General features: G+C 35.2%; 5 protein-coding genes across 6 annotated transcripts; 1 reads left to right on the top strand and 4 right to left on the bottom strand.

Annotated features, from left to right (window-relative positions):
* Positions 1–1,877: 1,877 nt before the first annotated feature.
* On the bottom strand, positions 1,878–3,976 carry LOC150038772 (uncharacterized). The gene has a single exon (XM_090310973.1). It carries the CDS (start codon positions 3,506–3,508, stop codon positions 2,135–2,137), a length of 1,374 nt encoding a protein of 457 aa, XP_090167099.1. The 5' UTR covers positions 3,509–3,976; the 3' UTR covers positions 1,878–2,134.
* Positions 3,977–18,392: 14,416 nt separating this feature from the next.
* Positions 18,393–19,082, bottom strand: LOC150038771 (uncharacterized; the record flags this gene model as incomplete). Its single annotated transcript, XM_090314405.1, has 1 exon — positions 18,393–19,082. A coding segment is annotated over one exon (690 nt), but the record flags the coding sequence as incomplete, so codon positions are not given.
* Positions 19,083–21,803: 2,721 nt separating this feature from the next.
* LOC120068966 (Lojap-related protein) lies at positions 21,804–26,756 on the bottom strand. 2 transcript variants are annotated; one of them, XM_039020617.2, is made up of 5 exons: positions 26,224–26,756; positions 25,059–25,185; positions 23,589–23,727; positions 23,388–23,476; positions 21,804–22,417 (listed from the first exon to the last, which is right to left on the bottom strand). In XM_039020617.2, exons 1-5 carry the CDS (start codon positions 26,485–26,487, stop codon positions 22,302–22,304), a joined length of 735 nt encoding a protein of 244 aa, XP_038876545.1. In that variant the 5' UTR covers positions 26,488–26,756; the 3' UTR covers positions 21,804–22,301. The 2 variants fall into 2 exon arrangements, with proteins under 2 accessions (XP_038876545.1, XP_038876537.1); XM_039020609.2 differs by having other exon boundaries at positions 21,804–22,449; positions 26,224–26,660.
* A 967-nt stretch (positions 26,757–27,723) lies between these two features.
* On the bottom strand, positions 27,724–38,067 carry LOC120080801 (uncharacterized). Its single transcript, XM_039035446.2, has 9 exons — positions 36,713–38,067; positions 35,847–35,976; positions 34,453–34,940; positions 33,727–33,807; positions 33,496–33,606; positions 29,351–29,464; positions 29,167–29,250; positions 28,704–28,775; positions 27,724–28,616 (listed from the first exon to the last, which is right to left on the bottom strand). Exons 1-9 carry the CDS (start codon positions 37,031–37,033, stop codon positions 28,344–28,346), a joined length of 1,674 nt encoding a protein of 557 aa, XP_038891374.1. The 5' UTR covers positions 37,034–38,067; the 3' UTR covers positions 27,724–28,343.
* Positions 38,068–68,157: 30,090 nt separating this feature from the next.
* Positions 68,158–68,994, top strand: LOC150038770 (uncharacterized). The gene has a single exon (XM_090314400.1). The coding sequence runs from the start codon at positions 68,209–68,211 to the stop codon at positions 68,992–68,994; it is 786 nt and encodes a 261-aa protein (XP_090170526.1). The 5' UTR covers positions 68,158–68,208.
* Positions 68,995–72,089: the final 3,095 nt, after the last annotated feature.

Below are 72,089 nucleotides of genomic sequence, written 5' to 3'. Positions count from 1 at the left end.
TAGAAAGTTTTAAGTTTTATTTTAAAAGATATATGTACTTAATTAATAAATAAATATTTAAGAGTGTTCTTTTATGATTGATTTTTTAAAGGCTAAGCATTTATGAATGGCCCGTTTAGATTGACAGTGTATTTCAAAAAATTAATTTTTATTTAAATAATTTTTATAAAAATTTACTTGAAAAATTATTTTGAGTGATTGCCAAATATTCTAATTTATTTTAAAATGACTCTAATCTAGATTTATTTGAGTAAGTGGACAATTATTTTATTTTAATGAATTATGATCAGCTTTATTTTGCTTCCAACAAATGCATGAGCTACATAGGTCAGCTAAAGTACCTTTTGGAAACAACAAAGATCAAAAAAGAGATTTAAACTTCATATTATAAATAAAAAAAATGGTTGTAATTTACCAAAAAGTACATCTGCTGGAATATTGGCATCTTTTCCCAAACACCACAACAGACAACAATCACGGAAACCACCAATTTTTATATTCAATTAAATACATTTTATTTCTTTTACCTTGTCATAATTGGTATCCACCTTTTATTTTGAAGTCCAAAGTTCAAATATCTCTATTTATATTTCTTCTAAACTTATAATATAATCACAGTTAAATAAATCCATTTATAGTTGTTAAACTTTAAAGCTATATCAATTAAGACCTTAAATTTTTATGAACCAATAAAGTTAAATCCGTTTCGTTTAAAATTTATGTGTGACATTTCTTTAAAGGTAAAAATTAACATAATTAGAGAGAAACATTATAATCAAATTGATATAATAGTGATCTTTCATTAATATGAATAGTTTTTCGTCTTCTCATTTTTCCCTTTATATATATCCAAAACCCTTTTTAGATTTTTTTTTAACAAAAACAATTTTATTTAAGTAATTTTCAATTGATGTATATGGAGTATAACTGTAAATCACTATAGAAAGGTGTAGCCAACATATACATAATTCAAATGTTAAACATTGTCTCTCATGGTCTAAATTAGTGATTTGGTCCATATCATTTGAAAAAAAAAGTTAAAACTTTAGTCCAGATTATAATTAGAACTTGGTCCCTATGATTTAATAAGACATTCATAAATAATCCTTACACTAAAAAATATTTATGAGAATTTTATCAAACATAAAAACTATTCATGAAGTCTTATCAAACTATAAGAGCTAAATTATAAGTTCAACAACTATAGAGACTAAATTATAATTTTATCTAAATCATAGGGACTAAAATTAGAATTTATCCTAATTAGGCCAAGTTTACCTTAGTTAGAAAGTAAAAAATGAATGGTAATATGAAAAGTGAGTCTCATTTAATTTTGTTTACTTGTATTGTGAATTCGTATTGACACGTGAAACTCACTTCTAAATCTGAAAATTACGGTACCATTTGAACCACAATGTAATGATAGATAATAACAGTAAATATGATAAAATTAATAATTCTAAATAAATATCCTCAGAAGCAATCCCATTTATAAAATTCTATTACGATTCGGTAAATGTAGTGTTAATTCATTAAAATTTTGTACCATTATTAATATAAAGTTTTAGGCGATATAAATTGGATATCTTATTATAAATATTTTATATAGAAAAAATGTATGTGAGAAAGAGAGAGATCCTTGAAAGCGACAGGGTTTAGATAACAAGTATGTCACACATCATTACGAAAAAAGCTTCAACAAAGACACAGAGAGTTCTGAACTCAGACGCTCCACCCTCAGCGCGTGCACTACAAACGCTCCTTTTTGATGGAACAGCGAAAAAACAAAATTCTCAATCAGCAATCTCTTTTTTTCACTCAGGTGGGTTTTGATTTGGCTTTTTAGAAGAAAATAGTAAATTTCGAGGCCAAAGAGAAATTCAAAATGGTGAAGAAATTAATTAGATCAACGAGATGAACTAAAATGAAAAAACAAAATCCCCCCCACCGTATTTACATACATCATGATCATAATTCTCAACCTGTTTTGTGTTAGGAATTACCTAATTCAAACCAAATCCGTCTATCACAAAGGGGAAATTTCAGTATAATCCAAAAACACTGAGAGTAAAATGGAAAAACGGGGTTTGTTAGTGTTTACCCAAAATTATAAATCCCTTTTCTTCTAATCTCATCAATAGATTTTCCCTCCGCCCTCGGTTTCGATGATCCGTCTAGTCGTCGTCCGGTTATTACTACTACTGCTACTACTACTCTGGTGGTTTCTGCTGCTGCTTCCGCCGGTGCCGGTGAATAATGGTCCGAATCCGAAAACAGAGACGGATTTTGAGGATCCTCTTAAGGAAGAACAAACTGGAACGTTTAGGACTGGAGTTACTCTCACGTTCGCAGAGTATGACCGTTCCATTCCTCTGCTTTTGAATTTCGGTCCGCCATTGAAGCTGCTTGGACTGCTTGAGCTTCTTTCCAAGTTATGGAACACGATTTTCCCTGATGAGTTCATTCGTGGACTATCTACGGATACTCCTCGGATCCCTAATCTACTGGATGTTGATGAAGACTCTCCAGGTGTGTGCCGCAACGGGCTTCTCCCTACTCTCGTCGCCGTCGGATGATGATCCGCTGTTGAAGTTGATCTTGGATTGCTCTCTGATTTAGGCCGCGCTTTCACCAGTCTCATCCGCGGTGGATTGTTGTGATTAGGGTTCCTATGGAGGGAAATCGGATTCGTGTTTGGCTTATTTTCGCAATCGAGCGACAGTCTGTGAAGATCTTCGTGTTCGTGACCTGAGGAAGAAGAGGAAAGAGATACACGGGAAGAAGATAGCGAAACAGACTCACTATCGGAATCCTTCAGTAATGGAAGGCTCAGCGACGAATCCAACGAGGAGGACAACGACGATTTCGAACTCCGGTGGAGGAAGTACTTCAGCGCCTTCGAATTTGCTTCCGAGAAGTAAGACGACGACGTCGTCGTCGTTTTGTGACTTTCGTTTTTAGCGCCGCCATTGCCATTGCCATTTCCATTTCCATTGCTGCTGCTCTGGTACAGCTTTTTAAGCCCTAAAAGCTCTCTCCATCGACTGGAACACCTCGGTGCCTTTGGAGAAAACAGATACGGATCCGTACTGCATTCTTCCTCAACTCTCCGGCGGGATTGAGCCGCAGTCTCCGGCGACGAAACGCACCTCGTCGACTTCAAACCGTTGACTGAGGGTTTAACAGACGACACCTGAAGCGGCACGAGTTTCCCATCCAAAAACAGTTCATCCGCAGGGAGCATCAAGGAGACGGGATCTTGAAGACGGAACTCGAACTCGCTGACTGGAACCAGTTCAGGATCCGGATCTCGAATCTCGGACTCTCCGGCCGGGTTAGGTTTAGATAGAGGTCCGATGAGGTTGGAAGGAGGGGAGTCGTCAGGGAAGTCGCGGCTAAAGGAGACTCGAGGGCTGAGCCAACCATAGGAATGGCATGGAACAGAAGAAGAGCAATCGAGGAAATTTTCCGACGACATTCCGACATTGTTAACGCATGCGGAAGCCATGGATGGCGGCGGCGATCATGCGAAGGTGAAATGGAAGTCCGGTAATGGGGGAAATGGGGAAGAGGTGGACGCCGGAGATGGTCAACGTCTATGGCGCAAATCACATCGGCTGAATATCCGGCGAGATCTGGAGGAGGGAGAGAGAGAGAGAGAGCTAGGGTTTGAAGTGATGATGAGTTGGCCTTTTAGAAAGAGGACCGTGGTGCCACCGTACAGGAAACCCACTATTTATATCTGGAAAAAATAATATTTTTTATTTTTCTTTTTTAAAAAAAAAACGTTTTTTCTTTTTTGCAAGTGCAGCCAAAAATGCCAATGGCGCCATTTCCATTTTCTTTTTTTTTAATTACTTAAAAAACTAATTAGGAATCAGGATAGGCATGTAGCCCATTTACACTCCTACCGCTAACTTGCAAGAATTGGTAAATTACAAATCTAGTCCCCATTCGCTTTCTGTTTATGGGTTTTAAAAATGGTTAAATTACAACTTCGGTCCTCATTTCTCATAGTTGGAGAATAGGGATTTTTTTTTTTTTTTTTTTTTTGAAATCATTGTTGGAAAATAGTTCAAAAATGTATTCCATATAATTTATAATTAGGATTTAATTTCTATAGTTTGATAAAATATTTATAAATGGTTCATACAGTAAAGACTATGTACGATAGTTTATCAAAACACATGAATTATTTATGAGGTTTTATAAAATCATTTAGTAACTTTATCAAAACCATAAACTTTGTAATTTAACTTTTTAAAATTTAGAATATAAACCCTACTTTCACCTATAAATTTTTTATTTGATTATTCACTTTTTATTAATATTTTAAAAGAATCCACCAAATTTTGAAAAGTTAAAAAGTCCATTTTCAAAAAACTTATGGTTGTTAATAGAATTGGAATAATAATGCACATGTTTATGTAAGAACCAAAGTATGGAATTTAGGAGAAAGTGAGCAAAAGTTTCAATAACAGGAAGTTAATAACAAAATTGTTACCAAAGTCTCGTAATTAAAGAGTTATTTAAATTAATTATTTTATATGTAATATAAAATTATCCATTACAATAAAAAAAAAAAAAAAATTATTCAATATAATCTTGAACAGTATGTGGTTAACGTACTAGTGGATCATGTTTAAAAAAATAACCTAAAACATTTATAGTATATAGATAAGATTGAGCATCTTATCCTAGTAACGTTATGGATATGACTCACTTTGTAAATATTACAAATAATTTGATCAAAATTGTTCATGTGTAGATATGTTAGTAGAGGTATCCTATATAAAAAATTTGTGTAAGATTAGACCACAAAATATTTAATCTTTCTTTATAAATCTGTTAATTGGAGAGATTAATAATCATCAAATGATCATATACAACTCGATCCGGATTCTAAGTGAGTTATGAACTCTCTGCCCGTGAGTGCTCGTCCTTTGAATTTCATGAGTGAGAATGGTCGAAGTAGTCAATTTAATAAGTCTACTGTTTTAGGGAGTTGACTAAATAGGGAGTTATGAATGTAATTTCACAATATGAAATTTACTTCTTTAGGGAAAGTAGAGTAGTAGTTCTTTAGGTACTTATTTGAGACTTGTACAATGAGGTCTCACCCTCTCATTAGCTCAAGAAGCACTTGATTCATGATGGGATCATAAATACATTGTTCATTAAAGGATCAGTAGCACTTAAGGTACAATAAGTAATTGTAGTGGTAAAAAGAACATTTGATCCAGCTCTAATTATGACAATTTGTGAAGGATCAACTCATTTGTAACGATTGTAGCCATGAACACAACTTGTCCTACAATGCATAAGAATGCAACTATAGATCTATGATAGAGTGAACTACGGTTAATGAATGCAAAATGATTAATAAAATAGTTTAATAAATTAATTTTATGTCATTTGAGCTTATAATCTATAGGTCCATAAGGTTCTATTGCTAGATTGTATGAATCAATTTAGTTGAAAAAAATTGGAATGTTCAAATTAATATTTTATATATTTGATTTATTAAATGAGGAAATACATATTTATTGTATTTATTTCATCAATTATTGAATAAAATTAATAATGTATCACACAATTTCAATGACATTCAAATATGAAAAGATATATTAGGATAATTAAAGTATTTGAATTGAATCCAATAATTTAATATATTTTTTTAATATAAGATACTAAAATATAAATATATTCTTAAGAGAATTTGACAATTGAATAAGATTCAATTACATTAATATTATATATAATTTTAATATTTGATATTTAAATTACTTTTCAATTAAAGCAAAATTTGCTTTATAAATAGGACCTTAGGATATTTGTCACAAGTCATTTACGCACTCTACAGAGAACAATTATTTGCAGAATTCTCCCCTTTTTTGAAGGAGCTTCCCACAAATCATTATTCACGTCGTAGCAAAAAAAGGTCTTACGGTATTAGGGCACGTAAATATTTAACCCTCTATATTTATGTTTAATTCTAACTTAAAAAAAAAAAAAACAAAAAAACAAGAAAAACAAAGGGATCCAATACTTCCACTGTGCTGTTTTTATTTTGATTTTTATATATCTTTAAATTTTTATTTTGTATTTATAAGTATTTAAATATTCAATTTCATGTCTAATACATCATTAACGTATTCAACATATTTCAATTTTACAAATTTACTAAATACGAAATTAAAAGTTTAAGATCTTATTAGACATAAAATTTAATTTTATATCAGATGTATGAGATATTTTTTTAAAAAAATAATAATATTTTATGGATTTATGTCTATATAAGATGTATGAGATAGTTTTTTCAAAAAAATTAATATTTTATGGATCCATTAGACATAAAATTGAAAGTTCAATAGCCTAATAAACTCATTTGCCATTAATATCCATACTAGCTAATTCTTCTTCAAAATAGGGACGAGGAGATTTTTGTCTCATGGTTGTTAACAAATAATATACGTCAATTGAGTTATACTCGTTTTTAACATCTTGAAATGCTTCTAAGCTCTTTAAGATAAATTCTCGTTTTAAAAATTCAAAAAAATAATAATAATAAAATAGGTAAATGATGTATTAGCTGCAAAACATTAAAATAATTATTCTTTTTCTTTCTTTTCCTCTCCCTCTCTCGGTGCCCCCAAATTAATTAAAAAAAGAAAAAAAGAAAAATACACACACCAAATTTTCTTCACCTATTATCTTTTATCTTTTCAATTATAGTCCCATTTCAATATGAACCAATATCTTGTTTATTATTTACTTTTTGCAATCAGTTATTAAAACTTTTTTTTTTTAAAAAAAAAGTTATATATACCGTATTTTCGTTTTTTTTTTCTAATATGATGTTAATTTTTTTTAATAATTTAAAAAAGAAAAAAAATGGGTTGTCTATGTTTCAAAACCTATGTTTAAATTGAATTATTTATCTAGTTAATCCTTACGTGTATGAGTGCCTAGCTAGGTTTTTTTTTTTTTTTTGGGGGACTTTTTAAAGAATTTATAGATATTTTTTATACTAACGATATAATTATATCGATTTAATAGTTACAAAACGTTAATATATTACTATATTGGTACATTTTGATTTTAATCTTCATATAAAAAATATATTATATGTCGTATATATAATACAAATCATGCATGACTGTAATACAAATCATTTGAAAGCAAATGATAGAAAAGGATCACAACAATATTTTCTTTATTTTTTTTACAAGAAAACATTTAAGGAATATAAAAGAACTTAAGGAATTACAGTGAATAGCAAAAATTGCAAATATATCAAAAACTTTAAACATGATTTTTGGTTTTTTTTTTCTATTATTTCGATTGTACTTTTATTTGTGTATCAGCAGGTAAATCTAATATGCTTTATATTTTGGTATATCAGTCTTTATATTTTGTATATCAATTAGTCTATATACTTTATTTAAATAATATCGTTTATACAACTTATATACCATGACTTTAATTGTGTTATGGCTAACGTTGTTTTTAGGTTATGGTAAATATTATTTTTATTTCTTATTTCGTTTTGATATAGAGTTACTTTCATTCCATTAGTTCAATTTTGATGGTCTCATTAGGTTTTGGTATCACTTGGGTCATGTTTTCAAAATTGATTTTGTTGTCAGTTAATATACTAGATATAAAGTATTTTAGTTAATTTGTTCTATTTTTGAAATATTGATATGATTTTAATGGTATATAATTTAAATTAAATTTGGTAAATCAATTATATAACATATATTTCATAAATCAATTTATAAATATACCCGATTTTAAAGAATACCAAATATGAAATATACTATTTCAAATGATACTTAAGTATAATATTGATATTATAATTGTATAATAGTACTAATTCGAAATGAATTTCAAATAGATCTTTTGTTTATCGATAGTATATCATAATTCGTTCAAAATACAATATTAAGTATTTAGTGTATCAGTAGTTTATAACACTCATTCAAAATTCATATAAAATATAACGTAGATGGATCCATATTAATAGCCACTAAAATTCATTTCATGTACATCATATAAGAGTATATCGGCATGCAGTGGAAGCAACAAGGATCAATAAGCATGTTCATATAATAATAAGAGAGTTTCAAGTTATACCTTTGTAGAACCTTTAGAATCTCGATTTTGCTGCAAAACTTCTCCAATTCTCACTGTGAACCACCTCAAGATCTTCCCTACTATTCCCTTGGAGCTTTAGATTGAGTTGTGGGACTCAAGATAAGCTTGAATGAAGGGAACTTAGAAAAGAACTCACTGCACCATCCACTTGAAGAATACTTTTCTTCAACTCGAATTTTTCAGCAAAAACTCAATTGATGTATACCTCAATTTCACTTCGATCTTCTCTATTTATTGTAGGACCTTCATGCAAAGAAGATGGTTGTATGAGGTGCAGCTCATGCTTGGAGAATTGAAGCCAAACTTAAGTGGGTTTAGTATGAGCTAGTTGAATAGGGTTGGCAACGGGGCCGGGGCGGAGTGGGGGAGGGTCCCCCGTCCCCGGCCCCGTGGGGGAAATTCCCCTCTCCCCATCCCCGCCATTTGAAGGCAGGGACGGGGGCGGGGATTCCCCGTCGAGGAAACAGGTCCCCGCGGGGCCCCATTCCCCGTTTCTCCGCGGGGAATCCCCTATCAGATCCCCGCGGAGATTTTTCATTTTTTTCTTTTAATTTTTTAAGTTTGGACTTGACTTTTGGGCTTAAATTTAGAATTTATGTATTTAATATTGAGCTTACAACATAAGTCTATAGTATACATTATAAACAAACATATAAATAAGTTATTTTATATATTATAAATATATATTTATAAAATATTAAAAATATAACTATATAAAATCGGGGTCGGGGATTATTACTAACCCTATAGTTGAAGATGTTAATGGAAAAATCCATAATTCCATTTTGTATTTTTCAATTTCAATTTTGATTTCTAAAATCAATTTAATTTTCAAAATTGAAAACATTTATTAATTTTACAAAATTAATTTCATAAATTAATTTTCTAATAAAATTAATAATTAATAATTAATAATTAATTAAACAATTTAATTAATTCTAATTAATTTAATATCAAATATTAAATTAATTTTACATAAACTCCACCTTTATGAATTTAATATTTAAATCATATTTAAATATTAATTAATTCTCCAATTCCGTTTAATTCTAAAATTAAACGCGTAATTATATCTCATATAATTACTAATTTTCTTAATTCTAATTTGAACATTTCAAATTAACTTATCACGCTACTTTAAAGCTAATCCATTTACGAGCTAGTAGGGGACCTCGCGGACCTATAAATCATGGGCTCCAACGATCCGAGATTAATTCGCTAAACTCATTAGCCCGAATTAACCCCTATTCGTTAACTAATGGGTCACTCCACTAAAGCTCATAGTTGCACTTCCTCACTGTAGATATATTATGTCCACTCGATATAACCATGATTAGTAAGTTAACTATTCACAGGTTGTTCGTAATAACGGTTGGGGCAAATGTTTGTTTTATCCTCGAGATTACCTCTTGTTCCTTAAATCCCACTGATCCTCTAATGAACAATTGATTTGTGATCCGATCAACAAACCGAGTCCTCTCAAACCAATGAGAGGATGGGGCCCCTTTGTTCAAGACCCGGAGTCAACACTCAAGGGAACAACCTCTCTACTATCCCTGAAAGCGGGTTGGAGTGAATTCCATCTTGCACCCTATGTCCCCAGCTATCTACCTGGTCTTATCCCTGAAATGGAGGTTTATTGAGTCGGTGTTGTTGAGTCAACCCTCACCTATGCAAATCTAAGGATAATCCCGAATAAACAGAAGTTCATAGTTAGTTTAGGATTAAGGTCAAGTTACCTAGGTCATCGTTTTGAAATAGTCAGTTTTAAACAGTAAATAACTTTATAAAGTAAGAGTGACCGATTTCGTGGTCTGATCTTATACAAACCCATTGCACAAGACGCTCCCACTTCTCATGTCATAACATGTACGAATTCGGATCACATCGTTTGTAGCACTTTACAACTCTTTGTAATAATTACAAAGTGAGTCGCATCCAATAGTGTTACCAGAATAAGACACCCATCCTCATTCATATACTATTTATCATTTTGACTATTTACTTGAATCTGATCCACTTTTATATCTCCCCAAAAAGTTCAACTACTCATGTAATAGTCATGGGTCTTTTTGGTTTATTGGATTTCTAATAAGCAATTCATATATTCAATTGAATTTTCAGAATAAGTTTTATTGTTTACAAACCACGAGTTTTAGGACATAAAATCCAACACATCATTTTGTATCAATATTATATCGACACTCATAATCTAAATCCATTTCAAGTTTAATAGTGGTGTATCAAGAGTATATCAATGCTCATTAAATGTAATTCAAGTATAGCAATGTATCAGTAATATATTAACACTCATTCAAAATTCAATTTCATGTATATATATATTATTAGTGCATTAGCAGTATATAGGCACTCATTCAAAATTCACTTAAATTATAAAGTAGTGTATTATTATTGTATCAATACTCATTAAAAACTAATTTTAAGTATATTATTAATGTATCATTAGTAGATGTTAACATTAATTTTAAATAAAAATGCAAGTATAACATTGGTATATCAATATCAACATTAACTCAAAATTCATTTCAAGTTAACGCTAATGTATCATTAGTATATCAATATTTCTTAAAAACACATTTGTTCAAGTATATTAATAGTATATCGATACCTATTCAATATTCAATTTCAAGCGTAGTATTGTTGTGTCAATAGTTTATCAAACTTCATTCAAAATGGTTACCAACAAAACGGGTTGAACCATTATAAGCTGACTATAATATACTAGAAAAAATAATATTCTATAACAAACTAATGAAAATTCAGATTAAGGCCCCATTTGGATTGATTTGAGGAAAAATGTTTTTCAAGAAGTTTATTTTTATTTAAATACTTTTGATAAAAATTTTTTTTATTAAAATACACTTAAAAAGTTATTTTGAGTGATTGTCAAACACTCCAAATTCTTCCAAAATGATTTATTTTGTAAATTAAACACTTGAAAATGTATGTCAAACACATCCTAAGACCACGAATATAGTAAATACACAAACACTTGTTGACTGATAAATATAATTTATGAATGATAAATTTAGTATATCAATGGTGTAACTTAGATACTTTATATTTAGTATATCAGTCAAAGTCCACAAATAATAGCAAATGTACGAGCACTTGACTGATAAATATAGTATATGAATGACAATTTTGGTATATCAATTGTATAACTTAGATACATATATTAATCAACTCATATACCAAATATAAAGTATATTAACTTGAGTAATATACCAGATATAAAATATATCATTGATATACATGCTCATACACTACTAAGGGTAAATTTTGAATGATAAAAAATGAAAATCAGTTTCAAATCAACTTTAATGTTTTTTTTTTGCTATATTTTCCCATTTTGAAAAATTATTGCTAAATCGGTCTTTTTCTTTCTTTCTTTCTTTATTTTTATTTTATTTTATTTTTTTTGCGATACTTATCAATGCCCCAAGAACAAGAACTTAATTGAAGTGTCTATAAAAGTTCGTGTTCACACGAGATTCCAAGAGAAATTTATTTTGTTGAACTTGAACTTTGTATTTGTATTAATTTTGTGGAAAATGAGTACAATCTCTAATACATAGTATTTTGATGCTTTCAAAATAAACTATAATCCTTAAGTTTGTTGATCTTCTTGAACGATCGGTCTTTGGGCTTGTTGATTTTCTTGGAGGATCGACCTTTGGGCTTGTTGATCTTCTTAAACAATCGACTTTTGGGCTTGTTGATCTTCTTGGATGATCGGCCTTTGAGCTTGTTGATCTCCTTGGAGGATTAGTGTTCGCACGAGGCTTTCGAAGAAACTTATTTCGTGGAGTTGAACTTAAGTTGGTGTTGATGTTGAGGTTGATTTAATGCGTTGTGGTTCGATCTCTAGTACTTGATCCTCTGATTCTCTCTCGGTTGGATACGTACGCTTGATGTTTAGAAGTAGGGCGTGTGGATGTTCTTAAGCTTCGAATCTTGGAAGAATGTTTGTATCTTCAAAGGATTCCAGTCTTCAAGTGTGGTCAGAATGCTTGTATCTTCAAAGGACTTCAGTCTTCAAAACGCTTGTATCTCCAAAGGACTTCAGTCTTCAAGCATGGTCAGAATGCTTGTATCTTCAAAGGACTTCAGTCTTCAGAATGCTTGCATCTCTAAAGAACTTCAGTCTTCAGAATGCTTGTATCTCCAAATGACTTCAGTCTTCAAGCGTGGTCAGCTTCAGGAGTCAATGAGTCTTCTGATTGTAGAGAATTCCCTCTCTCTAGAGTATAGAATTGCTGACCCTTCCAAATGAGGAGAGCTTATCTATTTATAGAGTTCACAGGTAGGCTTGGGCTTGGTTGATCCATGGGCCTAGCCTTTGGGCTCAATTAGTTGGACTTGGGCTTGGTTGATCCATGGGGTTGGCCTTTGGACCCAATTAATCAGATTTAGGCCTGATTTGACATTTGGGTCAAATTCAACCTATTTTTGGATTTAGTTAGACTTTGACCCAAATAATAATATCAAATTGGGCCAAATTAATCTTATCTGATTCAACGATCATGATAAAACCACGTGGCGTCATCGAAATTTGTCTTCAACTTCAATTCAGGACATATTCAACTCCTAATTGAGCCCAAATTTAATGATTTGGAATTTCATCGTTAATTTAGTAAATGACGTGGCAACTTGTGATTGGTCTAAAATTTCTCATTTAATAAATGCCCCCTTCGAGATTTATGCACATACATGAGTAGATGAATCTCGAAAAATATAAAGTTGGAATCAAAATCCAAATATATTTATTCTTGAATTTAACCTCAATTGATGTGTCGGTCAAACTATGAATTTAGTACACAAGTTTAACTTGAATTTGGGATAAAATTTGGAATATCGCCAAATTTACGAAAAATTTTGAGCTTTGTCCCAATTTAATTTGATTTGGATTTAAGATAAAATTTGGGATATGCCCAAATTTTAATAAAAGCTGATTTTTTTTTTCTTATCCGCTCAATAGGATACTTGAATTTGGAATATGGCCAAATTTTAATTTGGGATGAATTTTAGATCTTTCCCACAACTTGATTTAAAACCTAAATTTAGATGAATTTGATATAAAATTTGGAAGATGCCTAAATTTTAATTTGAGATTTTATCCTTAATAATTTGTTTTGAGGATAAAAGTCTAATGATTTGGATTTGGGATAAAATTTGGAATATGCCCAAATTTTAATTTGAGATTTTATCCTTAATAATTTGGCTTGAGCATAAAAGTCTCATAATTTAGATTTGGGATAAAATTTGGAATATGCCCAAATTTTAATTTGAGATTTTATTTGCAATTTAATCTCAACGTTGAACAATTTTGATTTTGAATAAAATTTGGAATATGGTCAAATTTTAATTTATGATTTTATCCACAATTTAAATTTGACTTTGAATAAAATTTGAAATATGTCCAAATCTTAGTTGAAGATAAATTTGAGGACAAAATCTAATAAGATTAAATTAAATAGGAAATTTGTTTAATTTAATTTGAAATTAGGATAGAATCAAATTAAGAAATCTGATAACAAATCTTTTATTTGATTTGGATTTCCTAATTTCTTATGGAACCCAGGAACCTCTATAGATAGAACCCCAAACCCTCCATTATCTTCATCCCCTCCTCTTCTTCTAATCTTTCATTTTTCTCATTTTTCTCTTCTTCTTTCATTTTTTTTTAAAGAAAATTTCGTTTTTTTTTTCCTTCTTTTTTTCTTTCTTTTTTCTTTCTTTTTTCTTTTTTCTTTACTTGCCTTTTTTTTTTTTTTGCGTAGGTTTACTAATATGTCCCCATTACTCTTTTGTAGGAGCTAAAGCTCAACTCAAGGGAGAACAACTGCGTCTTTTGTAGGATGACCTTGGTATGGTCTATCTACTGTATGCTTGTTCATGCTTCCTAATCGTAATGGGAGGGGCCCTGCAAGGCTTACAACTCTCCCATGCTTTTACCCTAAGGAGGATCCCGATAAGATCTACCTTGTAGCACCGTTCACATATTTTGATCGTCATGGGATGGGCCCTGCAAGGCTTACAACTCTCATATGCTTTCACCCTAGGGAGGATCCCGATAAAGTCTACCTTGTAGCACCGTTCACATATCCTGAGCATCATGGGAGGGGTTCTGCAAGGCTTACAACTCTCCCATGCTTTCACCCTAGGGAGGATCCCGATAAGGTCTACCTTGTAGCACCGTTCGCATATCCTGATTGTCATGGGAGGGCCCCTGCAAGACTTACAACTCTCTCATGCTTTCACCCTAGGGAGGATCCCGATAAAGTCTACCTTGTAGCACCGTTCGCATATCTTGATCATCATGGGAGGGGCCCTGCAAGGTTTACAACTCTCCCATGCTTTCACCCTAGGGAGGATCCCAATAAGGTCTACCTTGTAGCACTGTTCGCATATCCTGATTGTCATGAGAGGGGCCCTGCAAGGCCTACAACTCTCTCATGCTTTCACCCTAGGGAAGATCCCGATAAAGTCTACCTTGTAGCACCGTTCGCATATCTTGATCGCCATGGGAGAGGCCCTGCAAGGCTTACAACTCTCCCATGCTTTCACCCTAGGGAGATCCCGATAAGGTCTACCTTGTAGCACCGTTCGCATATCCTGAACATCATGGGAGGGGCCCTATAAGGCTTACAACTCTCCCATGCTTTCACCCTAGGGAGGATCCCGATAAGGTCTACCTTGTGGCACCGTTTGCATATCTTGAATGTCATGGGAGGGGCCCTACAAGGCTTACAACTCTCCCATGCTTTCACCCTAGGGAGGATCCCGATAAGGTCTACCTTGTGGCACCGTTTGCATATCTTGAATGTCATGGGAGGGGCCCTACAAGGCTTACAACTCTCCCATGCTTTCACCCTAGGGAGGATCCCGATAAGGTCTACCTTGTGGCACCGTTGCATATCCTGAACGTCATGGGAGGGGCCCTGCAAGGCTTACAACTCTCCCATGCTTTCACCCTAGGGAGGATCCCGATAAGGTCTACCTTGTAGCACCGTTTGCATATCCTGAATGTCATGGGAGAGGCCCTGCAAGGCTTATAACTCTCCCATGCTTTTACCTTAGGGAGGATCCTGATAAGGTCTACCTTCTTATGTTACTCGATTAAAATTTGAAGATAAGGGAAATATGCCATTGAGTATTGAGGATGAGACGGATATGCCATCAAACTTTGAAGATGAGAATAATATGTCATCAAGCTTTTGAGCAGAGTCAGGTTGGCTAGAGTCGATCTCGCGTACAAGGCGGAGCTGGACAGATCAGAGTTGTCCTCGCATATGAGGTAGAACTTAGCAAACCAAACTTGATTTCGCATATGAGATGGAACCACACCCACATTTTTTTAGAGGAAGTGAAGCTACATCAATTTTGGAGAAGGGGTGAAGTTGTACCAACATTTTGGAGAGGAAACGAAACCGCACCATGACTTTGGAAATGAAGTGAAGTCGCACCATCAGTTTGGAAATGAAGCGAAGCTATGGCACAGCTTTGAAGGTAAGGTGAACCACGTCAGACTTTGGAGATAAAGCGAAACTGCACCAACATTTTGAAGATGAAGCGAAGTCGCGCCATCAATTTGGAGATGAAGTAAAGCCACGCCATGACTTTGAAGATGAAGCGAACCACGCCAGACTTTGGAGATGAAGCGAAGCTATGTCATGATTTTGTAGACTGACTCATTGAAGATGGAGCCGAGCCATGCATATCGACCATGAACTTGAAGATGAAGCGAAGCCATGCACATTGATCTTGAGCTTAAAGATGGAGCGGAGCCATGCACATCGACCTTGAACTTGAAGACGAAGCGGAGCCATGCACACCGACCTTGAACTTGAAGATGGAAGTGGAGCCATGCACACCAATCTTAAACTCGAAGATGGAAGCAGAGCCATGCATACCGATCTTGAACTTGAAGATGGAAGTGGGGCCATACACGCCAATCTTGAACTTGAAGATGGAGCAGCATCGATGGAGCCTCTGAACTTGAAGATGGAGAAGCATCGACGAGACCTTTGCGTTTGAGTTTAATAAAGCATCGGCAAATCCTCCGCATTTGAGTTTGATGAAGCATCGACGAATCCTCTGCACTTGAGCTTGAAGAATCGGTGAATCCTATGCATTTGAGCTTGAAGCATCTGTAAATCCTCTGCACTTGAGTTTGACGAAGCATCAATGAATCTTCACATTGAGCTTGACTTCACGACTTTGAGCATAAAGATGCCATTGAAAAGCCTCCAGACTTGAGCATGAAGATGAAGCATTGATGAAACCTCTAAACTTGAAGATGGAAGAGCATCCGAGTTTGATTTCGAAGAGGAAGCGAAGTGCATTCCAAGCGTGTGCCTTTTATTTACTATGCTAGCTCCTTACGAGGGATGAACTTCTTCAATCCGTTATGTTGCCCCCAATAGGGATTAACATCTTCAATCTGGAGTGTCATTCTTTAATGGGGATGATCAACATCAATCTTGTAGTATCATATTTGTGTGGTTGTCGTATCTCTTCTGATAGACTAGACTTAAATTTCTTTAAGTTTCCTTCGTACCTTTAAAGAAAGGGATAAAATCATGACGTAGTTCAAGTTTTTTTTTTTGTTTTTTTTAACTGGACTGAACTTGAAGTTTCTTTCAAGCTGCCTACATACCCTTCATAATGATAGGGATCAAATCATAATGTAGTTCAAGAAGAATTTTTTTTTTTTTTTTTTTTTTTTAACTGGACTGAACTTGAAGTTTCTTTCAATTTGCCTACATACCTTTCAAATGATAGGGATCAAGTCGTAACGTAGTTCGTACAATTTTTTTTAGGCCGTTCACATTTTAAGCTCATGTGGTCTAAGAGCATCATGCAATTTAGGTTCTTACGATGAGAGGCTTCTTCATTTAAACATTAGAAGCTCTTATTTCATCATGGTTTTGATTATCCTCTTCATTTGTAGGATTCGTCAATATGATGAGTGTTGGCTTCACTATCAAGGAACCTTTTGTACTTATGTCAATAGAAAATTTCCTCTTCATGCGTGAAGGTACACGATTGTGAACCTTTTCGTCGTTGTTTTCTTCATGGAATGACGTTGGCTTCAAGATTTTCATCCTTCCTTTACGTTGATCGCTTTTTGTCTTGAGACGATCAAAAGCAGATGCTGAAGGTTGATCTTTCTTTGATGTGGATATACTTAGCCTTTTGAAGGCTGAAGTTTAAGCGGAAGTAGTCGTTGGACATTGGTCTTCTTCTCCTACCGTGGCCATATTCAATCTTTGAAAAACTGAAGATCGAGCACTTGAAGGCTTAATACGATCGAAGACAGAAGTTCTTTGCTTCATTTCTTCTGAGTCGTTGACTTCTTCAGCTGTCACATGATTGTTGTCGACTTCCACTATGCCGACAGTGTGACATGCAATAACTTCTTATACTTTTTTTAGATGAATATTGAGAAAGCTTCTTGGGAGAAATTCTGCCGAAGTTGCCCACCGTCGGAATTGAGGGAAGTCCTTGTCTTCTTTCTTTGCAGGCTTAGGCTTCTGTGTCATCTTTTTGCCTTTCTTTTTATGAGTCTTATTTCTTCTTCTATAGCTTCGATAGGAACACGACACTTTTTGGGAAGAGTTTGGTTGTCTTCTCTTTCGATGAGTCACTACTATCCACCCTTCATTGTCATCTTCAACAAACTCATCTTTCTTTTCGGAATTTGCTGTTTGAATCTCTTGTTAGAACAGAACAACTATAGACTCGAATTCTCCAAACTGGATCGGGTTTTGTCTTTGAGCATGGGACACAGACAGTATTGGAACATTTGAAGTCGCCTCTACTGTAGCGTGATTTGTTTGAGCTACTTCATCCAAATCTAGCTCAATCTTCTTTTCACAAGCCAACTTCATAATTCGTTCCTTCAGCACGAAGCACCTTTCAACTGGGTGACTAATGACCCGATGATACAGTAGTTAGGATCATCTATTTTTCCTTCTTGTTCCAGCCGTTTGCATTCCGGTAGTTGAATAAGTTGATTCTCTAGTAGTTGCTCCAACATATCTACCACATCAGAGTCAGGAAATGTATAAACCTTCTCTTGTCGTTCTTTAAGAGTTGGACGACGCTTCTCGCCCTCATTGTGCCTTCTTTCAAATTTTGTTTGTTTTCCTTTGGAGGAAAATTTCAGCAGGGTCGCATGAACGACCATAGATTCTTTTGTGGCACTACCCACGATCTTTTTCAGTGCCCCTGGCATCATTTTTGTATTTTCTCCCTTTAGAGACTAGGAAATCTTTAGTTCCCCTGTTGGCAATGCTCAGCTCCATATCATGAGCGCGTGTTGTCAACTTCTCAAACGTACGAGGTTTTATCCCTTGTAGGATGTAGAAAAGCTCCCAGTGCATGCCTTGAGTGCACATCTCCACTGCAGATAATTCAGTAAGTCTATCTTTGCAATCCAGACTTAAAGCTCTCCATCGGTTGATGTAATCAACGACTATCTCTCCCTTCCACTGTTTGGTGTTCGTCAGCTCTATCATACTAACAGTGCGCCTTGTATTGTAGAAGCGGTTCAGGAACTCCCTTTCTAGCTGTTCCCAACTATCAATCACTTCTGGCTCCAAATCAATATACCAATCGAAAGCATTTCCTTTCAAGGTACAGACGAACTGCTTGACTAGCTGGTCTCCTCTGGTTCCTGCATTTTCGCAGGTTTCAATGAAGTGTGCAACATGTTGTTTTGGATTGCCCTTTCCATCGAACTGCTGGAAATTTTGAGGTTGATACCTAGCTGGCATTTTCAGGTTGTCGATTCTCTTGGTGTATGGCTTCGAGTACATAAAGGAAGTTTCCAACGGTCCTCCGTACTGAGCTCTTATGGAGTTTGTGATCATATCCTGGAGCTGTTGAACTAAAAGAGAGGAAACAGATGTGGATTATGGTGGCTGACTTTCCTGCAAGACAGTCTTTCCTTTGTCATTGGCTTTTGTAACTGGGGATTGACTTGATTCAGCAGTATCTTGAGCATGTATCTGATCTCTTAAAGCAGCGATTTCATGATCTCGCTCCTCTACAGCCTTCATTAGGAGATTTATCTTTACCTCCATCTCTGCCATGGTCGACTCAGTTGTTACGTCAGTCATCATGACAAACACTACATCAAAACATGATTATTTCTCTGATAGATCAGTAGCAGAAGCATAGTTGTCGAACAAGGGATTTTTTTTATGACGATCCCGCCTTTAGGAGATTCCATCAACTGGTCCCAGATTTCTTCCGTGATGACAGAGCTTATGTAAGTGTTGCTTGCGATGGTAGCTTTGGATGCAACTTTCTTTGGTACCATTTTTAGATTTGTTAGACTTGGATGACGAGAGAGAGATAAGAGGTAGAGATGTCCCATTGGGCGTGCCAATTTGTTCACACGAGATTCCAAGAGAAATTTATTTCGTGGAACTTGAACTTTGTATTTGTATTAATTTTGTGGAAAATGAGTACAATCTCTAATACATAGTATTTTGATGCTTTCAAAATAAACTATAATTCTTAAGTTGGTTGATCTTCTTGAATGATCGGCCTTTGGGCTTATTGATCTTCTTGAACGATCGATCTTTGGGCTTGTTGATCTTCTTGGAGGATCGACCTTTAGGCTTGTTGATCTTCTTGGATGATCGGCCTTTGGGCTTGTTGATCTTCTTGAACAATCGACCTTTGGGCTTGTTGATCTTCTTGGATGATCGACCTTTGAGCTTGTTGATCTCCTTAGAGGATTAGTGTTCGTACGAGGCCTACGAAGAAACTTGTTTTGTGGAGTTGAACTTGAGTTGGTGTTGAGGTTGAGGTTGATTTAATGCGATGTGGTTCGATCTCTAGTATTTGATCATCTGATTCTCTCTCGGTTGAATGTGTATGCTTGATGTTTAGAAGTGGGGCATGTGGATGTTCTTAAGCTTCGAATCTTGGAAGAATGTTTGTATCTTCAAAAGATTTCAGTCTTCAAGCGTGGTCAGAATGCTTGTATCTTCAAATGACTTCAGTCTTCAAAATGCTTGTATCTCCAAAGGACTTCAGTCTTCAAGTGTGGTCAAAATGCTTGTATCTTCAAAGGACTTCAGTCTTCAGAATGCTTGCATCTCCAAAGGACTTCAGTCTTCAGAATGCTTGTATCTTCAAAGGACTTTAGTCTTCAAGCGTGGTCAGCTTCAAGAGTCAATGAGTCTTCTGATTGTAGAGAATTCCCTCTCTCTGGAGTATAGAATTGCTGACCCTTCCAAATGAGGAGAGCTTATCTATTTATAGAGTTCACAGGTAGGCTTGGGCTTGGTTGATCCATGGGCCTAACCTTTGGGCTCAATTAGTTGGAATTGGGCTTGTTGGTCCATGGGGTTGGCCTTTGGGCCCAATTAATCAGATTTAGGCCTGATTTGACATTTGGGTCAAATTCAACCTATTTTTGGACTTAGTTAGACTTTGACCCAAATAATAATATCAAATTAGGTCAAATTAATCTTATCTGATTCAACGGTCATGATAAAACTATGTGGCGTCATCGAAATTTGTCTTCAACCTCAATTCAGGACATATTCAACTCCTAATTGAGCCCAAATTTAATGATTTAGAATTTCATCATTAATTTAGTAAATGACGTGGCAACTTGTGATTGGTCTAAAATTTCTCATTCAACCAGAAGAACCAAAAAAAAATTGTAATTTAAACCTAAATTGGGTGATTTTAGATATGTTAGTTCTTACATATTTTCATAAGATATGTAGCCATATTAAGGAGTTTATTTTAGCATAACAATTCAAAAATTGAAGGATACAAAGCAAAAATAATTATTAAATATGGGTTGGCAAGTTAACATTGAATATATTTTTGCAAATTCCTTTAATTCATATAAACTCATTCCAAAAAATAGCTTAACCAAATTCAAATCACATATATTTAGACTAGGATCTATGATTAAAAAAAAAATCCTATCATAATTTCATATTTGAAAATCAGCTAATAATAATTAAGGCAATTAAAATATAATTGAATGAAAGCTAGTGGTAAACAATTTTGTCAAAGGAAGCCAAAAAATCAAAACCTAACAAATTAAAACATTAATTACGATCCGCCAACCCTATAATATTTAATTAATAGGTTTTAGATTCCATTAGTTTTACCCTATACGCTATGAATTTAAATGCTTTTGGTTTTTAGTTTTGAGTTGGGAAAGAAAATTATTGATTTTGAATTTGACTAAAAAAAATGCACTCAAATAACTTGTATGATAACGGTAGGCACCTAAGAGTGGAAAAAAATTCAATTGAATAACATCTATAGAACGAATATTGCATTACCAAAAAGTAAAGTGATTCTTGGTCCATTATTTTTTGGAGAAAGAACTTTAAAGGGATTTTTCAAAAAATGATTTCAAACCAACTTGATTGTTTTAGTCGTTACCGAAAGCTCTAGGCATTAGAAGGGGAAAAAAAACTTTTAGACCTCCAAAAATCACTTAAAAAGTTAATTCAAACATGTTCGCGTTTTGTTTCTTTCAATTTTCTGTCGTTCTCTCTTAGTTTAACTAAAGATTCTACGACTTAAAAATCAATTCTCATTTCAACCACGAGAACAGTATGAATACGTAATAGTATCAATGGAGATTCTCTAATCCACATAATAGAAGAAGTTCAAACATAACACTTGACCAAACCAATATCATTTTAATTCTCTTACAAGCTTTCCTTATTTAGTAAATAAAATCTTAATTCATTCTTCTAAGTAACAGGGCCCATCTAACCAACTTGATTCATAACAACTAACTTTACTTGAAAACTATCTCAAATCAGACCAGTCATTCAAAAGAGAGAGAAAGGGAGAGAGAGAGAGAGAGAGTTGGGAGACAGGAGAAAGTTTGGGATAGGGCTCTCATAATACCACCATCTGCCAAGTGATTCTGTCTTCAACCTCAAGCAGTCAGAAGTTGGAACTCCCAACTCATGCAGCTGATTCTGCAACACTTCACATGGTAGCTGTTTTGATGAGAGGACACAACAAACACAAGCAATCTGCCTCACCAGCTGCCACAAACTGCATTTTTCCTTCACCATCAGCTGCTCGGGGGAAAATCTGCTGCGGTTTTTACTTCAAAATGGCCGTTGGTTTTCGAACGGTAGCTCCACGGGAGTTGCATTGCCATAGAACTCTTCCAAGTTATAGAATGCCCTTTGCTGGGGTAGAAAAATATGGATAACAACATCTCCTGAGAACAAAAACAACAGGGCAATTTGCTTTCTTGGTACATCAGTATCAAAGATCGGTTGATGTGCACTTTGAACTGATATTTTAACAGAATTCGAATATGGGATTCTAATGTGATACGAAAAATGGCATAGAAGCACTAATAATAAACAGACAATAAAATGGTCCTATAGTCACAAAGAGGTCTCGAAGTCATCCACTCTATAATAAATTATGAACTCTGATCAATGGGAAATCACATTTGTACATTTTGGTAGACTTAGTCTGAAATATTTTTAAAGATTGAAGTGGTACTTCATGAGTTAGAAAATAATGCTCTTCAAATCTTCGCTATGGACATCAATATGATAATAAATCTTTTTTCACATAAATGGGATACTACCAAATTGAATGGCCTCACTACTAAACAGTATGTTCATGATCCATCCCTACTACTAAATCTCAGGAAAATTTTGCTCGTTACAAAAGCTGCTTTTAGAAACATCCACCAAGAACTTGAACTAGTACCTAGAAGGATATATCCAAACATCCCAAGTCCTTTACGCCAAAGTTGCACCTTGTAATAGACAACAAGGCTAAATTTTAAAGTTTTATTATTGACAATTGGGAATACACCTCTTTTGGAAGTCAGTTTATATCGACTTTGTAAGTATCCTTTTGTCTTTTATTCCCATCAACAGGAACCTTTTTTTCTCATTTTGTTTCTCTGATCCCTCTGTTTGCTTTTCACAGTATCGTTTGGGGAGCTTTTTTCTTTTTTATATGGCTTATTTGTATTTTCTCATTATCTTAATGAAAGTTTGATTTTCAGTAAGAGAGAGAGGGGTATAATATGTGGTTTAGCATAGCTATTAATTTAGCATAAGTTGTATCATTCTGATCCCCCTATCCCAGTTTATTGTAATTCCATCTTCTCTAACGAAATGCTTATATATCTTAGATAAACAAATGGACATGCAAAAAGTGCATACCAAAATCCAATAAAGTCCAGGAATTTGGCTTCACGTCACCAGAAGGACTTCTTCCATACTTCTTCTCGGCAAGGTCTCTTATCCGTGATCTGCATTGCAAAATACAATTGAACACAGGTTTAATTAAAACCTTCATATCTAGATTCCAATTTTCCTTATTGCAAGCAATAAGAGGACAACAAACCAAAGAGGCAGCAGTACCCTATAGCATCAATCTGAGGACGAGAAAATGCCGTGGCAATGATGAAAAATCTTGTCCAATAAACTAGAGGTTTCACAAATAGAACCCGGATATCTGCAGCCTTTACATCACTTGCAACCTTCGCCATTGATACAGCAACTGCAGAGATAAGCATGGGAATATTAGTTCACCAATCATTCCATGTAACTAAAGTTTTGTATTCATAATCTAGGTGGACACAATACTTGTTTGTATTATGTACCAATCGTTCATCCATAGCCTTATAAGCTTGTAGATTTTTTGCTTTCTGCCTGTTGAAAACCTGAGTTATCTATTTCTCAAATCACCGATTGACCCAAAGGATTAAACTAATGGGTAAAGGCGAATTTAATATTATATCATCTAACACATCCTTTCACTTGTGTGCTTGAAATATGAAGAAGACCCAATAAGTGAAATTCAATATTAATTGGGGAGGTAATGACTTTAAAAGAATTTGAACACAAGACTTCCTGAACCAACCTTCTGTGGTACCATCTTTAATTCCGATTGACCCAAAAACTTAAACTAATAGGTGAAGGCGAATTTAATATTATATCATTTAACACTATTGCATTGCTCAGAAGGCATGGTATTGGGTGCAAAAAGAGTTCAGTCTTTTCATTTGTCTTCTGCAAAGTGTTGAGGCCTGGCTGATTGAAGTGCTGCACGGTGGGTCATTTAAACAAAGTGGAAGGATGCTGTGGGCCATGGCTGTGATGGCTATTATGTGGAGTCTTTGGGTGAGAGTTTTTAAGACAAGTTTCCCTCTGAGGTTTTTTGTAGTTATTTACAGCTTAGTGCGTCATGGTGGTGTGTGAGAGACAAAATTCTTTTGTAACTACAGTTTTGATTCAAAACAACTGGAAAGCTCTCTTTTTAGTTTCTACAGGAGGGGGTATCATCTTCCCCTGCCCTTGGGCTGTTTTTTTGGCTATTTTGTTGTCTATGATACACATCCGAAAGGCTCAATTCCCCTGGGATGAATATGAATTCTCTCAACTTCTCCGATTGAAATGACTACCCAGGTGGAATCGAGGACCTAAACTTGATTTTGGATAGACGTGTAATTTCTACGTAACCATTTCACATCAAATGAGAAGCAAAAAAGCCTCTGGAAATGCAAGGAAATCATGTTTTCCATCCCACTTCCCATTTCTGTTATTGATTTAACCAAAGAATGATAAGATTGTCCCCTTCCTTTCATTTAACACCTCACAAATTACACTATAAGAGACCATATCAAGTTAAGATAAATTAGCTAAGATTACCCGCTGTACTCATAGATCAAGTAGACCATTTAGCAGGCAAATCACGACATGGACACAAAACATTTATACACAACTAAGTTTGTTTGTTTACACTTATGTTTGTTTAAACTTACTCATAGATAAATTAGCTAAGATTAAACTTATGTTTGTTTCTCATCTTGCTAATGCAGAGAGACTTACATGAAAGGCTTTCTGCATCGTCGTCAATTTCTGCACTGGGAGGCTTTTGATCGTTGCTCTTGAAAACCACATTCCCAAACTTCTTGAACAAATCATCATACATGTCATCAGTATCGTCATTCATATTCTGCCAGAAATCATTGACTGGGTCAATCAATATCACAAGTAGATGCCGTAATTTGCAACAAAAGTATCAGACATTTTATATGTGCAATAGAATGCATCAAGATCTCTACCCTATGGCAATCATTTAAAAGGAATTGATATCAAGTAGAGATCAGTTTGATTTTTTTTTTTTCCTTTACACCAAATTAAGTTCGAGTCTGACAATGAAAACATAATGATGACTTGATTTTGCTGTGAAGATCAGCAAACAGATGAAGATACAAGTTCCAGAACAATTCAAACGAGTGGCTTGGATTAAGCCTCTTCGATCTTCAGTTTCCTGTTTCTTTTTTACAAAAAGTAAATGGGGTTCACCATTTAGACCCAAGTAAAGAAACACAAAGTATATAACTCATTGGCTATCACTGTATGCAATCCTTGAATGTATAATACAGTTCAAAGTAACTCTATCCCACCATTATCTAGGAAAACTACATGAGAGAAAAAGAGAGAGAGGCTTCTTTTCTCTTTTGAAACTTTCAATTTGACGAAGCTCCTCTCAGGTAGCTGCATCATCCAAAGATCAGAGTAACGGGGGAGGGGGGGCGGGTGCGGGAGAGAGAGAGAGGCCTTCCCAAATAAATAGGGGGGCTTCTGTTCTTTTTGCAAATAACTCTTTTTATTTTGATAAGGTTCTTCTCAATTCCTAAATGGCTGCAGCATTAAAAAATCAGAGGAAATGGGGAAACATAGAGATAGAGAGACATGAGCTTCTCTTTCTTTTGGCAAATAACTTCCAAGTAGATACGGTTCTTCCCAGAATCCCAAGTAGCTTCAGCTCCAAAAATAAGGGGGAGAGTTAAGAGAGTGGCCTTCTTCTTTTAGCAAATAACATCCATTTTGAACAATAAAGAAGGTAAGATTTCGATCAATCAAGTAATCCCTCAACGAAAACCCAGAAACCACAAATCAATTGGCAACAAGAATCAAAGCTCTTCCAAATACGTCAACGAAACATGATTCAAATTGGTTCCAAACGAAAGAAATGAAAAGAAAATACCGATAAAAAGCCATCTTCAGCTTCTCCTTCGACGGCGAACAATGGCGAACACTCCATTGACTTCAAATGGAAATTATTGGCAGAGGGCATCCCCCAAATGCAGTTTTGGTTTGGAAATGGGGAGCCATTCCAGCATGAGCAGAAATTTTGTTTTCTGGGTCTTTTAGAAACTCTGAAATTATCGTGACCCAGTTGCCGGAGCTCACCGCCGAACAAGGTTCCGGCGCCGGCACCGTGAAGGGATAAGGTAGTGGATAACGCCATGCTTTTTCCTTTCGCCGTGAGGGAAGATATTTTTAAACGATGAAGCAATGTCGATTTGTCAAATTTAGTTGTCGCATTTTCATCATTTCATGTATGAAATTAAACTCGATATTAACCGAAAAAATAAATTGGTGTTGCTCTTGCTTGTCACCTAAATTCATGGGATTTCAATGGAAAACATACTATAGTTGAAATTTATATTTTTTAATGAGGAAAAAAAAGTTTTAGAAGCTTTGTTCCATGGGCTTAATTTTGTGCAAGAGACACCATTTTGTTGAAATTTGTGAATCTTATAAAGTTCTTAGTTCTCGTTGAAACTAGGGAGTGAATTTAACAAAAATTAAAAAAAGAAATTTAAATCAAATCCTCTTTTTTTTAAAAAAAATAAATTAGTATAACTAAATTAATATAACTAACTTGTCAGAAGTTATATAATAATATATCGCCACATTTAATAATACTTTTTTTTTTCAATACACTCATATTAATTGAGCTCTGTTATTTTTTTTTTTTTATTAACAATACTTTTATTAAGACTGCATTCACTTAAATCTTCTATCATGTTAGTTTGAATATACACTCAATTGTAGATAGCACAGAAAAGTTCAAATAATAATGAAAATTGATATAATCTTATAGTGTATAATGTTACAATTAGTATTTAAGCCTACCCCAATTGTACTCCAAAAAAAAAAATCCTAATATATAGGACTGATTAGACAAAAATATACATTTAAGTTAACGTAATTAAAATAAAATAATTTTGTATTTTTAGATGGTTGATATGAGGGAAAAAATGCACAACTTTCATTATTATATTGAAGTATAAAAATCGTCAGACAAAAGAGAACAAGGGCATTACCGACCATGAATGGAGTGTGAAAAAAGTTGTAAATTCCTGTATACCTGAGCAAAGCTCTCTACTAATTAAGACATTTATATTCGACCACAAGTTGTTGAACTCCCAAACAAAAAGAAAATACATATTTCCAAATTCCTCAACTCTAAGTTACTGAGACTCCAACTAATCAAAATGGGAATGCTAAATAAAATGTAATCAAATGCATTCAGACAAATTCTAGATATTCAGATATCTCCATTTACCAAGTTTTTACTTGCATCATCTAAACCAACCCATCCTAACTTTTCTTGAGTATTGAAAATGAAGATAAATCTATATATAAAGCAGCATCATAGAGAAAAAGCAATCTCACAAAAAAAGAATGGACAAAACAGTGGGAAACTCAGGGTGTTTTACATATTAATCAAACAAGAGAATTGTGCTGCCAAATGCTAATGCTAAGACCAAAGAAACACTAGTGAATGTTGAAAATTATCTACCCACCGAACATAAGAAGGTATGCCTTGAAGGAGAGGCAAACAATATAAATAAGAAAACTAAAAAAAGAAGATATGTACATGAGATTGGAAAGTGTACAAGTTAAATCTTCTAGAAGATTTGGATCCAGGTTGAATCTTGTAAGGAGGTGAAGAAACTGAAGCAACAGCACAGATGTATTTTCAATTAACATAGTGGGCAAGGCTTGGGGGTACTTGGAGTTGAGGCCAAAAAGTTACAAGGGATCTCATGCTTTAGATCTAAGAGGACGTGTGAGAATATAAGCAACAGAGGCTATTTGCCTAAACTTTGGATTTTACTGCCACTGGACACCTAGTAAATCCTATATTATTGGCGACATTACGTCTTACTTGTGGTTTCGATAAGTCTAGGCATTCTTGCAACTGGTTGAGTAAAACCCTTTCTCGCTCATACCTTGTGAATGAGAAGGCTGCATGTGCACGTTTCTCCATGGGAATAAGCAAGCAATGCTGCTGAGACCCAGGTCTTTGTGGCTCTAGCATGATGTTCTTCGCCATTGCTTGCTCCCTTTCTTCTGGCCCAACTTGAATGGACTCCAGCTCTTTCTCCGTTTCGAGGTTTCGCAGAAGAGACCAGAGGCTAAAGCCTCCTGAAGCCACAGCTCAAATTCTTCCTCATCTTCATCCATCATTTCAGCATCCAATTCCCAAGGAAATCTACTCGACTTGGATCGTTGTGTGGTTTTCCCTAAGCCGACCATGTTTACATGAAAGCTTGGGCGATGAGTATTGGGCCTGCAAGCCATTCCCTGCTCCAAAGTCCAGTTTACAACTTAAATCTTTGAAGATCAGAGCATGAACCCAGGCTATATGATTAATGACAATCAACCACTTACTTGACAAATCGCCCATTCAGACACATCAAAGATTTTGCTCTCAGCACAAACAAAAGCACGTGGTATATCCATCTACAAGAAAAAATTAATTTTTGAAAGAGTAAATCGACTGATTAGATGAACAGTAGAATATGCATATCAAACGACAAGATGATAACGATTAATATAATGGAATCTCATGTTGTCTCCTAGATCTAATGTTGGATATGCAGTCTTCCTATGGGGCAGTAAGGTTGGGACTTTATTTCACGGACAGTTTACTATTAAGAAAAATAAAAGGCAAAAAGAAAGAAAAACATAATATGGTGGGTAGGAAACTTATGAGGCCAGAGAGGTCTAATTAATGATCATAATCATTAAATGTCCCTTCCATTACACTTTAATAGTCAGTTGAAAATAATGGATGGAAAAAAGTAAAGGGAACAAGAAAAAATGCTTGAGCTAGAAATGAAAAGGAACTTACTTTCTGAGGTTTATCAAAGACCAGAGAACCTTTATATTCAACCCATCCGTCTCCATCCTTAGCTTGATGATATTGACAACAATCCTGACATCAAAGCACGTACCAAAACTAATTTATTCTCAAAAGTAAAATTTACACATGGGTAGATTCAAACAAAGATTACATATAATGCTTCGGGAATAACCTGACACCATCTTGCCTTCGTCTTATTCCTATTTGTGCAGACCCATATGTGCGAATGGCCGCATTTACTGCACTGTATACGTCTTGACTCCTCAGAGCAATAATCGGAACTCATCTGCTTACAGAGTAGATTAAAAGTTACTAATTACAACTCAACTTAAACATTAGCAACTTAAGAAATGCTCAGACAAGGAACGATCCTTCAGAAGCCACACACATCCCTGATAAATTAATTCATATGTAATCACAGGAATCTAACAGAGAAAGTATGCATAATTAAGGATTAGCTACAAGCTTCTCCTGTAAGAAAACTTTCATTGACACTTAAATTCCTTGGGCCATTATCTCACTTCTCTTCTTGATAAAAATGGAGGTTATGAAAATAATTCTTAAAGAAGATGCCAAAATCTTGACTGGTTCCTCTTCCTACGCCTACGTCTATCTTCAAAAATAATTTTCAATACATTAATTCACAATCAAGGATTAAAAACGGATCATAAAAAACTACAGAAGAAACTAATGGATTCCAGTGTAAGAGGTTGTTTAGGATGCTGAGTTGAGATACGGTGTCTGGAATTCATACATATGTAGAATTTATGTCTACGTTTGGGGTGCAAAGTTATTTGGTATAAGTTCCTATGTCAATATTTGGGGTGCAGAGTTGAGTTCATATGTCATGGATACCTAGCACAAAATTTTGAACTCTAAGGCCACATTTGGTATTTGATTTTTAATTTTTTTTAAAATTAAGCCTATAGACACTACTTCAACCTCCAAATTTCTTCCTTTGTTATCTACTTTTTACCAATGGTTTAAAAAACTAAACCAAATTTTTAAAACGAAAAAAAATAGCTTTTAAAAACTTGTTCTTATTTTTGAAATCTCGCTAAGAATTCAACCATTGTACTTAAGAAAAATGCAAATCATGGGAAGAAATGGGGAGGAAAATAGACTTGACTTTCAAAAACCGAAAATATAAAATGAAATAGTTACCAAACAGGACCTAAATAATCTGCTTTAATTATTACTATTTTTGTTTTGAAACTTCTTTATTCAATAATTCTACCCATCTTTGTTTGAATAAAATATGGATTGTAATTTTTTTTTTAAGTTTTTCTTTTTTTCTTTCTTTCTTTTTTTGGTAATGAACAACAATTAACCCACTACATTTCTTGCAGGAATATGATTAAATAAAATGGGAAATTAGAGAGAAACCAAAACTTTTAATTCCTAAGTTTTCTCCAGGAATTTCATCATATCTTCTTCTTTTTCTTCTTCCTATTGTTGTTTTGTATTTTCCTTCCGTCATGAGTTTTTTTAATTGAATCTCTCCTCTTAGTAGCCAATGGAATGCCACCACATTTCTTTAACAATTTCACTTTCAATTCCTTCAAATTTGGAGGATCATCAAAGAACAAAATTCCATTTTATGCTTGCTTTTTTTTTGTCGTTATTTGTTACATACTTTTCCAAATATTCTTAATCATTTGACATGTGAATTTAATTAAATAAAAATCTATCTTACAATTTTCTACATATAAATATTGCACTTAATATAGACAAAATACTATTATCTATATGATCAACAACCATACAACATACTTTAACAGTCACCCGTCTTATAATAGTCGGAGGTGGTTGTCAAAGTTTATTATCGAAAATGATTTTCACTAGAATTGGTAGTCGGAGCCCAAAGTTGGTCGCACGAGGTGGTATTGGAGTTGGTCATGCAAAGGTGATCGTCAAAGCTAACCATCAAAAATGATTTTCGTTAGAGTTTGTAGTCAAAGGTGGTTGTCAATGCTTGAAGGCGGTCGTATGAAGGTGGTATTGGAGTTGGTCGTCGAAGTTTATCGTCGAAGGTGGTTGTTGGAGTTGCTTGCGCAAATGTGGTCGTTGAAGTTGATCATCGAAGGTGATTTCCACCGGAGTTTGTAGTTGAAGGCGGTCATCAATTGTAATTTTCGCTAGAATTTGTAGTCGAAGGTAGTTGTCGGAGTTGGTCGTCGGGATTGGTCGTCGGAGTTTGTTGTCAGAGGTGGTTGTCAGATCTCGAAACTGGTCGGAAAGTGGTCGTTGGAGTTGGTCGCCAGAGTTGTCATCGAAGGTGGTTGCTGGAGCCCGAAGTTGATTCCCAAAGTATGGTAGTGATAGTCGCCGACAGTGGCCGATGGGTGGAGGGGTGGCCATTCAAACCGCAAAAATCGAACCGTTTCTAAAAACTGAACCGAACCGAACCGAAAACTTAGTGAAACCGAAAAATGCGGTTCGATCCGGTTTGAAACCGAATCAATTCGGTTCGGTTCGGTTTCAATTTCGAAAACCGAACCAAATCGATTTTACTAATATATATATATTTATTTATTTATATATTTAAAAAAATAGTAAAATCGAATATAAAACCGAACCGTTTTTAATTTAAAGAACAAAACCGAATTAAAACCGAACCGTTTTTTAATTAAAAAAATATAACATAGATCTTTTAAAAATGTCAAAACCGAATTTGAAACTCGATTTGGTTTTACATATTAGAAAATTCAGTTCAGTTCGGTTTGACCACCGAACCGTTTCCACCCCTAGGTGGAGCCATTTAAAACATTGGACGATTGGAGAGTTGAGTTAAGTTAGGGTGAGTTACTAAAATGTAGCAACTCAATGACATTAAGTTGGTATATTTTACCAACTCAACTAAACTCATATTAGTGAGCCAAGGGGTTGTTTGGAACTCCAAGGTTATTTTAACTCTGTGTTTGCTATAGTAGAACTATTTTCAACTCAATGGTTAAAATAACCAGCTCTCTCTCCCTCCCATGTTTCCTCCACCCACGGACGACCAACTCTGATAACTACCTCCAACAAAGACCACCTCTAACACCTAATTTTGGCGAGAACCACCTCCAGTGATTCGCTCCGATGACTACCTCTAACTCAATTCCGACAATCACCTCCAATGACCACCTATGTGATCAACTCTGACAACCGGTACATAGTGTTTAATAGTCTTCTTTCACAGTAATTTGACATTAATATAAACATTTTGTATGTAGAGCAAACCAAACAAACTTATGTATAAAAACACTTTTGAGAAAATGTAACCAACCGCACATGAACATTTTCACGTTAAGTAGTTTTTACAAAAAAAATGTTTAAGTGAAAATGACTTTTTGAAAAACATTTTTTCCTTAGTCAATCCAAACATGCCCGATTAAATAACTCGCTTCATGGGTCTCATCAAAGTTTAAAGCAAAGAAATATTGTATATATGGGAAAAAGAAAAGTCATTCATAAAATTGAACACGATAATTATATAAGAAATCCCCCATGAATCTTTCTATCACTCCTAGATATATGTTTGTACAATATTAGGAAGTTCATTGGTTGTTTTTTGTACACCTCCAAATATGGAGTTTTCTTACTTAATCAATGTGTATTTTTAGCCTAAGTCTCACGTATTTTATGCATGTTAAATAGTATTGGTACATTTTCAAAATGACTAAATGGACGAAAAATAGCGTAACTTAAAATCTAATATATTTTAAAAAAATTGGTGAAACAAACGTTTTTGTTCTTATTTAGAAAATATGATATTTAGATACCAGTACCCCCCACCCCCCAAACCAAAAAAACCTAAACCTATACTTAAGAACTCCATGTTAAACAAATCATCAACCCAAAAACATAAATTGTAAACTGGAACTAAAATAATTTGCAGCCCAGACACAAACTTCTTGAACCTAAACTATTAAAATAGTTTAGCACCCAAGCACAGACTATTCAACTCCATAAACTATTATAACCCCACATATTATTATAACCATAACTCCTATAACCAACTCTACATTCAGCCCCTAAGAGTATTTTATTTAAGCAAATGCATCAAATCTTACAATGCCATGTAGATGTAACTTGGAAGTATATTGAACCCAAGAATAAGATTGCCTAATTCCTAGAAGATACTTCATTCCCTCTCCCTCCTATAGAGTCTAGTCAGAAAGAAATTGGCATCTTTATTAGTATTACTACTTCCTTTCTAATTACCATAAATCTCATCTGAGTTAGAAACAAAATAACTTCTATCATGAATGAGAACACATATAAATTAAACTATAAAATGTCAGTATCAATCGTATAAAGATTATGTACAACCTGTTGTGAAGTCCCATAGGACTGGGACCTCTGGCAGACACTTTTGGTCTTCGATTCCTCCTTTCTCAATTGCTCATCATAGTCTCTTTTTTTCACGGAGTCAGAAAGAACCTGATTTTCCATGCAAACGTGAGTAAGAGATAATAATGGCCAGAGATTTGAAAGCCACTCAACTCTCCAGCAGATATGGTCGAAAAGAAACAGAAAGCTAAGACATAAAAAGAAAATTACCTCATATGCACATTGAAGCTTCTTAAATGACTCGCTGGCCAACGGGCTTCCCATATTTTTATCAGGATGCACAAGCACAGCCTAAAAAAGAAAAGACAAAAATCAGTAATTTTTCCTCAAGAAATTCTAGTAATGACTAAATATTAGAGTGATGGCATTAAGAGCACATGGAAAGGAATTTCATTAGCCTCTGACATCGTTTTACTTTTCCCATAAAATATTCCCAGCTATGTAGCCGGGACTGAGACCATGGGAGTACAATAATTCTTCCAGGCAAATTTATCTAACTTCTTTGTTATTCTTTCACCCAAATAGTGATCAACGTTAAAAAATATTACCCTTACTACAAAAAACAGTGTGTCAATGTACCAAAACTGATTATGAGTTACATAACGTTAATATGATGACAAAAATGAAGCGTAGCATCTTTTCATATAAATTAACATAGACATGAGTCACATTACATACAATCAGAATACATCACTATATATTTACTAATTTACATATTAAGTTAGAAAATCAATATATCACTACAATTTCTAAGGAAATACAGTAATGTTTCATTCACAGAGTGCAAGTCAATTCCCCTTTGAGAAATATTTCTATAGCTCACAAGAAGAATGTGGTGAGCGTGACTCAATGACTACATTGCATAATTAGACCCCCATTCTTTTCACATGTGAAAAAGGGAAATCGTGTCCGAAAAAAGTGAGCACACCATATCACCTTTTTTCTGTATTCCTTTTTTAAAACTATGACATCAATCTTCTTGTGACGTGGAAATCCCAGCGCTTCATAATGGTCCCCACTATTTAATATCCTTTTCATCTCATCAATTGAATCAGTCTGATCTTTGTTCACCTTGCTACTAGAAGCCTCTTTCTGGTTATCTACAACAGATGTCACAACAGTTGGGCTGGATGATTTACATGAATGCACCTTCTCAGACTCACTGGTAGGAACAGAGTATTCACACTCTCCTGAGAATTCATCTTCCGAAATTGTTTCAGATTGTTTCTGCTCTTCGAAATGTGAGCTCTCACTCGCCTTATCACACCATTGGAGCAAATAATTCGATGCATCGTTTGATAGAAATGCAAGATTTATTGAGAGAAAGACACCCGGCCATCCAACACGAACTTTAACGCAATATATAGCATATACAGTTGCCATTAAGACCACCAACCGTGCATGATTAAGAGAGAACAAATAACCTGCATATAAGCAAAGGATAAACAAAAACACAAATCAACTGACAGAATTTCAAGTTCATAAAGCAATCTGATTGAAGTGGCGTACAGGTTCATCAGGAAAAGTTGCTTCTTAAGGGAAAAGGACATTAAAGTGGGCATAAGGGTGAATGGTAATGTGTGGAATTATAAAAAGTTCATATAGATCTCTCATTGCAACCACCATGAGTTGTGTGCAGTGAAATTGGAAAATATTGAAAACATCTATCTTTATCTACATGTCATACCTGAATTTAAAATAAACGTTTTAGGGATAATGTGCCCATAAACATCTTCCTTCCCGATAATATGGACATTTTGTTCACACATGTAACTCCATACAAAAGGAGAAATTAGTTGATATTCTTTGTAACACCCTCGTGACAATTCACAGATGGGATATCAATCTTGGAAGATGCAAAAACAATATTTGTATGCAAAATAGCACTTTTTCAGTCAACATAACATCTAAATATGGTTAACATGTTGCCATAATTCTCCTTCCCCCAATGTCACCAATAGAACAATGCATATTTATGAAATACGTGTGGAAAATGCTTTCATTTTTTCCTTGCTACCCCACAAGTACAAAAGAAATTATTGTATTTTGGAGATCCATACACAGATTGAAACATTGAACCTTCACTAACGAAAGATAGAAGTAGGCTACTAAGAAGACACAAACCACGACCATGTTAAAGATTGAGTAGTCAACTATGTGCCACAGTATTAATTGTTAATATAATATATATAGGAAACCAAGAAATGTGAAAGAAAAAATAATAATAATTAAATAAATAAATAAAAAGGAGTCTGAACGGTCCCTAATCTGAAAGAATGCAACTAAACTGGTAATTACAAAGAGTCTGATTGATTAAAAGAGATTCTTACCTCCAACTATAAACAACGTCCCTGTAATCCAAAAGTTAGCATACATCCATAATATTAGAATAGCAAATAGTCCAACGATGAAAAGTCCAGGAGTGTAACCCAGGTATTGAACAGCAACTCCTGCAGCTCCCTGAAACAGTGGACTAAGCTATAAATATAATGAGATAAAATTTCATTTTATTAAAGTATTACACTATTGAACTAAAATAGAAGGAACCTTATAAAGCAACCTATATATTGGAAAATAAATCGATTAGCAGATTTCCATTACATTATAAATCTACTAGGATCACATTCAAAGAACAGAACCACACAGTAGAGAAGGGAAACAGGAGAGAGTTCCAGAGTCAAAGATGAACTTTTACAAATGGCTACCAATATAAAAAAGTTTCAGCTATTAACAGAACAAGAAACCTTAAAATGACTCTAACAGTAATGTTTTCAAACGTACATCAGGAAAATAAAATGCAAAGCATTCAAAGTAACCCTAACTTTACCACCAGTAGCAAAACAATAGCTCCACCAAGGACAATATGGAAAAGTAAGGTAGTTGAATGTTAGTATGAACTTTTATAGATGAAATGGTAGTCACAAATTTTAACTTTCTGGAAGCCTAGACTGGTAGACCTAGAGCGTTTCTAAACATCTCCAGTTTCACAATTGTCAAATTTATTACAGTGAAGATCCAATGCAAAGTTTTAGCAAACGGGCAATCGTTTGACCAACTGTTGCTCCCATTTGATTGGACCGTTTAGAACACATCTTCTTAACTCTCGTTATCATTTCAAGCAAGTTTGTAAATCCTAGTTCTGAAAGAGCCTGAAATAACAGAAACAACTTTTATCAGGTATTGGAGAGGAATATACCATACTGAGAAGAACGTAAACCAGGCAGGACATGGACGTTAAACTAAGAAAGCAACTCCACATTATAAGGAGCAATGCAGCAGAGCCTAATCCAATAAGCGACCGGAAGCCTTTTATAATGCAGTCCCACCATTGAAGCACAGCTAAACGCAGTAAACTCCCCATCCAGGCACAGCCACGGCACACCGTTGGCCAATGTCTCTCAACAAACATCCCAACTCTGTCTCTGAAACTAAAAAACGCAGTTTGAGCACGCGAGTAAGTGTGTTTCTGTGACTGAAACCATTTCCATCCTTGCTTGAATAGACCTATATCCTCCATGGCAGCTAAAAACCAAAGCCAAACCCCTTACCGAGATACCCCTGTAGAGAAGCTGCTGCTATTGAGTATTGTTATAGATAACCATCTATGCTACCAAAAAACATAGTCTCCCTTGAGAATTGCGATGTGAAATCTAAAATGCAACCCATGGAAATTGAATCTAAAACCTTGATCTTCCCTTAGACTACCACAAAACAGAAGCCCATGAGCCACTAATTCACGGGTTTCCAGCTGCAAGAAGATCAGGAAACTTCTTTATGCACAACCACACATTAAAGTAAGCAGGGGAACCCTTTGTAATTCGTGGAATGAGTTAAATTCGATCACGATAAGGGGTAGTCAGTTCGTTCAACGCAAATTGCTTCACATGTAAGTTTCCACGAAGAAAAAAAAAAGACACACAAAAAAGAGCAACCAACAGAAACACTTTTCTGAGAAAAAGAGAACAATCAAAAGATCCCACATACAACCATTCTTGAAAATCAACAGTAACCCAAGAAGGGTACCCAAAAAAGGAATATCTAATTTTCCTCTTTAGGCACAAGAATCAAGGAGAAGAAACCCATGTAGGATAACAAATCAAAAATCAAAAAAAGGGGCAAACGAACAGCAACAAGAACAACACATTGCGAATCAGAAGGATAAATGGAAGAAGCCAACACAAGAAGATGGTGAATGGAGCCCCAACTGGCAAAAGGGTGTCATTCAAACCCTTCGATCAAAGCTTTAAATGGAGGAATCAGAGTGAAACTAATCTGGGTAGTGAAAGAGAGAAAAAAAAACTGGGGAAATGAAATGAAACCCTAACTCTCTCTTTTCTTTCTTTATTTTCTTAGAAGCATAACATTACATAACTCGTGAAAAGAGAAAGTGCCCTCTTGAAAAGTTTGAAAAAGTAGAGAGCTTGGAGCAGAGTTTTGGTCTTAAATGGATGAGAGAGAGAGAGAGAGAAACAGTAAAAATGATGAGAGAGAAAATGTGGATGGACGGAGCAGCTGGGGCAGCCGGAAGAGGAGGAGAGCTTGCTTTACATTAATGATTCTGTGGGAGCCACTTCAATTTTCTTCCTCAAGTTTTCTCTCAAAAATTAATCATGTTAATATTCATATTAATAATTAATTAGGTTGGTTTTTAACTTTTATTAACATTCTTTCAAAAAAAATATATATATATTTAACATTAAATTCTTCATTCTTAAATTATTATACACTATGAAATCTTTATTGCAAGTTATGCCAAAATAAAGAATGTGCATTCCTTTGTCATGGGAGAGAAGTGTTCAAAAGAAAACTAGTTTACCGCCTTCTTTTTTTCCTAAATATATGTTTTATTTTAATCTGTTTGGTTCTTTTATTTAGTTTAAATCGGAAGATTTTAAATTTTGACCTCTAAAATATATGTCTAAACTAATTAAAATTATACTCAAATTAGCTTAATGTATTATAACATTATTTAATTGTGTTTTGTTGTTGGTGAAGGTTGAAAATAACTTATATAAACATGTCTCGTACACTAAATGACTTATAAAAGAAGTTTTAGATGAAGAATGGTGCCATATAATCATTCCTTAAAAAAAAACAAAAAAAAACAAAAAGAAAAACATAACTTTTGTTGGTTTCTTAATTATTGTTGGCTTTTTAATGGACAAATTATGTTCTTTTTTACACCATATATTTGTGTTGATAATATTTTAGGTTATTTTGATTACTTTGAAATTTGTTTATAGATTATAAAAAAAAATTACAAAAAAAAAAAATTAATAATAGACTATCTGTAAGGACTAAATTTCATATGTATTAAAAGTACAATAATAAAAATTGAACATTTGAAAATACCGTAGGAAATAAAATTGAATATTTGAAAATATCGTGGGAAATAAAATTGAACAAATCTCAAAATATGTATATCAAAATAGTATTTTAACCTTATTATTGTTGTTGTTGACGACATTCTTTTACAGCACGTAGGAGGTGAATGAATCAAATTTATGACCTTGAAGTCAATAGTACAAATTTTATATCAGTTGAGCTATACTCGGATGAAGACATGTCTAGTTGTAATATGAAAAAAGTTTAATATCATTTTAGTATTTATTTATTTGTCTCTTTCTAGAAAGATAACGTTTTGGGAGCATTTGGGGTACTTAGTTGGTTATTATAGTCAATAACTATTTGTAGTTAGTGGATTATATATCCTCTCCATCTCTGCCCCATCCCAGGTTCGAAGACCCTAAAGGGATTCGATTTAACCCATACTCGGTCAAATTGGGGATTTCTCGTCCCGATCAGGATGGGATCTTACAAAAAATTTTACCAACCCTATTTGCAACTCCCAGATCGCCTGTTTATATTTGGAGAGGTGTTGGAATAATTTGTTTTTGAATAAGGAGACTTGTTGTTTTGATAAGTTTGTTTTTTATTTTTTTCTTTGTAAAACAAAAAAGTAAAGAATCAATATGTATCTTTCTTTTGTCCTTTTTTTTTCTTTAATTTGAATTAAGATTAAAAAAATTGGTCTATCAAATCCAACATTTCTTCCCTATATAACTACTCATTGAGGATGGTGTTGAAAAGTAAACAAATAAATTAATTAAAAATAAAAATTGTAGTAGTAAACTCCTTCTAGAGATTAGTTTTCTTTTTCATTCTTAAGTTTGTTTTTCCCATGATTGCTTTTACATGAGTTTATAGTTTCTTTTCAAGCTTTAAAAATATACTGTTAAGTTTTCATATTTTGATTATTGTGAGTAAACCTATAGTTTGTAAATTATTTTATATTGAATTTGTGAACTTTGTTGAAAACTTTCTAAAGTTGAATTATTTTTTATGTTATTAATTATGTTTTGGATATGTTGTGGGATAATGTCTACATTCTTTATTGCAAAGCCCTACTTTTATGTTTCCAAATTATTTTTTTAATAGAATTGTTTATAAATATCAGTTATTTTCATATATGAATTAAAGAGAGAGAGAGAGTTTGTATTTTCAGGTGGTTTATTGTAAGTTAAATTAAGACTTTATATTTGTTTTCTATTTGATGATTGAAAATTTAAAAATGTTTAATAGATATTTGAACTATTAATTTTATATCTAATATACGCATTTGATTATTTAATTGATATATTAGATATAAATTTAAATTTTTGGACCCAAACTGTCCATACAAATGGACATGTTTCGAGACTTTTTTTTTTTTTTTTTTTCGTTTGTTTTGTTTTTTTAGATGCTTAAGACTTTTGGTGAATCAATACTAACTTGAATATTTATGAGAAATACAAATTCGAATATTTGAAAGAAAAATTATGTGGGTGGCAATTTAAGAATAATGGTTTGCAACCATGTCTTTCTATCTTTGAGATTTTGCAAATATGTCATCCAACTAGAACATGTACCATATTTGACCAAAATTCAACGATTAACTCACAGGGACACTCCAAACGGCGACTGACCAGCAACAACGACGGCCGGTCATGCGATAGAGCAAGGAGAGACTGAACGAGATGCAACGGTCGCATGCAAATGCGGCGATTACAGAAGTTTTGATTCATAACTTTGTGGCATTTAGGTTTCCTTTCTCGTTGTCGTTCATTCTACGACAGTCTTTGAAGCCGATGATGTTCTTTAAGAAAATAGAGGAACAAAGTAGGCTACAGATTCTAACTTTGTCTTCATATTGATAAGAATTTGAATGTTATGCTTCTCTCTCTTCTTTCTCTCTCTTCTATATGTGCCACTCCCCTAAAGGAGCCTAAGTAAATGAAAATTCATTTAATTACAAAATTGTCACAAATCTTTACTTACCTAAATATATTTAAATTTAAAACACTTAAATAACTAGTTATTTTCAACCATGTATTAATAATATATCAAGTATATCAAATATCTATCAATAGTGTATTGAGTGTGTATCAACAGTGTATTAGGTATATATATACTAGTAATCTATCGAGTGTATCAAGTGTGTCGAGGGTATCAAATGCGTTGAGGGTATTAAGTGTATCAAATGTATATCAATAATGTATCGAATATATCACTTGTTTTGTACTCTTTTTTTTTTTGCCATTTTGTTAAAAGTAATATTTCAGGCTATAGGCCTCATTTTTAAACTTGTTTTTGCCAAATCTACAGGGAGCCCTATTTGAAAGAAACTAAAATTGAAAAGAGAAATCGAAGGAAATAGCAAAATTGGGGGTACCTTTTGATTTTTGTCAAAAAGTGGAAATAATAAGATTTTTGGCAAAAGCGTATCGCGCACATGACATATATTTTTTTTAATCTCCAAATTGACCATTCGTATGATCGATTAACAATTTTTTTCGAGTATTGTGTAATTGTTATACTGTATGTAAACTCTCAATAGAAATATAGTGTAAATAGAATGATTTGTTGTGAGGCTATGTATCAATTCTTAATAGGAATACAATGTAAATAGAATTGTCGATCAGAGACTTCGACCTAAAATATTCAAGAGATAAAGGTACTGGATTTTTCTCTAATTTTAAAAATTGAATTGGTGGTTTCATATCTGTTTTGGTTTGATTTTAACCACTTTTCGAAAAAAAAAATCAGAATTAATCAATCTTTGATTTGTTTATCATCATTTCGATGTTAATTTATAATATATCTTTAGATTTTACATTATTTTAAATTCGAATTAATTTTTTTATCTTATTAGGATTTTACTTAATATTTTATACATATTATCATTTGTATATTTCATTTAAATTTTTATCATTTTTTGTATTTTTAATCACATTTTATTCATTATCATCTTATTATATTATTATACCATTGATCTGTCTTTTCTACAAACAGATAAGTATTGACTTTTGCAATCTTGCTGTTTTTACTATGCTTCTGCAACGAGTCAGGTTTCTTTAGTAGGTTTTGTGGTTGATGGAGTTATAAATACATTGTAATGGTTGAAGGTAAATGAAAATGGAATTATGAATAAGTGTAATTGTAATTAAATGAGCTCTCTTCCTGATTTTTCTCTCTCGAATTATATTTAAATCTATATTTTATTATCAAATTAGATTTTATTTAACTACTTATCAAATTAATCACAATAAACAAAAACTTTCCGAGTTCTCTCCAATTCATATTTAAATTTATCTTTTATTATCAAATTTGATTTTATCTAACTAACTTTCAATTTGTTTAAATACAAATTCAATTGCATCTAAATATTTTCCATTATTTTATACATATTGTTATCAAATTAATTTGACCTTTTTTCCTTCATATTTTCGATATTTTCAATTTTTCATATAGAAACATATAAAAATGATTTGTTGTACTTAAAAAGAAACATATGAATAGAAATTAAATTTTAAATGCTTGAAACATATATATATATATATATATTAGTTTATTATTAATATTATTATCATCATCGTCATCATCATTATCATGATTATTATTAAAATAAGATAACAAAAAACTCTAAATCTCATATTTTTCACTTAGCCGCCCCCGAAATCACTTTTTCTTTTTTTCAATCTCATGTTTGTGATCGTTGATTCGACAACCTTTTCTTAAATTCTATTATCTTAGCTAGCTTTTGCGACCACCCTCGCCAGGTCACCAACCTTTTTCACTCGCACACATATTTCCCAATTTTATTTCTACTTCGAAAATCGTTTTCAACAATGATGGTTTGAGATTGATAGTGTTTCAAGTTAGCTTTCAAGATCTTGAAAGCAAAATGTCATATGGAATGAAGAGGAAGAAACTCCCTACAACTAGTTTGATGTCAAAGACAATCATATTTTCAATATTAGTCACATCGTCTCGAAGTTGCAATTCTTTCAAATACTCACTTGCCAACAACAATTTCACTAATACAATCAACTTTGCTCTTTCTTATCTTGGAGAAGTTTATCATTGTGGACATCCATAAGTTTTTATTGACCCCCACTGCCTTGTCGTCATCTTCCCTCGCATACACACGTTCTATAGGCAGCCAAAAGTGTTAAGGATCATATGGGATGATTTTCAATTTTTGCTTTTGGAATGTTTAGATACTGTGTGTTTGTGGTTCTAGAATGTTTAGGTAGACTGTATTTGTGGTATTCGAGTTGTTTTTGAAGCAATGTATCTTTGCATTCTCGTTTATACTTTTTTTTAGGTAGTTTTGTAATTTACTAATTAGTATTTTCTATTGCATAAATTTGTTTTGCTATTTTTTGTAAATTTGAAATCTTTTTGCTATTTTTTCAAGTGAAACTTTAAAATCTACCATTTTTCTTATCAACCCAATTGAAAAACTCAAAGTATATGTCGCCCAATGCCACGTTAACATTTTTTTTAATTATCATTATTTTTTAGTTCAGTAATATGTCAAGATAGAAATTCAAACATTTGACATTCTAGTCGATAATAGATAGACTGATAGTCAATTAAATTACTCGAGTTGATACATTTATTTTATTATTATTTTTTAGTACAACAAATGTGGGGTTCTAAACTTAAATTAAGGAGTATGTAGCAATTATCATTAAGTTGTGTAATGTCAGTCTTTATTTTATTATTTAATATATCATAAATTGAGCTCAAATACAATCTGTTGAATCTAATAACTCCTTATCGATTATGACCTTCTTCTCTAGAGATCAAAGGTTTATTCACCATCTTACTATTGTTGTCCTAAATTAAATAAATACATAAAACAATTTTAATAACAATAATAATAACAACTTCAAAAAATAATAATAATTAAATAAATACATAAAAAAAATTTAATAACAATAATAATAACAACTTCAAAAAATAATAATAATTAAAAAAAAAAAAAAAAACTCATAATCTCCGTCATGTCCTATAGATCTGCTACACTCCTTCGGTTCTATTAAAGACAACTGGAATCCAACCCACCTTGTCCAAAATTTTTCAATTATTTTGAAGATATATATATATATATATATATATATATATATATATATATATATATAAGTATTTTCAATTGTTAATTTGTTCATCACATGCTCAAACATCAAAAGTTATTGCAAAGTTTGGATCTTATCCATTTGTTTTGGCAATTTTATATGGTGGCATGACATTAGGTGTATGAAATGTATAAATTATATTATTGAAACAAATATTTGTAATGAGACAAGATCACATTATCATCTATGTATTTTTCAATTGATATTGTATATTTAGGTGTATGTATTTGTCATGAAGGTTAATTCATAAATGACTAGTGAGGATAGTAGAATCGGAGTGAATATGTGTAAGAATAGTTCATAATAATTGACACAATCTTTTTATTAAAGTCAAAAATTTAAATCTCCATGACCTTATTTATCGTACTAAAAAAAGAACGAATATCTATACACATAACCTATATAGCCAAGACGGTAAAAGATTGGAAATCTTTTAGTACCATATATGACAAAACATACTTCATTTGCTTGGACTATACATTTTGTTGTATTAATTAATGTTTAATGTTATTGGGCTGAAAATTACCATATATTATTCCGTCCTTGTCCCCATCTCCATTTCTTGAAATTTTAACGTTCATTTATCCCATTCTTCGATTTCCATGAAATGGGATCAAATTTTGTATTGAAATTCCTTACCTTTTTCCTTTTATGCTAACTATAATTAAAACTTATTTAGATGTTAAACTATAAATTTTCATAAATGTATCAACTTATTGTTAATGTTAACAATTAAATGCAGAGACAATTAGGATCTTAAACACTCTAAATTTTAGAGATCAAGCATGCATGTTCATAATAGGAGAATTAGGGTTTGAGAAAAACCTTTGTAGATCTCAAAAATCAGTAACTCTTTGTTTAATTTCTAATCACGAACTCGTCGTGAACCACTGCTAGAGTCTTCCCCGCTATTCTTCAACCTTTGTACGGATCGTGGGATCCAAACTCGTGAGAATTTTTAGGGAATTTTTGAGCTAGGGAGGGTTCTTGATCAACCTTTTTAGAGAAAATTTTCGTCAAAAATAGCTAAGTTGCATGAAAAAAGATTCAGCAATTAAAACACAAGTTTTATAGAATACAAACATGCAATTGTAATGCTTAAAAGGTTGACAACAAATCATCAATATAATTAATGGGAAATAGTTGTAAATTAAACTTGTAAAATGGTCCACTCTCAATTATAAATTGATTTTTCATAAAATAATTTAAAAAACGAATTAACTTAATTTTAATTAAAATTAATCTAAATAATTAATTTTGAATAATTTATTAAATTAATACAACACCTATCCCGAACATGAATCCCTATTCACGTTTACAATATTTAAATCATATTTAAATATTGTAAGCTCTCCAATCCGTTTAATTCGATAATTAAATGTTTAATTATACCGTACATAATTAATAATTCCCTAAACCTATTTGAACGATCCCAAATTCTCTCTACATATTGGTCCAAGGTTTAGTCTGTTATGAGGTAGTAGGGGAACCTAATGAACCTGCAGATCATGAGCTCCAACGATCCGACTTAATCGACTAAACTCGTTAACCCAATTAATAAACATTCGTTAACTATCGGAACCACTCCACTAAAGCCCAGCAGTTGCACTCTTCTCATTGTAGATATATTTTTGTCCACTTGATTTAACTATGATTAGTAAGTCGATCTTTCACAGGTTGTTTGTAATTACAGCTGGGTCAAAATTACCATTTTACCCCTGTAATTACATCTTGCTTCTTAAGTTCCACTAATCCTCTAATAAACAATTGGTTTGTGGTCCAACTATTAAGCCGAGTCCCTCTCAGGCCTTAGAGAGGGGGAACCCCTTGTTCAAGACCTAGAGTCGGTGCTTAAGAGAACAATGTATCTATTAACCCTAAAAGCGGGTAGGAGTAAGTTTTGTCTTGCATCCTATGTCCTTAGCTATCTACTCAGTCTTACCCCTAAAATGGGAGGCTTATTGAGTCGGCGATGTTAAGCCACTCTCACCCATGCAGATTAAAGGATAATCCCGAATAAAAAGAAGCTCATAGTTAGCTCAGGATTAAGATCGAGTTACCTAGGTCATCAAATTGAAATAGTCAAGTCTTATCAGTAAATAGTATTATAAAGTAAAAGTGACTATTTCGTGGTTCGGTCTGATGCAAACATATGTCTCCACTCGCATGTCTCCACATGAATGATTTAGGATCACATCATTTGTAACACTTTATAACTATTGTAACAATTACAAAGTGGATTACATCCATAGTATCCCTAGGATAAGGTACCCAGCTTAATCCCTATACTATAGATCGTTTTGGCTATTACTCGAACTTGATCCACTATTATGTCTTTACATAAAGTTCAAGTATTCATGTTATAGCTAAAGGTTCTTAGTTTATTGGATTTGAAGTTTAAAACCGTGTAATTCATATATTAAATAACAACTTTACTGAATAAACCTCAATATGTAAATAGAATATGTTTAATGTCTACAAACCACGAGTTCCCAAACATACATGTTGGGTTGTATGTCCTAAAACTCACTGTAAATTAAATATATTCTATTTTGAAATAAAGATGTTATTGAGGTTTTACTCAATAAAACTGTTATTGAATATGTAAATTGCATCAAATCTAATAAACTAAGATCCATGGCTATTACATGAGTGCTTGGACTTCATATGGAGACATAAGAATGGATCAAGTTTGAGTAGATAGCCAAAACGGTCTATAGTATACGGATAAGGTTGGGTACCTTATTCTGGAAACATTATTGGATGTGACTCACTTTGTATTTAGTACAAACGATGTGATCCTGATTCGTTCATATGGAGACATGCAAGTAGAGGCATCCTATGTAAAGAGTTTGTATAAGACCAGACCAAGAAATAAGTTACTCTTACTTTATAACGTTGTTTACTGTTTAAGATTGACTATTTCAAAGTGATGACTTAGGTAACTTGACCTTAATCCTGAGCTAACTATGAACTTCTATTTATTCGAGATTATCCTTAGATTTGAAAAGGTGAGGGTTGACTCAACAGTGCCAACTCAATAAGCCTCCCATTTTAGGGGTAAGATCGGGTAGATAGCTGGAGACATAGGATGCAAGACAAAATTCACTCCTACCCGCTTTTAGGGATAGTAGAGAGGTTGTTCCCTTAAGTGCTGACTCCGGGTCTTGAACAAGGGGCCTCATCCACTCACTAGTCCAAGAGGGACTTAGTTTTAGTGATTGGATCACAAACCAATTGTTCATAAGAGGATCAATGAGACTTAAAGAACAATATGTAATCTCGGGGGTAAAACAACTTTTGACCCAACCGTTTTTATGAACAACCTGTGAAAGATCAACTTATTGACTATGGTTATATCGAGTGGGCAGATATATATCTACAATGAAGGGAGTGCAACTATTGGGCTTTAGTGGAGTGGCCCGGTAGTTAACGAATGTTGGTTAATTAGGTTAGAGTGTTTAGTCTGTTAATCTTGAATCGTTGGAGCCCATGATCTGTAGATCCATTAGGTCCCCCTACTAGCTCACAAATGGATTAAACCTTAAAATAGTGTGATGAGTAAATTTGAAGAGTTCAAATTCAAATTAAGGGAATCAATAATTATATACGATATAATTACAAGTTTATTTATTGAATTAAACGAAATTGGAGATCTGAATAATGTTTAAATTTGATTTAAATATTAATCACATGAATAGAGATTCATGATTGTGGAGTTGGTGTTTTATTAATTTAACATTGAATATTAAACTATATTAATTAGTTAATTTAAATACATTTTACTTAAAATTAATTATTTGATTTAAAATTTAAAATTTAAAATCTAAATTTTATGAAATTCAAATATATAAATAAAATTTTTGTTAATTTGATTTTGAAAATTAAATTAAATAATGAAAATTGATTGAAATTGATATTAAATCAACATTAGTGGATTTATCCCACTTTAAACACTTAAATTCCCACTATAGATTGACCTACTTGGTGTCAATCTATCATGTAATTAGATTGCATGAGAAGGATGAACAAAACCTCATTCCAATTTACTGAGAGACTAGACATGCAAAATAAAATTTTTTGGAAGTTTGGTTGAAGAAGGGTTCTTCAACCTTGAAACTAAGAACCCGTTTTTCTTCTCAAATATTCCCTTCAATTCCAACTCATTTTGGATTCCACCACCCAATCTAAAGTTCTAGAGGATAGTAAGGAAGATCAAGCGGTAGTTTACAAGCATTTGGAGTGAAGATTCAAGGTGGATTTGAAGATTGAAGAGTTCTTCAAAGGTATATCTTCAAAATTCTATTTTTAGTTTATGAACTTGCATGTTTTTATGCTAAAATTGATGAAATTAGAGTGCTTAAGATCCTAATTACTTCTTCTAATTGCATGCTAACTCCAACAATACAACCCAACACTTACAAGATTCTTAAAATTTCGAAAAGTTTCTACAAAGAGGACGATTAGAATAGATACATGGACAATTCTATAAGAAAATCCCAACTAAGAATCTAAAAAATTCTACAAATGAAAGCTTAGGATTTAATTGATACAACTTAAGCTTCACATAATGTTTTTCCAAATGGAATGTAATGGGATATAATTGATACACTTAAAAAAAATTTACGGTTGATATAATTATGGTAACATATTGTAATATCTCTAAAGAATTTTATGTTTATTTCTTTCTCTTGTTTGAGCAAATTGTGAATATAAAGTATGGTATTCCTTTACAGTGAAAAGAGTTAAAAAGAAGTTGTTAATAATAGATTGCTGAGAGATATAGGTAAAAGAAATTTCCATCCGAGATTTAATAGTTGATCTATTCTTAGTCGGGGTAAAGTCCATCTTGTTACTGTAGAAATGAACAAGAGAAAATAAGTTTTCGCTAATGTAATAAAGATACTAATTGTCATTTCAAAGACTTCATACGCTTTATTGATTTCAAAATGTTCATAATTGAATATGTATGGAGTAGACATATCCCAACCACCCAAATCGGAAAAGTTGATTTCCAAAGGTTATTCTACCTACCGCTCCGTGGGCTAGGAAAAGTGGAGGAACTCTTTTGACAGAGAACCTTTGAGCGGAAGCAGATAGCTAAATCCCATTTCGATTGAACACATACATTTACAGTCAACAAAAACAGATTATGCATAAAATTAAATTACAACATACTATCTCATAATAAACAAAAGGTTTAGAGATTATACATTTGAAGAACTGTTCTTCAAGTTAATCCCTCGATCATACTCATTCACGAACGCATCGAATAAGTCATGAACACTCCTCAAACAAGCAGCAAACAACAATGCAAACTCAAACCAAAAGGAGGACATTACCACTTGGTGACCATGGTATTCTCGGTGTGAGAATCCAGGAGTGGTGAGCTCTGGCTAATTTTGGTTGGAACGGAGTTTGGAGTTGGAGGAGGAAGACGATCGAGGAATGAATCAAGCTATCATGTAGGTGATCAAGTCTATCGCATAGACTTTCTCGTATAGTCTCTCAAAACAATCATGTAGTAGCCTTTCTTACTCGATCGTGAATGCTAGTCGCCCGGAATAATCAAAATCACATTTTATTTATCCCATACTACCACAAAAACCAAATAACTCCCAACTAAGGGTGGTTAGAGAGAAAAATGGATAATCATCAAATAATTAATAAATTATAAATAAATATGATAACTAACTTATCATATTATATTTATAACCTATAGTTTTAATATTGCATCATATACAATATATAAACCATAGTTCTTTTTCTCTATTTTATGGCATTTAATATAAATCGTATTTATATTAAATTTAACAACTATGAATCTTATTCAAAGAAAATATATTTGAATCATATTCAAATATTTGTTTCTCTAATTAAACTATAATGTATCAAATACATTATGTAAATTATTTCATATATAATTAAATTCCCTCTTATTAATTTGAACATTTCAAATTAACCCAAAAACTGATTATCAACTAAATCCATCGAGCTACCAAAGGGACTTCATGGACATGTAGCTTGAAGCTCCAACGATACGTGAATAATTGATTAAACTCTTTAATCACATTATCCACCATCCATTAACTGTCAAACACTTCACTAAAGACCGACAATTGCACTATTCGCATTACAAATATATTTCTTTGTCCATTGGATATAACCAATCAATAGTATGATAACCCTTCACTAATCGCTCGTAAGTATAGCTGGGCCAAATTACCGTTTTAGTCCTGTAGTTACATCTAACTCTTTAAGTACCCACGATCCCTCTAGTGAACAATAGATCATAGTCCCATTATGACTAAATCCCTCTCGGGACAAGCGAAGGTGTAGCGCCACATTGTTCAAGACCCATAATCACTGGAGCATTTTATTTACTTACCCCTGCTTTTTGGGAAGAAGTGGATTCCATCTTGTATAGCTAAGTTCCCAGCTCCTCAATCAGTCGAATCCCCAAAATGGTAGGCATGTTAAGTCAGCGATCTGGCCACTCTCACCCATGCAAATCAAAGGACCACCCTCATAGGCAGGAGTTCACAACTTACTCAAGATTAAGGTCATGTTACCTATGGTCATCCTAGTGAAATGAAAGTCTCTATTATGAACGGCGTTATATAACGAGACTAAACATTTCATGATATGGTCTTATACAAACTCCTTTGTATAGAATATCCCTACTCGCATGTCTAATACATGAATGATCAGGATCAAACCATTTATAATACTTTACAACATTTGCAACACCTACAAAGCGAGCCATACTTGTAGTGTTACAAGGATAAGGTACCCAGCCTTATCCATATACTACAGACCATTTAGGTTATCACTTAAACACGATCTACCTGTATGTCTCTACGTACATGTTTAAGTTACAACGATAACCATGGATGTTAGTTTATTAGTTTTTGGTTAGTGCAACTAAATATCATATATTTCATAGATAGAAGTGAATAAAATATCATAAAATATTAATCACAAAAATGTTTGTTCATACAAGGTTTACAAACTACAGGACCCTACGAGATTTAAGACATCAACCCCAACAAAAAGTCCATGCAAAAAGGAGAATACATGACTGAAACAAAGAAGTCTAAGCTGGATCCAAAAAGAGTAATGAGATTAACCCTACCCCACAAGACTAGCCAAATGAGCCTGATTGTAACAAGCTTTGATTAGATCAATAAGACTGGAAAATATGGAGAACAAGACAAGAAGCGAGCGTACCTTTGTTTGCTTATTCTCCACCAAGCACATAAGTTTAAGGATAACTTTTGGTCGGTGGCTACCTAAGGAAACTCTGATTCAATCTACCTCCGGCTGGAAGGCATCTACCTCATCCCAATCACAAGGAGAGGTTCGCCATGTTGGGGGTATTTTTTTCCCTACCGGAAAGAATGAAATGCATAGGGGACCATCCTTTTATTGTGGCATGCTTCTGAAATTTACGGATTTGCAGGGGGCCTCAGGCCCTACGTAGTTGACTGACAATGACAAATGCTTGTGAAACTAGGTAGGACTTTTTGAATTGAATCTCAAGTAGTCTATCAGTGGTCGAAACTGCTTTGCTCATTTTCAGTACGGGAGTAAAAGGTTAGACCTTAGAAAGTCAACGAACAACGGTTCTTCTATGTAGGTATGGCATTCCCACTTGATTTGACTCTCCTAAAGTCGAGCTAAGTGACTTTGTAACCTTTGTGGAGTGTAGTAGAATGAAGGCTACGCATCGACGCTCTCTTATCTATTAGCCTAAGCGTCTTCGCTAACTCGCTTGCCTATTATACCCTATTATACAATACATTAGTAAGAGATCTTTCTCTTCGTACCTCATATCAAAAGGAAGGGTATTAAGCTAGCTTATATATAAATATATATAAAAATATTCGTTGTCTTTTAATCGTCTGTTCTTTTTTTGTCAACGCTATGTTGAACCTAAAGGAAAAGGCGCCACTTATAGATCCCAACTCGAAAAAGTGACTGATCAGGGCCCTATTTATGAATGAAATAAAGGGTTTATGAGCCCTAGCCCTGTAAGCCCATACCTATGTAGAGTAGTGATGCGTTGTAAATGTGATGCGATTATGATATGAGTTTTGGTGATATGTTATGCGTTACACATGAAAGTTTTCCTAATAAGACCCAAGTATAAGCCTCATTAGGTTTCCTGGTAAGTCGAGGGTCAAACACAGGGACTACTAAGTTAATATGCGATAGTTAATTTTGATTCTCTTACGGTGGTGAAAACAAATAAGTTGGATGGTGTTTTGATTAAGTATATTTCCTATGCGACGGAGTTCGAATAAAGAGTTGATGAAAGCGAGAATTACAATAACTATGCGATGTACGGGTTGAGAAGGGGTTTAGCTAACACTTTCTAAGATTGCGTACAAGTTATGCGATCATGCTACACACAAACAACAACCTGTCATCTCTCAATGCAAATGCCATAATTCCTAGAATGTATGCGATGTATACAAAAATGTCGATAGGACTTATGTCTAAGCCTCTATTCTTGTCTATACGATGATGAATGATGTACACATACACAAGGTGACCGCATACTATCATATCCTATTTCTAGGGTGCATATGATGCGTTAATAGCAATTGAACTTATGTCTAAGTTTCTATCTCTTGACTATGTGGTTCTAATCTGACTCTCTCAAGCTTAAATTCTAATTTGACTCTCTCAAGTTTAGATTCTTTCTTTAGACTACTCTCTCAAGTATCTCTAAAGAGTGAATGTCTTATACATAAGACAAGATGATCGCATAAAGTGTAAATCTTAGGTCATGCTAGCTAAGTACTTCTCAACCCATCCGAAAATTTAGCTACTCATGTGAAGTATGGAGAGATTAAACATAAGTTGAAATGAGATTTCCATTTTCTATAAATAAAATGCAGAATACATAATAGCAATGGAATGTAGGGATAAGAAGCCCGGTAGCAACGTCTTGCTTCCCGTGGCCTTTTACACTGTCTTTTTCACTTTAACTCTGTCTAGATGAATTGCTTTCGCAAGTGTTAGCCCTCTCTTCCTTTGTAGTGCTTCCCGACAGTCTCTCAATCTGCCCGGGAATGATCTCTTGGCTTCTTCGTCTCTTAGCTCGTCTTCATATTCTAAGTATAAGTATGAATATGAATAAACTAACGGCTCTTTAACTTGTATATGATCTAACTTGTTAACCTGTTTCACAATGGTGGCCTCCGGTATTTATAGAGCTCAAGGTGAAGCAGCCTCTCTCCAATGATCGCAATGATGGGCGGTCATTAAATCTCATGCTCTGATCCGCCGATTAATGGTCACCGAAAGTTGAGTGTACTTGCTACAGTATGGCTTTAACGGCTTGTCAACTAAATTCGGATATGACCATCATCAGCTTTTCGTCCCATCATAATTTATTAAGCTGTCATCTTGATGCGCAGTCTTTATGCGGCCACCTTCTTAAGCAACTGCTCATGACCCCATGACTTTGCGATCGCAATCTTTCAATGTGCGCGGACGCCTAATTTCTTGGATCGCAATTTTACTTGTGCCAACGCATTTGTCCTGCACAAAATAAGTAAATTAACTGCTTTTATGCGATGGGCGCATGCGATTGCAGTTTTCTCAGTTTAACACTTTTGGACATGATATTGTTTATTTTTACCGTCGCATTCCCTCATTGTTTTACTTATCTGCAGCGTAATAATGTGCATTTCTACCTGTTATCAAGTAAATCGTTCAACACCTTCGACACAAACCCATTTTTGACCTATTGGTCCTAGTATCATAGGTTACAAAACGGCCGCCCCCTAATTACTAGACCAACCCGCTATAATAATTCAATAAACACCTAACAAAGATATGGAAAACAAACAAAGTAGCCCTATGTTTCGAATCTGATAATACCATACCATAATCAAAAGGTACAATGGCCCGAGCGACCAGACTTAACATAAATGTAGCCACTAGAGCCATTCTAAAAAGGGAGAAATTTACACTACTTGGTGAAAGAGGTTCTTTTAGAATCAATTTCAAACCATCTGCTAAAGGTTGTAGCAATCCGAACAATCCCACTACATCAGGACCCTTTCGATGTTGCACAAAAGCCATTACTTTACGTTCAGCTAGCACTAAAAAAGCTATTACTAGTGGAAGTGGTAGGATTATTCCAAGTATTTCAGCTGGGACTGCTATATACGTTTTCGATTTTCTATTCACTCATGATCTGGCTCGATCAGCCCGATCATGATATTTCACTAATGATCTGGTCTGGTTGACCCAATCATGATATTAATGGATCAGACCTTTTCTCGAAAAACACTAGATCTCAAGAAGAGTTGAAGATGGTGCAAGATCGAATCCCCTTACCTTACTTCAAATAGAAGCTTAGCTTGCCTCACTTGCTTTCTTTAATACATAAGGGCATAAACGAAGTCAACGAATTTCCTTCTAACTAGCGACTGAGAGTAAACAAGTTACCTTCATTCAACAGATTTGTGGTTAAGTCAATAACATGCTTTGGGTTGGGAATCTTTGCTCTTCTCTTTTTTATTTTCACTGCCAGCGTTCTTTTTTGTGTCTGTTCGTATTGCAAAGCTGGTAGACGCTAGTTGTAATGGTTGAAAATAGGGGGCTAACCAATACCCCATAATAAATCTTTGTTCTATAAAGCAAACGATTCGTTCCGACAACTCCAGACGAGATTAACCCCTTTAAATTAGCCGATATTACAAAATTGATCGGGCAGATTGATTGGAAGGGGTTATTAGTAGAGAAAAGAATCAATCGTTGAGAGATAGATTCGACTATTTTGTCAGGACGAATGAGTGGCTGTGTAGAATGCTCCAGAGGAGATTGACCCTGAGAGTCAGTCTAGTAAATGGAGGGCTTGCTGTCTAGACTGCATTTCGGGATTTTGAACACCATCCTATTTCAACCAAAAAGACAACCCTGTCAAAGGTTTCTAACCTTCCTTTCTTATGAGTGGAAATCCAATTTCGTTTTGTCTTTTTTGCATAGAAACCACAGGTAATATATATATGAATATTAATGAATTTGGAAACCTGTTCTTTCGACCATTTTTGAAAAGCGCATAGTTTTTCTTCAAAAAAAGACCTCTCCCATCAGGGAGCGCGTTAGATATTTACCTAAACTAGTATGTAAGTCCTTGAGCAAATCCCATGTTAGCCCTAAAACGAGTAAAAGATTGAGCTTAAGTGAGAATGACCTCCTCCCCTGTTGGTATTTTGCCTGTATGATGTTTACAGGGGGACCCTCGATCCGAAAGGTATACCATTATTGGCTACTATCGAGATATACATGTCTACCTCCTTTGAAAGCTCCTGGTGTTGTGACCATCACCTGTAAGTTATGTTGGATCAACATCAGGATTAGAATCCACTGCAAAAATAACTAAGTCAACACCTATTTGCTCTGGATCTACTGGCCCGGACGGTCGAATAACCCAATATACTACTACAAATAACCCAATATACTACTGGCTTTCGTTGCTTCTGTTATTATTGTTCTCACTTGTCGCTATGCCACCTCAACAGCCGAGACTAAAACTGCTTTCGCATCTAGCATTCCCCAACCTTTTCTATTGAGATTTAGAAGTAGGGCGAGTGTCTAAAGCCCAGGTTATCTTTCTGAATCAACTTATTCACTGGACTGTTAAGCCATCGAGTCCTCTAGGGTTGATTGACTCATTTTAAGAAGATTTATCCAAGACTAACGATCTCACTAATTCTAAGAAAGGTCCCATTCCATAAGGAAGATGAGATGAAGGCATACATAGTTGGCTGGGTTTTTGTCTTTCCCATTCCCGTTGCTACTTAAAGTGCCCGAAATTCATGGATTCTTTGGTAGAGGGGAGTCGAGGTGGAATTCTTTGGTGAGTTAGCTTAAAAGAAGCGCCCAATTGCAATTGCAGTAGAAGTAGCTATTTGTTTCATGGCTATAATTTGAGCTTCAGATCCTGAATCTCTATAAGTGAGTATGGCTAGTTAAGGTGACCTACTTTCTTTATGTAGCAACTGCAACTTAAGGTACTCTAGATTTGTTATAGCACCACCATTTTACAATATACATTGTTCAGGAAAGCTAGTCTAGCTTGGGATTGTCGTTTTATCTTACTGAAGCGAATATTATGAAAGTTCGGGCTTTACTTTAACGGGTCTATTAAAGTCTCCTTGCTACGACCTTTATTAATATTCCTAGCTCGGAGGGTTACTTGAATCTTTCGTTTTGTTACTCTATTCGTTCCTTGAAGGTCCAATTAATTAATAGTAAAGTAATGTTTGGACGGTTATGTTTGTTCTGCATGACTCTGAACGTTATAGCTATGAAGCAGATTTCAGGGTCCCTTGACTTGGCAAACGAGTATGCCTATACAATCAATCTTTACACATATGATAGTGGCATCTAGGTTATCGACGATTCTATAATAGGCGGCCACTACCCAACTTAGCGAATCACTTCTAGGCTGGCATTAATTCGAGATCACGTTAGTGTCTCTTGTGTGCCTTATTTATGTTGGTGGCATACAGTATCGTATTGTGCGGAACACTCACAAAAGTCTTGGCCTTCTGCTATGTTTAGATCTCCCCTAGAAGTACAATGGTGAGTCCTCCGGAACTAGTAATCCTCGAAAGACTTTCAAGGAGCCTTGTTCAGTAGGTGCGCTGCAAGTATTCTTCCACAAGTTTGACACAAGTCGTACTTTCCAACCCTCTTAGCTACTTGTACTAACAAACTAGGGTGTTACACATAAGTTCGTGCCTATTTATCCCCGCTACAATAACTATCGAACAATGATTCATCTGAAGAACACTTATATATCCCTAGGCGTGGGTCGGTACTTTCCCCTATTAGAGAAGAGTGAGGTTTGGAACCCCAACAAGAAGACATGATCCATATAATAAGACATCATAGCGCCTAGAGATAAAGGTACGGTTCATTGTGTTACTTATCCAAGTGTGTTGTTGTCTCGTCGGATATGCCATATTCAGATTTTGATGAGGTTAGAAACCATTTACAGTTACCAGCATTGCTCATTATTAGGAAAATCATTCCCATTTATTGATTTTCATTAAGGTTACGTTGTCGCTTTTACTTTAATAATGAATAATATGGAGTTCCTCAATATATATGGTACGCTTGACTAATAGTTTCCAAAGGGGTTTTCACCATCTATTTCTGTCTGAACTCTTCTTAAGTTTCCCTCCTAGAAAATGGGGAAAGCTTATCCTTCACTCACATTTGCCTAATCGAGCAAAACGCCACTCGAAGATCATTCTACAACTGATCCTTGAGCTTGCGTTGATCAATAATGAAAATCCCGGTAACCCACTATCATGCGTTATTTTACGTCAAAATGTCTATTTTTGTAGTTGTTGCAGGAATCGATCGCATGTGTTGATCCTAAATCTTCGCACAAGTTGATCACATGTGTTGATCTTAATGATGACATGTTCATCGCATGAAATGCCGCAACTACAGAGTGATAGCTGTGATAGAAGGTTGATCGCAAAGTGGGTGGAATGCGTTGATACTTCAAAAGAAACAATCATGAACGTATACCTTAGAAGTAATAAAGAGATAAGATCATATGACATTTCACCTACCGCGCCAGTGATGCAGTGATTCATAGGGGGATTATCAAAGTTGTCAGCATCTAAGTTTTATAAATAGAGCCTTGGAGCCCAAATTCAAAGCATTCGGGACTCTGCCTTGGACAGACTCCTATGGTCACAGACGAGGGTATGAGCAGAAAGTCTTTGAGAGTTCTTCGCTTCCACATCTTTCTCCGAGTGACAGCCAGAGCTTTGCCAGAGATAGAGCTCGAGAGAGACTACACCGCCCATCCATTCTACCACCAGCAGCCTTGACATACATCTGATGCAAGCAAGAGATTGCTACATTTAGCCTTCCACCTCTCTTCTCAACTCTGCATTGTATTACATTTTGGCTTAAGACATTAATACATTTTGTATTCAATGCATCTCTTTAGTTCCTTCCTCACCATTTCCATCATCTTCTTCTTCTTTATCATCTTTTACTTTCATTGCAATGAGTTAAGTGTATTGCAAGGGTTATCGCATACTCAATCATGCGGTATAGAGATATGACGTTTGTAGCAAACCACCGAGAGGTGTGCATTGCGCGAATATAGTGAGGCAATCATGTTTGCTTAGTGCGAGGCTATCGCAATGCTTGTCTATGAGAAGAGTAGCTATAACCAACTACCTGAGAGGGTAAGTAGTAGAACTCGCTAAGCAAAGTAAGCAATGTTCTTAGAGATAGGAATAATCTTATGCTCAACGCAACCATGCGTTATAGAGATATAAGCATGAGGCTAACCACTGAGAGGTGTGCGATGTGTTAGTGTGGCGAACTGGGATTACCCTTGCGACCAACTTGATGATTCGGTGAAATTTTCTCCCCCAACCCTACTTCTCTATGCATCTCATTACGCGTTAACAGTTGTCGCATCTCTACCGATTTTCATAGTCAAACTTCAATTGTTTAGTCTGTTTAGCTAGGAGTAGGAGTAGCGCATAGTTAATCAACTTCTTTCTTTTTATTTTTATTCCCTGCCTCAAACGCACTACTTTACAAACATCACTTAGTTGCAAGTCTCCATGTCCGACCTCTGATCATCCCGAGAAACTTGTGATCTCGTTATACTTGGCGGGAGAGCAAGAAAACTTATGACAGGACGCATGGTCAACGCATACACGATTAACTCATAATGCATATTCTTCATGGATGCATATTCTTCTGTATTGATAAATTAGCATCCATGGTGATACTTATGTAAATTTAGTTAGTGGATTTAGTGAATTTACGTAAGTATCATCATGGATGCTAATTTATCAACGCATAAGAAGGCAAGCAGGCAAAAGGGAATTTCAAAAGAATAACGCATGAAAGATAACAAGAAAAGAAAGATGCCAGCAGAGTGTCGATTGCGTCAATAACTAGAATCATGTGGAATAAATAGTCATGCATTGAATGAGAGAATTATTCTTTCAAAATAACACATCGAGAGGAAATTATCATCGCACCAAAAAGGAGCGATCGTAACACCGCATCCAAAAAAAGCACCCGCAAATCCAAAATGACAATAATCAAATAAATGAACTAAAGTTAACTAGGAAAGCAAAGTAAAGATAGAGTAGAAGACATCCTTAGAGAAGTTGGAGTGAAGTCACTGCAAAGACTTTTCTATGCAGGGGACCGAACTTGCCTGCTTAGGTCAAGGAACTCGTTGTCTCGACCACGAGAGCTTCCAACATTCATTGGCCACATGACGGTTACCTGTAGGATTGTATCAACAGTAGCGGAAGCACAAGGATCATCTAAGCATTCAAATTCACTAATTTCGGCATAATATAAAGCATGTTTCTGTAGGATAAATGGGTTTTAAGACATACCTCTTGTTGAACTTCTTCAAAGCTCCATCTCCAGCTGCTATCTTCTCCATATCTTGTTGTAGAACACCTCAAGATCTTCCTCACTATTCTCTTGGTGCTCTAGATTGAGTTGTGGGACTCAAAACAAGCTTTAATCAAGGGATGAAGGAGAAAAGCTCACTGCAACAACCTTGTTGAAGAACCATTCTTAAAACTGAATTTTCTCTCAAAATTCTGTAGATTGCATGCCTGATTTTCACTCCAATCTCTTCATTATATTGCAGATCAACATGCAAAGAGAAGAGTTGTAGCTCATGCTTGGAGAAGACAAGGCCAAGATGTTGCTTCATGTGTGAGCTACTGATAACGGGCAGAAATGCACGTTCTCATAGTACTAAGTTCTTAAACAATGTTGGATTGCGTTGATGAAATATGTTAAATTGCGTCCATTAAGCATAAATTCTATAATATTGCGGTCGCCTGTCCAACGCATTAGAGCAGTTGATCTTTATATTTTTGTGCAGAATATGTGTTAACGCAATGCAGAGATTGCGATCATAGGAATAAATTAGTCGAGCGCAACTTCACCGCAAGACTTTGTGTTGATCGTGCTCGCAAACATTCGCCCAAGAAGAATCACCACAACTTGGTCGGTGCAACATGGTGGGCGCATCTGGATGAAAGGATAATTAAGATCGATGGGATAGAAAGCTGATGGCGGTCAGATCCAAATTAAGTTGACAGCCGATAACGTCACAAAATACATTCAGCTTTATCGGTGACAATTATCCGGTGCATCAGTCAGGAATTAAAGTTGTCCCATCTGTACAACCGGGAGAGAGAAGCCGCCTTTCACCATGGAAACTCTATAAATACCAAGTGCATTCTTCAGAGAAGGGGTTAAACAGTCGATTACTTCATCACTTTATAAGTTCACACCCCTGTCCATAGTTTTCTTCCATTTTAAGGCGGACGCGAAGAAGAAGGTGTGCCGATAGATTGTTCCGGCAAGCTTGGGAAAGCACCGGAAGCTCCAAGACAGAAAGAGGGCCGACGTCTGTGGAAGCAGGAACATTTGTGGATCAGAATAGAGATTCAGTGTAAAAAGCCTCGGTTAGCAAGGAATTGCTACTGGGCTCTTTACCTTTATTTCCATTATCATTTTGTACTCAACTTAGTTATAAGAATGGAATGTCTTTCTCTATATCTGTTCACTCTCTGTTATTTAAGCATGAGTAGCTAAATTAGTTGAATGGATTGAGAAGTAGTCAGCTAGCATAATGAGGGAGTCTTCATCTTTGCGATTATCTTGTTTATGTATACTTCATTCGTCTATTAGAGATACTCGGGAGGGTGGTCTAAAGACAGGATCTAGACTTGGGAAGGTTAGGTCAGAATCTAGGTTTGGAAGAACCAGATTAGAACACATAAATGGGAGATAGGTGCTTAGGAATGAGCACTATTTGTTATTAACGCATCGCATGCATCTTAAGTAATAAGGTATGATTGTATGCGGTCACCTTGCTTTCATGCATTTTGCATCAGCGCATAGGACAAGAATAGAGACTTAGGGATAAGCTCTATGGATATTTTGCATTCAACACATGTGTCCTAGACTTAGGAGCATCACATTTACATTGGGAAATGACTTGTTGTGCATGGTTGTAACATGATCGCAAGGTTTGACGCATTCCCGAGTAACGCTAGCTAAAAGACCTTCTCAACCTGTTCATGGTATACTCATTGCATCTATCAACGCAACTATCTTTCTCAAATCCGCTGCCTTTATTTACTTTTTTTTTTCATCAACACAACAACACACCCAAAACTTATTATTTACTTGGTTACCACAAAGTGTCATAAATATTACCAACATAACTATTTTCACAAGTCTCTGTGTTCAACCCTGGACTTATTAGGAACCCCAGGGGAATTTACACTTGAATTCTGCTGAGGAAAACTTGAGTGCACAACACAATCCATCAATGCATATCATCCATATTTCCACTTAATAAAATAACGCATCAACTACTTCAAAGATGAATAATGGAAAAAAATCCATTTTCCATTTAAGTGTGTTTTGTTTTCCAATTTTCAATTTTATCTAAAAATCAAAATTTGAAAATCTATTTGATTTTAAAAATGAAAAATTAATTAATTTCATAAATTAATTATTAAATAAAACTTAATTAATTTAATATCAAATATTAAATTAATTTTAACACATATCCATCTTTATATATTTAAATCATATTTAAATATATAAATTCTCCTATTCAGTTTAATTCTAAAATTAAACATAATTATATCTCATATAATTACTAATTCCCTTAATTCTAATTTGATCATTTCAAATTAACTTATCATGCTATTTTAGAGCTAGTCCGTTATGAGCTAGTAGGGGGACCTCGCGGACTTACAGATCATGGGCTCCAACGATCCGAGATTAATTGGCTAAACTCATTAGACCAAATTAATCTCCATTCGTTAACTAATGGGTCAATCTACTAAAGCTCATAGTTACACTCCCCTCACTGTAGATATATTATGTCCACATGATTTAACCATAATCAGCAAGTCGACCCTTCACAGGTTATTCGTAATAACGGCTAGATCAAATATCTATTTTACCTCCGAGATTACGTCTAATTCTTCAAGTCCGTACTGATCCTCTAATGAACAACTGGTTTGTGATCTAATCACCAAACCAAACTCTCTCAGCCTAGTGAGAGGGTAGGGCCCCTTATGCAAGACCTAGATTCAGTACTTGAGAGAACAACCTTTCTCCTATCCCTAAATCGGGTAGGCATGAACTCTTCTTGCACCTTATGTCCTTAGCTATCTATCCGGTCTTACCCCTGAAATGGGAATCTTATTGAGCCAACGCTGTTGAGCCAACCCTCAACTATGAAAATCCAAGGGCAATCCCGAATAAACAGGAGTTCATAGTTAGCTCAAGATTAAGATCGAGTTACCTAGGTCATCTAGGTGAAATAGTCAGTCTTAAACAGTAAACAACGTTATAAAGTAAGAGTGACTTATTTCTTGGTCCAGATCTTATGCAAATTCATTACATAGGACGCCCCCACTCCTTATGTCATAACATGTACGAATTAGGATCACATCGTATGTAGCACTTTACAATCTTCGTAACAACTATAGAGTAGGCCGCATCCAATGGTGTTACCAGAATAAGGTACCCAACCTCATTCATGTACCATAGATCATTTTGACTATTTACTCGAACCCGATCCACTCTTATGTCTCCACATAAAGTTCAAGTACTCATACAATAGTCATGGGTCTTAGTTTATTGGATTTAGACTTTCATACAATTTATGAGATCAATAACAAGTATATTGATAATAGAAAATGTTTATCATTTTACTGCGAGTTTTTAGGACATAAAATCCAACAATACTCCCACTTGGACTAAAACTCCAGTGGATCAATATATACAAATATATACAATATTGAGTTTACATGGAGATAATAAAATGTACAAATACAATAAACTTGGGCATCACAATACTCATCAATTCTCCCACTTGCATTAGTGATACAAAACTCGTAGACCTAGTCTTACTAGGTGACCCTCGAACACTTTAGCCGAGAGGGCCTTCGTAAATGGACCAGCTATGTTTCTTTTGATGATTCGCTTACAGCAACATACTCAACTTCTATTGTGGAGTCCGCAATACAACTCTGCTTGATACTTCTCCACACAACTGCTCCTCTGTTAAGAGTGAATACTGACCCCGAAGTTGACTTCCTCGAATCAATATTGGTTTGAAAGTCAGAATCAGTGTATCCTGTAAGGATCAGATCCTTAGGACCATACACGAGCATATAATCTTTCGTTCTTTGAAGATACTTGAGAATGTTTTTAACAGCAGTCCAATGGTCATGACCAAGATTGGATTGAAATCTGCTGACAATTCCTATGGCATAGCATATGTGGGGACGTGTACATAACATTGCATACATCAAACTCCCAACTGCAGATGCATATGGAATTCGATTCATCTCCTCAACTTCTTGAGGTATCTTAGGACTCTGCTCCTTAGACAAGTGAATTCCATGCCTGAAAGGTAAAGATCCTTTCTTGGAATTTTTCATTTTATACCTAGACAACATCTTATCTATATAAGATGCTTGAGATAATGCCAATGTTCTGTTCTTGCGATTCCGAACTATTTGGATTCTAAGAACTTACTGTGCTTCTCCCAAATCTTTCATTTGGAATTATGAAGCCAGTCATCTCTTAACGTCAGCTAGATATTCTACCTCATTCCCAATGAGTAGAATATCATCAACATACAACACCAGAAAAGCGACAGTTTTTTTTTACGATTTTCTTGTAGACACAGGGTTCGTCAATATTTTGTTCAAAGCCATAAGATTTAATCGCAGTGTCAAATCTCATATTACAGGATCTAGAAGCTTGTTTTAATCCATAAATGGATCGATTAAGCTTTCAAACCTTTTGCTCTTGACCCTACTATATAAACTCTTATGGTTGAGACATATAGATACTCTTTTCAAGATAGCCATTCAGAAAAGCTGTCTTGACATCCATTTGCCATATTTCATAAAATGTGGCTATGGACAAGAGTATTCTAATAGATTTTATCATGTCAATTGGAGATAAGGTTTCTTCAAAATCTAACCCCTCTCTTTGGGTAAACCCTTTTGCCACAAGTCTAGCTTTGTAGGTCTGTACCTTACCAGCTTGGTCTCGTTTTCTCTTGTAGATCCACATGCAACCGATGGGTTTTACCCCTTCTGGTTGATCTACAAGATCCCAGACAGAATTGAAATACATAGATTCCATTTCAAGGTCCATGGCTTTAATCCATTGGTCATTGTCCACATCGTTCATTGCTTGATTAAAAGACAACGGATCCTCTAAACCATCATCTGGTATGATGACTTAAGTTTCAGTTAAACCCATGTACCGGTTAGGATGTTGCACAACCTTCCCACTATGACGATACATTCTCAACACTTGAGAAGGATGTGACGTATCAGTTTCATCAACAACTCTTGTTGATTGACCTGCTTGATCAACAACTCTTGTTGATACATTTGTCGTTTCTCTGGACATTTCTTCTATTACTAGCTTACTGCGAGTTTGATGGTTATTTATATAATCTTCCTCCAGGAAGGTTGCATTTGTTGATACAAACACTTTATCTTCTTGAGGATCATAAAAGAGACCACCTCTTGTTTCCTTTGGGTAGCCCACAAATAGGCATACTTTTGAACGGTGTTCCAGCTTTTTAAGATTCTGCACCAAACATGTGTTGGACAACCCTAAATCCTGAAGTAATATAGATTTCCTCTACGTCCTCTCCAGAGCTCGTAAGGTGTTTCAGAAACACTTTTCGAGGGAACCATGTTCAAAATATACACCACAGTCTCAAATGCGTGTCCCTAAAAAGAATTTGGTAACTGAGTGTAACTGATAACTTGTAGAAATACAAGTTATTCATATTGTTTTATTTAGATATTGCGGCCAAAAGAAAGGAAAGTTGCGTCAATTGTATAGAAATTGGCTAAGAAATGAAAGAATTATAAATTGTCGTCAATACACCCACTGACACCATTGCGATGGTAGAAAAGAATATTTCAAGTCTGTTTTGCAGGAAATCAAGTCACCACATGCGTTCATGGCTCAAGATAAACCGAACAACGCATCTACGTCGCATTTCGCCCATCATTCAGGAATGAATAGACGATCAATGCAATGACGGTGCATGCGACAATCGATCAAGAGCTAATCGATCAACGCAATCTCAACTGCATACGGTAATAATAAAAAACACCGCATGTGGGCAAACGATTGAAGATGTAAAGAGCAACGCAATTGCGAAGGATTCTGATGCGTGTTCAGCTGATCGTTATGCATTTCGGATGGGATTGATTGCGTAACAGAAGGAATATTCACTCCACCATTTCAGGAACTGCCTTAACAATAAAGTGGGGACCACAATGCAAAGAGTCAAAGATTAGCCTATAAATAGCTCCGGCCATTCCACTAAAAAGATATGCTTGAATACAGAGAAAAGTGTATATACTGATATGAGAGAGAGACTGGTTGAGCGACTAATCAGAGTAGATCCGGGAAGAATTAATAGACAAGGCCGAGAGGTGAGTCTTCGAGCAAGAATCCTTCCGATCCCCACCGTTGAAGCTCTGTACGAAGGTCATTTCTACCGGACGAGCAAGTCTGAGAGGGAAGCTCTTCTCTTCATCCACTCTACACGTCGGCAAGAAAATCCACCGTTCAGATTTGTGTCAAGACGTTGACACTCTTCTGTATTTGTTTCTATCTCTTCATCATCAATTGTATTCATCTTCTTAGTCTATCATTCACACCATGTATCAGACGCTTAATTCTATAATTAAATGTTATGATCATTTCCATCTCCATCTCTTTGCCTATTTCCGTTCATCCATATTTCACTTTCTCCACGATGTTTTCTTAATCCCTTGGATAATTAGCAATAATTGAGCAAGTAAATTAATTGGGTTAAGGAAATAATTATGTTTAGTCAAAGCATTCTAAATGGCATCTTCACCTGTGAGAGTAGAAGTGAAGATGTTATTCCGCCTGTCGAGAGAGGGTTGGAAGAATGCGTTAACTAAAGCGAGAAGTACTTCCAGAGATGGAATCAACCTTGTGTTCACCACGTTCATCCCTGTTCACCATAGAGATATGGGAATGCGACCGATCACCGAGAGGTATACGACAAGGGAAAGCAGAACCTTAGTTATATATTTAACGCAATTAACAACCTTGTGATGTTTGTATTAATTATTCTTTCTCCTTCTGATTCATCCATTAAGCCTTGCCATCGCATACCACGATCCTTTGTATAAACTTCACAGTCAGTTTCGAACTCATCATCATGTATATCATGTATCTTGTATCTTGCATCACGTTAGTTTAGGTTTATTTTTATCGCACTTTATTTTATTACCTCAACTTTAGTTTATCTGCACAATTTTACTTTACCGCAACTTTGCTTTCCTGTACAAACACACACTCTTTATTAATTGTAAAAACCGGTCGCATATATCACAAATGTAATGCATTAACGCCAACAATCCCTGTGTTCGACCTTGGATACTCTGAGAAACTTGCGTTGGAATTATACTCGGTTTCAGCGCAAGGAAACTGTGACAATGCATAGCATACTATAAGCATTTCATTAATACTAGAAGTAGTATCGCATAAAGTGTAAATAAGCATCACACAACATCCACACTCCATCTCCATCATTTCAAGTCATCAAGTTTATGGCAACATGAGCTTGTATGATTCACATTCATCATTGTCCATATCCACATATGCTTATTTAGAACATCAATTCATGAATGTACAAGTTTATGGCACCGTTGCGGGGGATTGGTAACGGTTAGTGTTGAATACATTTGTGATTTTTTGTAGGACAGATCTCCTTGTATTGGCTGTTTATCACGGAGAGCAGTCGGATGGTTTATGAGTACTGAGTGATCCAGAAATTCTAAGCTGACACAGAGATCAGGTATACTTTTTGCACAAAAGCACATCAGGGTCGACTTAAGCAGAGAAGAGGCAGATAACAATGAAGCAACCGCAGGGAATCAAGAAGTGAACCGACTAGCGCAAGACCAATCAACGCAAGCAGTTGCCGATGCCTCCACAGCAGGAGGATTAATAGACAGAATGTATATGGAAGCAAAGAGCATCTTAGATCGCATTTCGTGAAATTAGATGAATGGTTAGATACCGGGCTTGAGGAAAGAGGTTTGGAGCAAGAAAGAGTAGAAGGTGCCGTTGTACCAACTGATGCAATGAGCACCCTGGTAAAGCAGATGACCACAATGACCTCACTCCTTCAGACTATGGCTAATCAGCAAAGACATCTCTCTCAAGGATCAGCGTAAGCCAATGCGTTGACACACATGGCCGCAATGAATTGCGTTCAATGTGGAGAGGGACATCCAGTAGAAGTCTGCTTGTGGAATCAACAACCCGTATACTCTGTCTACAATGAACCATTTGGCAACACCTACAACCCTGGTTGGCGGAATCACCCAACTTTAAGTTGGGATGGGAATCACGACTAGGGGAGCCACAGTATTCAACAGAACAGTTATCAGGGGAATCGAGGCAACCCTCCGGTCTTCATTAATCCGAACCACGGCCCAGGTAATTTTCAAAGTGTACAACCCTATGACCAACCGTTCTTATCTGATACCTCTTGCAGAACCTCGTCTTTAGAGACGTCATTGAAATATTATATCGAGAAGAGCGAGGTAATTAGATAATCGCAGGCTTCCTCCCTTAGAGATTTGGAAGAGTAGATTGATCAGCTTACAATTGAACTTAAGAATGAAACGACTGGTACGCTGCCCAGCAATTCGAGAGCATCGGGGTCATGTGGTAAAGAGCAACGTCAAGCAGTGACATTGAGAAGTGTAAGACAATAGCCTCTATGCCACCTGTACCAGATTCAATAACAAGACCAGTGGATTTAACAGCCAACGATGACCAACCAACCATTAATGATAAAATCACCAGTTCAGAAGTAAGTACATCAACGAGAGACGAATCTTAGCAAGACTTGAATTCTAAATCAACGCAACCTCCAGTTACTAAAACACAGCAAGCACAGGACCTCAATGAACAACTAACTAAACAAGAAGTACGGCGGGATCCTCCACCTTTCCCGTCCAGGCTGAAGAAGAAAGATGATAGTAAGCAATTTTAGAGGTTCCTGGATGTCCTCCGACAACTACACATCAATATTCCCTTAATAGAAGCTCTGGAACAGATGCCGAGCTATGTAAAATTCCTCAAGGATATACTTGCTAACAAAAGAAAGATCGGGGAAAATGAAATAGTTGCGTTAAGATATGAATGTAGTGCGCTGTTTCAAAACAACATCCCCACCAAAATGAAAGATCCTGGGAGTTTTACATTGCCCTGCTCAATAGAAGGGAAGAAGGTCAGAAATGCGTTGTGTGATTTAGGGGCGAGTATAAACTTAATGCCCTTATCGATCTTCAAGAAGCTAAATATCGGCAACGCAAGACCAACTACAATTACATTACAGTTGGCCGATAGATCAATAACGCATCCCAAGGGCAAGATAGAGGATGTGCTCGTGCAAGTAGACAAGTTCATCTTCCCTGCTGACTTCATCATATTAGATTATGAAGCTGATAGAAAGGTGCCTATCATCTTGGGTCGCCCATTTCTTGCAACAGGGCGAGCACTGATCAATGTACAGAAGGGAGAACTGACCATCAGGGTCGACGATCAGCAAGTGAAGTTCAACGTTCTCAACGCGCTGAAATACCCGAGTGATATGGAGAATTGTCAATATGTTGAGGAATTACAGGAAGAACCTTGGCACGAACCCTTAGAAGAGTTGAAGAAAGAAGATTTTGGAATCGGCGCAATGTGGGAGGAGGATTGCACCGCAATACAAGTTGAAACAAATTTTGAAACACTCAAGTTGTCTGAACGAACATCGCAACGCACTAAGCCATCCTTGGAAGAACCACCTGTGTTAGAGTTGAGCCATTGCCTGTGCACCTCAAATACGCTTACTTAAGAGGTAATAACACACTACTGGTTATTATATTTACCTCGTTGAGTAAGGAGAAGAAGGATGCACTCATTCAGATCCTGAAAAACAACACAAAATCTTTAAGATGGACCTTGGCAGACATTCGAGGAATCAGTCCCTTGTATTGCATGCACAAGATTCGTTTGGAAGAAGAAAGAACGGGATCGATAGAAAGGCAACGTCGCTTGAACCCTGCCATGAGGGAGGATGTGAAGAAAGAAATAGAGAAGTGGCTAGATGCAGGCATCATTTACCCTATATCAGATAGCAGCTGGGTGAGCTTAGTGCAGTGCGTTCCGAAGAAAGGGGGAATGACAGTCATCACCAACGATAAGAATGAATCAATTCCCACAAGGACAACTACAGGGTGGAGAATCTGTATGGATTATCGCAAGTTAAATTTGGCCACTAAAAAGGACCACTTCCCACTCCCGTTTATTCATCAGATGTTAGATCGACTTGCTAGGAATGAATTCTTCTGTTTTCTTGACGGTTACTCAGGGTAAAACCAAATTGCAATTGCACCAGAGGATCAAGATAAGACAACCTTCACGTGCCCATTTGGCACGTTTGCATTCCGTCGCATGCCGTTTGGACTCTGCAATGCGCCAGGTACTTTCCAACGATGTATGATGGCGATATTTTCAGATTACTTGGAGGAGTCAGTCGAGGTATTTATGGATGATTTTTCAGTCTTCAGCAATAATTATGACTCCTGTTTATCTAATCTTGAGAAAGTCTTGAAGAGATGTGTGGAAACTAATCTTGTTCTTAACTGGGAGAAATGTCATTTTATGGTTGAAGAAGGAATTATGCTAGCTCACAAAATATCGAAGGCAGGATTGGAAGTTGATCAGGTGAAAATCGACGTAATTTCCAAGCTACCACCACTAGTAAACGTGAAAACACTTGAGAGCTTTCTGGGACATGCGGGGTTTTATCGAAGATTTATTTGCAACTTCTCCTAGATTGCAAGGCCCCTAAGTGCGCTCCTTGAAACTGACCGTGAGTATGATTTTGATGATGCGTGCACTGAAGCATTCCAAACACTGAAAAATGCGCTCATCACCGCACCCATTCTGATTGCGCCGGATTGGACGCAACCATTTGCGTTGATGTGTGATGCCAGCGGTTATGTAGTGGGCACATTTTTGAGTCAGCGCAAGAACAAGGTATTACATCCTATCTATTATGCAAGGAAATGTTGAATGATGTGCAAGAGAATTATACAACCACAGAAAAAGAAATGCTCATAGTGGTATTTGCACTGGAGAAATTCTGACAGTACTTAATCGAAACAAACGTTGTGGTATATACTGGTCATTCTACAATCAAATATCTAATGACAAAGAAGGATGCGAAGTTGACCTAGAAATTAAAGATAGGAAGGGCACCGAGAACCAAGTCACTGATCATTTGTCAAGATTGGAAAATTGCGAGGTTCAGGAGAAAGAAAAAGACATTGAAGAAAGATTCCCAGATGGTCTGCTGATGTCGGTAGGCATTAATATTCCTTAGTATGCGGACATTGTGAACTTCATTGTTTGTAGTCAAGTACCAGAAGATTATGCTTACCAGCAGAAGAAGAAGCTGAGACATGATGTCAAGTTTTATTTCTGGGCTGACCCTTTTCTGTATCGACTTGGACCTGATCATATTTTACGTTGATGCGTCCCTGAGCATGAAGTCAAGCAGATTCTGGAGCTTTGTTGTGAGTCCCCGTATAGAGGACGTTTTGGGGGGCAGCGGACCACTGCAAATGTCCTACAGAGTGACTATTTGTTGCAACACTGTTTAAGGATGCCCATGCCCATGTTGTGTAGTGCGATAGATGCCAAAGAACGGGGAACATGTCTAGAAGAAATGAAATGCCTCTGACGTCAATCCTGGAGATTGAATTATTTGATGTATGGGGAATCGACTTTATAGGCCCATTTCCACCATCAGAAGGTCATCGATACATCCTGATCGCTGTTGATTACGTATCGACGTGGGTTGAGGCCATCGCATGTGCTAAGAATGATGCGGCCATGGTGGCAAAGTTTCTTAAGAAGAATATCTTTGCCCGATATGGAACGCCACGAGCCTTAATTAGCGATGAGGGCTTACATTTCATCAATCGCACAATTACCAACCTGTTGACTAAATTTAACATCAGCCATAGAGTTGCTACCACTTATCACCCACAAACTAATGGGTAGGTAGAGATTTCTAACCGAGAGATCAAAACTATCTTGGAGAAGGTAGTCAGTACCTCCAGGAAGGATTGGTCACCCAAGCTTGATGAAGCACTGTGGGCATATAGAACTGCCTTTAAAACTCCAATCGGCATGTCCCGATATGCCCTAGTCTTCGGAAAAGCTTGTCATCTGCCTCTCGAGTTGGAACACAAGGCGATGTGGGCATGCAAGAGGCTGAACTTTGATCTAAAAAGTGTGGGAAAAGTCTGAAAGCTGCAACTAAACTAGCTGGTCGAATGACGATGGGATGCCTACGAAAATGTTAAGATCTATAAGGAGAGAACTAAGAAGTGGCATGACGACCGCATAAACAACCGGACATTCGTCGAAGGTCAACAAGTATTATTGTTTAACGCACATTTTCGATTGTTTCCAGGGAAGTTGAAGTTTCGCTGGTCTAGGCCATTCCGCATCAAGACTATCTTTCCCCATGGCGCAATGGAACTGACAACTGAAAACGGGAACAACGCATTTAAAGTCAATGGTCAATGGATTAAGCCTTACTACGGGGGTGATGTGGATCGACGCATGGAGCCCATTGACTTGGGCAAGCAGGATTAATCGCTTGCGGGGGATGTCATTGTGGTAATTCTGAAAAACTCTTTCAATTAGCATCCCCATATTTATGTTTAATTGTTTTTTTTTATACAGCTTTTATTTACTGTTTCCTAAATTGCGTTATTTACTGCTTATTAGGATTAGCTTTTAATGCTTTCTGTATTTACCTTCAATTTAATTCATTTGAGTATTTTCATGTCATGTTTCATTTCTTTAGTTTGTTTGCATTAGTAGCACTGTTCTTAAATTTTTTGTGAATGACTGAATAAAACGATGAACACC

This window comes from Benincasa hispida, chromosome 1 (genome assembly GCF_027475165.1).
Source record: "Benincasa hispida cultivar pf3 chromosome 1, pf3_genome.v1.1, whole genome shotgun sequence".
In the NCBI taxonomy this organism is placed as follows: domain Eukaryota; kingdom Viridiplantae; phylum Streptophyta; class Magnoliopsida; order Cucurbitales; family Cucurbitaceae; genus Benincasa; species Benincasa hispida.
Note: the sequence above shows the minus strand (reverse complement) of the source record. Positions and strands in the feature narration are given on the sequence as shown.

What these genes read in the sequence shown, in the direction of transcription:
- LOC150038770 (XM_090314400.1), top strand. Translation starts at nt 68,209, where the DNA reads ATGCCGAGCTATGTAAAATTCCTCAAGGATATACTTGCTAACAAAAGA.
- LOC150038772 (XM_090310973.1), bottom strand. Translation starts at nt 3,508, where the DNA reads ATGGCTTCCGCATGCGTTAACAATGTCGGAATGTCGTCGGAAAATTTC.
- LOC120068966 (XM_039020609.2), bottom strand. Translation starts at nt 26,487, where the DNA reads ATGGCGTTATCCACTACCTTATCCCTTCACGGTGCCGGCGCCGGAACC. An exon ending in CGATGCAGAAAGCCTTTCAT is followed by an intron (nt 23,728 to 25,058) that starts GTAAGTCTCTCT and finishes TTATCTCTGCAG; the next exon opens with TTGCTGTATCAATGGCGAAG. An exon ending in CCTCAGATTGATGCTATAGG is followed by an intron (nt 23,477 to 23,588) that starts GTACTGCTGCCT and finishes TTTGCAATGCAG; the next exon opens with ATCACGGATAAGAGACCTTG.
- LOC120080801 (XM_039035446.2), bottom strand. Translation starts at nt 37,033, where the DNA reads ATGGAGGATATAGGTCTATTCAAGCAAGGATGGAAATGGTTTCAGTCA. An exon ending in TTTACGTTCTTCTCAGTATG is followed by an intron (nt 35,977 to 36,712) that starts GTATATTCCTCT and finishes CCACTGTTTCAG; the next exon opens with GGAGCTGCAGGAGTTGCTGT. An exon ending in CGAAGGCAAGATGGTGTCAG is followed by an intron (nt 29,251 to 29,350) that starts GTTATTCCCGAA and finishes CTTTGATGTCAG; the next exon opens with GATTGTTGTCAATATCATCA.